The following is a 72,089-nucleotide window of genomic DNA, read 5'->3' on the forward strand; positions in this document are numbered from 1 at the left end:
AAGCTACACAGACTTGGCCCCAACTCAGTTCAGGTTAGCATCTTGCCAGGTGTGACAGACTCTGGACCCTGTTGGAACCAGGATGCTGATACATTTTCTAAGAATGAGCCTCCAGGTGTTCCTTTCTGTCCCTAGGCTTTATCATATCTACTCTGTAGGCACTCCAGCCCCTGCAAGCCCCCAGTATTCTGACCAAGGCAGAGGATGGTACCTCTCCCACTTGAGCCTCAAGAATTCTTGCCCTTCAGGCACATCTGGACTGCCACTGCATCCCACTCCATCACCTTCCTGTGAGTCTTGTCTAGTTTTGCTCACCTTATTTTTACCTTTCAAGGTTGCTTCTATCCTTGGGAGAAGTGTGGATTCTTCACCTCTTGTTCTAAGCTGAGCTCAGGTCTTAGTCTCACCAGCGGTTACAAGGTCATCATGACATGAGACTCTCCACTCCATGTCAGGTCACTCCCACACAGCCAGACTGCTGTCATTCCCTACTGCAAAGGTTCAGTCAGCCTGGAAGGGTCACCCCTAGGTCTTCATGTATTTGTCAGACAGAGCTGATTATCACCCCCTGAGATCAATGAATGAATGAGCCTTCCTCTGTAGATGTTAATGTCAACAGCTACTTATGTATGTTCCCCATAGTATTGGTTTGAAAGACTAATATGTTGTAACAAAGAGACCTTGAATTACAGTGACTTAAAAATAAAGTTTATTTCTCCCTCATGTTACAGTTCAGAAAAGTCACAAGCTGTTTGCCAGACACAGTCATTCAGGGACTCTTCTACTTTATTTCTTCATCTTGTTTTAGAGAATTTTCCTATGTTCAATACATATTTGAGAACTTACGATTTAAAAGTGCTGGCTTACATTTCTCAGAAGATACAGTCTCAGCCTTCTCAGGACTCAAGATCTAATGGGAAGACAAAGCAAGTAAATTAATAAATGTGTTCAGAGAAGAAAATCCAACACAATGGAGAGAGAGAAATGGTCTTAGATGCAGGGGCAACAGGAAAGTCTTCACAGAGGAAGTTGTATATGAGATGGAATTTGAAGGATAAATAAAATTGTACTAGATAAAGAAGAGAATAAAACATTACCAGTGGAGAAAACAGTATGAGCCAAGTTTGAAGATAATAAAATGCAGGAACTCTAGAAAGCAATGAGCATATGAGTATATAGCGTATTAGCTTGGGGGAGATCAGAGCCGCATTGCAGAGGATCAGACAAGGAAATCCTTTACTTGTGGGCCATGAGGTATCTTCCGGTATTTCGAGTTGGGCAGTGACTATTCAGAGCTCTGATGCTGGTTGAGACAGGTGGAGTGAAGGGGGAGGTTGGAAATAGAGAAACTAATAGAAAACCACTGCCATAGTCAAGGAGGAGAAAGCACAGGCTGGAATCAAGTTATAGGTACAGCGAGGAACCTGAAAGGAAAACCACAGTGGAAGCAGGACTGACAGGATTTGACAATTGGTTGAATGTTGGGAGTGAAAAGGAAAAATAAAACATAACTCAGAGTTGTCAAGGTTTAGCTCCTTAAACAATGGTGAGGCTGCTGAGGTATGGAAGTCAAAGCATGAAGGAGATTGGGTAAAGACGGTGGAGTGAAGCATTCAGCTTCAAATAGTACGTTTAAATTCCTAGAAGACCCAGAGAGAGGTTTCTAAAATCAGCTCAAAATGTGAGTCTGAAGCTGAGACGAGAGTTATTTCTAGTGTAAGATATGGATTTAAAGTAGTCAGTAGGGAAAGAGACCAGGAGGGTAAGAGAAGACAGGATGACCAACTTGGGCTTAAACAAGGGTGTTGGCGGGACTTTAGAAAACTCACACACAGTAACAGTACAAGGAAGAATCTTCAGGGAAAAAAAAGAAAACTTACCTGAAAAGCTGAAAAATCAGAAGGGCTCAGTGTTCTGGGAGGAAAAAGAAAGGATTCTCAACAAGGGGCAACTATGTGAAAGACAAAGATGATGCAGATGGGTGAAAGCCATCGAATTTGATAATTAATGTTTAAGTCATAACTTTCAGGACAGTATCTTAGTAAACTAATAAGGATAAAAACAAATGTGTTAATCAGCAAGTTAGGAAAGTTAGGAAAACAACACAGAACGTTAGGAAAGGAATAACATAATAAAGCAAAGGAAAATAGAAGTAAAGAATTGATAAAGCAGAAATTAATGAGCTAGAAAACAGAACTAATAAATAAATGCAAAAAGTGTACCTTAAAAATGAATAAACTACCAGCTAACCTAGTTAAGGAAAAGGTAAAGCACCCAATATACATAAAAAGAAATGTGAGAAACACACATGGAGAAATTAAAAGAATCATAATAGTCCACTCCATTCAACTCTACACAAATAAATCTGATAATCTAGATTAAAAGGATATTTTTCCATGAATATATAATTTACTTAAAATATCCCCAGATGATATGATCATATATTTTAAAAACACAATACAACTAACTGTAAAACTACTGGAAACAATAAGAAATCTGGTAACACAGAGAGGTGCTGAATTAATATGTAGAAGTCAACAGCTTTCATATATACAGACAATGAGTTAGAGTATAATGGAAGAAAAGACTCTATTTTCAATATCAAGAAAACAGATAAACTATCTAGAATAAACTTCATAAGAATTAGGTAAAACATGAATAAAAATTAAACAATACAGAAAGATACCAAATAAGGTATTTTTTATTGAACAAGTGAAAAATGTTAATTTGTAAATGTAACTAACATGAACCTAATCAATAAATATACCAGAAGGGTTTTGGTTTTCTCCTTTTCTCTCTCTCTCTCTTTCTCTCTCTCTCTTTTTTTTTGGACTAGACAGGATAATTTTAAAGTTCATACGGAGAAAAACCAAATTAAAATAGCTAAGAACACTCTGGGAAAATAGGAGCAAATATCCCTGTCAAATCTTAAAACCTAAAGTCTCAAAAATTCAAATGATGCTGGTTTGGTACATAAATAGACTTATGGAACAGAATAGAAAGTCAAGAAATACACAAAAATATATACAGGAATTTAGATTATGATAAAAGAGTCATCTCAAATCAGTATAGAAAAGATAACTTTTCAAATAATTGTTTTACCATCTGGATTGCAATTGGATCCAAGATTTAAGTGTTTAAAAATAAATAATTAATTAAAATACTAAAGAAAAATGTGGGAGAATTCCTTTATAAACCTGTATTTTAAAAAGGCCTAGAAGACTAGGCCTCTAGAAGACTTAGAGAAAAGATTGATACATCCTGCTAAATAAAAATTAAAATCCTGTGCAAAAAAAAAAAAAAAACCTACAAAAATTAAAGCCATAGCAAAGTCAAAAGACAATGACAACCTAGGGGAAATTATTTGCAATTCATGTCACAGAAAAAGATGATCTCAATTTATAAAATGCTAGATTTTGATAAAATGAAAAACAATCAACCCAATATAAAAGTATACAGGTCACAGAAAAGGAAATAAATGTGTAAAAAGATGCACAATCTCACTCATAATAAGGGAAATGTACATTAAAACTAGGCTGAGAGGGACTTCCCTGGTGGCGCAGTGGTTAAGAATCCGCCTGCCAATGCAGGGGACATGGGTCCGAGCCCTGGTCGGGGAAGATCCCACATGGCACAGAGCAACTAAGCCCTTTGGCCACAACTACTAAAGCCTGGTGCTTAGAGCCGGTGCTCTGCAGCAAAGAGAAGCCACCGCAATGAGAAGCCTGCATACTGCAACAAAGAGTAGCCCCCGCTCACCGCAAGAGAAAGTCGCGCACGCAGCAATGAAGACCCAACACAGCCAAAAAAAAAAAAAAAACTAGTTGAGATAACATTTTGTCACCTTAGATTGGCAAAGATCTATAAACTTGACAGCACAATGTATTCGTTTTCTATTGCTACTGTAACAAATTATACAAACTTAAAATCTTAAGCAACACAAATTAATTCTCTTACAGTTGTATAGGTTAGAGTCCAACATGGGTCTCACCAGCTAAAATCGAGGTGTCAGCAGGGCTGCATTCCTTTCTGGAGGCTCTAGGAGGGAATATGCGTCCTTGCTCTTTCCACCTTCCAGAGCTGCCCACATTCCTTGGCTGGCGGTCTTAGTCCAGCATCTTCAAAGCCAGCAGCATTGCATCTCTTCGTGTCTTTCTTCCACTGACACATCTTCCTCTGACTCTTCTTCTGCCTCCCTCTTCTATTTTAAGAACATTTATGATTACATTAGGCCCACCTAGATAATCCAGAAAAATCTCCCTATCTTGAGGTCTGCTAATTAATGACCTTAATTCCTCTTTGCCATGTTACTTAACATAGTCACATGTTCCAGGGATTAGGACTTGGACATGGGGGGAGGGGATTATTCTTCCTACCTACTATAGACACTACCAATGAGGATGTAGGAAACAGGCACTCCCACAATTACTGGCAGGAGGGAAATTGGTACAAAGGCTATGTAATATGACAATATGTCTCAAGATTTAAAATGCACATAAACTTCCAATATATACATATATCAAAGCACTATGTTGTACACCTTAAAATTATACAATGTAATACGTCAATTCTATTTCAGTACAACTGGAAAAAAATTAATAAAAATAACAATTTAAAGAAATAAATAAATGCACATTACCTTTGATCCAGCAATCCTACTTTGAGAATCTATTCCATAGATATACTTGCATACAGATGAAATGATGGATGTACAAGATTATCTATTGTAGCAATGTTTGCAATAGAAGATTGGAAACACCTCAAATGTTTATAAATAGGAAACTGATTGAATGAACTGTGGTACAGGCATACAAAAGAGTACAATGTCGAAATTTAAAAGAATCTCCAAGACAATTAAGAAGCAAAAATAGGAAGGTGGGAGAATAGTGTATATAGTGTGCTATCTTTTTGTAGAAGCTGGGAGCCAGGTAAGAATTTATATTTGTATTTACTAGTAAATGCATAAAGAATCCCTGGAAAAATATACAAGAAACTAACAATGATGATTATCTATAGGACAGAAGGGATGGGTAAATAGGAAAATTTTCATTATATACCAACACACACACATGCACACGCACACATCTACACACACATACATTTTCAAGACTCAGCTCAGATGTCTCCTTCTCTAACCTTCCTGCCTTCTGAACACCTTCTCTGGGCCACTCATAGACATTTTGTGCCATTATTAGGGCACTATGCTCTTCTTTGATTTACCTTAATTTGAATGGAATTCTTTGTTCCACTAAGAAGAAAGAGTAGGAGGCGGAGAAAACAAGTAGAGGAAGAAGAGAGGAAATGGGGGGTGAAAATGAGGAGGAAGTTGCTACTTTCTGAATCTTTAGGAGGAGGAGATTTTTAATCTTTAACACAAAGAAACATGACTTTTAAAATGGTTGAGAAACACTGACCGGCACTGTAAACACTTTGAGGGCAGGGATAATAATCCCCAAATAGCTCTTATCACACTGCAAGCTAATCATTCATTCCTTTGTCTTTCCCACTAAACCACAAGCCCCTTAAGGGAATGGATTTTATGGTTTCCTCATACACAGGGTGATCCATTTGAAAGACTGAAGAGAATGGATTTGTACCCCTTACTAGAGGAAAATGTTAGCAGCTTGGGAAAATGAACACTCAGACATGCAAATCTTATAAGAGTTCTTCCTTATTTTATGGATTCTAAGACACTTATGTTTTCAGGTTTCACTTATGTTTTCAGGTTGCAGGGTACTAGGCGTCTCTACATTAAACTTCTTCTAGAAAATCATTGTGTCTTTGAGTTTTGGATGCAGGATCAGCCTACAGGGAGATGGTTATAAACTCTTCAGTTTGTGTCCAGTTTTTGGAAAGAGAAAGGTTATACTTGTGATAACGTTTCTCTACCATGAAAAATAAAGTAATTCCCTCTACTATGTTTTATCTCTTATTGCTGCTCATATCCAGAAACTGTCATCTCTGATAGACTCTGTAGCAGGGTTCAGCATGGCAGGCACTCACTGGGTACCTTCTAGGTACACAGCACCATCAACACAGTTAAGAGCGGAGGGAATACAGAGCAGAAGAGAGAGCCAGTCTGGTTGGGGATGGAGGTTGACTAGGCAAGCCACTGACCAGAAAGGAAAGCAGCATGAAATCCCTGCCATTACAGAGACTCAAGCAAGAAGCACCATGAAATGGGCCATTGAACCCATCTTGGTGAGTATACAAGCAAACTGCCTGGATAAAGTAATTTGGGCTGAATCTTGAAAATCACTGAGTTATCAGTTATAGCTAGAGCAGGGCCCTCAACCTTCAGTATTTATTAAGAATCAAAATTGGGGGGGGTGAATCTTGTGTATTAGGCAGATTATCTGGCATGAAGGCCTGATATTCTGATTCAGTAAATCTAAGATAGACTGCATTTATTAAGTGTTGCAGGTAACTCTGAGGCAGGTGGTCAAGGACCACACTGTGCACTGGGATTGAGGCTGTGTGGAGGGAAGAAATAGTAAACAAGAGGAAAGGTAGGACGGGCCCAGATCGTAGAAGACGTTGAGTGCCAGGCTAAGGAAGTTGAGTTTTATTCCATCAGCAATGGGGGCTGTACCTGTGTTTGTAAATGGTTCCATTCTGCTTGAAAGCTTTATAATGTTCCAGCTCCTTTAAAACTACAGTGTTGAGAAAAATCTACATGCTTGGAGAATTTACTGTCACTTAAAATTTTTATATTTTATTTTAATACAGAGCTACTGGTTCAAAGATTAAGCAAGAATGCACTCCTGTTTGAAAAAAGGACACAAATCACCGGCTCTGGGACCAGTGTGGTTATGCTCTTCCTCTTTCTTTGCTTAAAAGAGGAAAGAAAACAGGTGCGAGAAACTGGGAAATTGAGGCAAATTTTGTCGTTTTGATTTTCTTTTAGAAATGTGGAGAACACAAAAGGTATATTCTATCAGTAAGAGAGACACAAAGTTCTCAAATTAACTGTGCATTAGAACACTCTAGAAACTCATTTAAACTACCGATGCTCTTCCAGAGGAGAGTTCTCACACTGTCTGGGCTCAGAACACCTTTATTCTCTTATATGTTATTGAGGACACCAAACAGCTGTTTTATAGGACTTATATCTACGTATATTTATCACATTGTAAATTTAAACTAATAGTATTTAAAATATGTATTATTCATTTAAAATAACAGTAATAATCCATAACATGTCAACATAAATAACTTTTCAATAAAAAATAGCTATGCTTTCCAAACCCAAACTAATTTATTGAAAAGGGTGGCACTGTTTTACAATTTTACAAATGGCCTGTCTGGTTTCAAACAAAATAGCCAGATTCTCATATCTGCTTCTCCATTCAATCTGCTACGATATCACAGGTCATGTAACCTCTAGAAAACTCCTCTGGACATTCATGAGAAAATTAAAGAGTAAATGGCAAAAAACGTATTAGTTTTATCATGAAATCAGTTTGAACTATGCAGATCTCCTGAACCATTCTCCGGGACCTAGGAGGATCTCCAGAACACACTTTGAACAGAACACAACCACTTTCGTCTGGATTCCATTGGCCTGAAATGGGCATGTGATGCAGAGCTGGAGGACCACTAGCTGTTACCCATTTGAAGACCTGAAATACCATGTTATACAAATCCAGAACAACCTGGAAGGTGTCCAGGAACTAACTTTGTTCAAGACTAGGAGACAGGGACTTCCCTGGTGGTGCAGTGGTTAAGAATCCGCCTGCCGAGGAGCTTCAAGATGGTGGAAGAATAAGAAGTGAAGATCACCTTCCTCCCCACAGACACATCAGACATACATCTACATGTGGAACAACTCCCACAGAACACCTACTGAACGCTGGCAGAAGATCGCAGACCTCCCAAAAGGCAAGAAACTCCCCACGTACCTAGGTAGGGCAAAAGAAAAAAGAAAAAACAGAGACAAAAGAATAGGGACGGGGCCTGCACCAGTGGGAGGGAGCTGTGAAGGAGGAAAGGTTTCCACGCACTAGGAAGGCCCTTCGCGGGCGGAGACTGCGGGTGGCAGAGGGGGGAAGCTTCGGAGCCACAGAGGAGAGCGCAGCCACAGGGGTGCGGAGGGCAGAGCGGAGAGATTCCCGCACAGAGGATCGGTGCCGACCAGCACTCACCAGCCTGAGAGGCTTGTCTGCTCAGCCGCCGGGGTGGGCGGGGCTGGGAGCTGAGGCTCAGGCTTCGGTGCTAGCCGGGAGGGAGTCTGGGAAAAGGTCTGCAGCTGCCGAAGGGGCAAGAGACTTTTTCTTCCCTCTTTGTTTCCTGGTGCGCGAGGAGAGGGGATTCAGAGCGCCGCCTAAACGAGCTCCAGAGACGGGTGCGAGCCGCGGCTATCAGCGCGGACCCCAGAAAAGGGCATGAGACGCTAAGGCTGCTGCTGCCACCACCAAGAAGCCTGTGTGCGAGCACAGGTCACTCTCCACACGGCCCCTCCCGGGAGCTGGTGCAGCCCGCCACGGCCAGGGTCCCATGATCCGGGGACAACTTCGCCGGGAGAACGCACGGCGCGCCTCAGGCTGGTGCAACGTCACGCCGGCCTCCGCCGCCGCAGCCTCGCCCCGCATCCGTACCCCTCCCTCCCCCCGTCCTGAGTGAGCCAGAGCCCCCGAAGCAGCTGCTCCTTTAACCCCGTTCTGTCTGGGCGGGTAACAGATGCCCTCAGGCGACCTACACGCAGAGGCGGGTCCAAATCCAAAGCTGAATCCCAGGAGCTGTGCGAACAAAGAAGAGAAAGGGAAATTTCTCCATGCAGCCTCAGGAGCAGTGGATTAAACCTCTACAATCAACCTGATGTACCCTGCATCTGTGGAATACCTGAATAGACAACGAATCATCCCAAATTGAGGAGGTGGACTTTGGGAGCAACGATATTTTTTTTTTTTTCCTTTTTCTCTATTTTGTGAGTGTGTATGTGTATGCTTCTGTGTCTGACTTTGTCTGTATAGCTTTGCTTCTACCATTTGTCCCAGGGTTCTGTTGGTCCGTTTTTTTGTTGTTTTTGGGGGATTTTTTTTTAGTATACTTTTTAGCACTTGTTATCATTGGTGGATTCGTTTTTTGGTTTGGTTGCTCTCTTCTTTCCTTCTTTCTTTCTTTTTTTTTATTTGTTACATTTTAATTTTTTTTTAATTTTTAATAATTCTTTTTTATTTTAATAACTTTATTTTATTTTATTTTTTCTTTCTTTCTTTCTTCTTTTCTCTCGTTTATTCTGAGCCATGTGGATGACAGGGGCTTGGTGCTCCGGCCGGGCGTCAGGCCTGTGCCTCTGAGGTGGGAGAGCCAAGTTCAGGGTATTGGACAACCAGAGACTTCCCAGCTCCACATAATATCAAACAGCGAAAACTCCCAGAGATCTCCATCTCAATTCCAAGACCCAGCTCCACTCAACGACCAGCAAGCTACAGAGCTGGACACCCTATGCCAAACAACTAGCAAGACAGGAACACAACCCCACCCATTAACAGAGAGGCTGCCTAAAATCATAATAAGGTCACAGACACTCCAAAACACACCACCAGACATGGTCCTGCTCACCACATAGACAAGATCCAACCTCATCCACCAGAACACAGGCACTACTCCCCTCCACCAGGAAGCCTACACCACCGACTGACCAACCTTAGCCACTGCGGGCAGACACCAAAAACAATGGGAACTATGAACCTGCAGCCTGCGAAAAGCAGACCCCAAACACAGTAAGTTAAGCAAAATGAGAAGACAGAGAAACACAGCAGATGAAGGAGCAAGGCAAAAACCCACCAGACCTAACAAATGAAGAGGAAATGGGCAGTTTTCCTGAAAAAGAATTCAGAATAATTATAGTAAAGATGATCCAAAATCTTGGAAATAGAATGGAGAAAATACAAGAAACGTTTAACAAGGACTTAGAAGAACTAAAGAGCAAACAAACAATGATGAACAACACAATAAATGAAATTAAAAATTCTCTACAAGGAATCAATAGCAGAATAACTGAGGCAGAAGAACGGATAAGTGACCTGGAAGATAAAATAGTGGAAATAACTACTGCAGAGCAGAGAAAAGAAAAAAGAATGAAAAGAATTGAGGACAGTCTCAGAGACCTCTGGGACAACATTAAATGCACCAACATTCAAATTATAGGGGTCCCAGAAGAAGAAGAGAAAAAGAAAGGGACTGAGAAAATGTTTGAAGAGATTATAGTTGAAAACTTCCCTAATATGGGAAAGGAAATAGTTAATCAAGTCCAGGAAGCACAGAGAGTCACATACAAGGTAAATCCAAGGAGAAACACGCCAAGACACATATTAATCAACCTATCAAAAATTAAATACAAAGAAAAAATATTAAAAGCAGCAAGGGAAAAACAACAAGTAGCATACAAGTGAATCCCCATAAGGTTAACAGCTGATCTTTCAGCAGAAACTCTGCAAGCCAGAAGGGAGTGGCAGGACATATTTAAAGAGATGAAAGGGAAAAACCTACAACCAAGATTACTCTACCCAGCAAGGATCTCATTCAGATTTGACAGAGAAATTAAAAGCTCTACAGACAAGCAAAAGCTAAGAGGATTCAGCACCACCAAACCAGTTTTACAACAAATGCTAAAGGACCTTCTGTAGGCAGGAAACACAAGAGAAGGAAAGACCTACAATAACAACACAAAACAATTAAGAAAATGGTAATAGGATCATACATATTGATAACTACCTTAAATGTAAATGGATTAAATGCTCCAACCAAAACACATAGACTGACTGAGGGATACAAAAACAAAACCCGTATATATGCTGTCTACAACTGACCCACTTCAGACCTAGGGACACATACAGACTGAAAGTGCGGGGATGGAAAAGATATTCCATGCAAATGCAAATCAAAAGAAAGCTGGAGTAGCAATTCTCATATCAGACAAAATAGACTTTAAAATAAAGACTATTACAAGAGACAAAGAAGGACACTATATAATGATCAAGGGATCGATCCAAGAAGAAGGTGTAACAATTGTAAATATTTATGCACCCAACATAGGAGCACCTCAATACATAAGGCAAATGCTAACAGCCATAAAAGGGGAAATCGACAGTAGCACAATCATAGTAGGGGACTTTAACACCCCACTTTCACCAATGGACAGATCATCAAAAATCAAAATAAATAAGGAAACACAAGCTTTAAATGATACATTAACAAGATGGACTTAATTGATGTTTATAGGACATTCCATCCAAAAACAACAGAATATACTTTCTTCTCAAGTGCTCATGGAACATTCTCCAGGATAGATCATATCTTGGGTCACAAATCAAGCCTTGGTAAATGTAAGAAAATGGAAATCGTATCAAGTATCTTTTCTGACCACAATGCTATGATACTACATATCAATTACAGGAAAAAATCTGTAAAAAATACAAACACATGGAGGCTAAACAATACACTACTAAATAACCCAGAGATCACTGAAGAAATCAAATAGGAAATCAAAAAATACCTAGAAACAAATGACAATGAAAACACGACGACCCAAAACCTATGGAATGCAGCAAAAGCAGTTCTAAGAGGGAAGTTTATAGCAACACAATCCTACCTTAAGAAACAAGAAATATCTCAAATAAGCAACCTAACCTTACACATAAAGCAATTAGAGAAAGAAGGACAAAAAAAAACCCAAAGTTAGCAAAAGGAAAGAAATCATAAAGATCAGATCAGAAATAAATGAAAAAGAAATGAAGGAGACAATAGCAAAGATCCATAAAACTAAAAGCTGGTTCTTTGAGAAGATACACAAAATTGATAAACCATTAGCCAGACTCATCAAGAAATAAAGGGAGAAGACTCAAATCAGTAGAATTAGCAATGAAAAAGGAGAAGTAAACACTGACACTGCTGAAATACAAAGGATCATGAGAGATTACTACAAGCAAATATATGCCAATAAAATAGACAACCTGGAAGAAATGGACAAATTCTTAGAAAAGCACAACCTTCCCAGACTGAACCAGGAAGAAAGAGAAAATATAAACAGACCAATCACAAGCACTGAAATTGAAACTGTGTTTTAAAATCTTCCAACAAACAAAAGCCCAGGACCAGACGGCTTCACAGGCGAATTCTATCAAACATTTAGAGAAGAGTTAGCACCTACCCTTCTCAAACTCTTCCAAAATATACCAGAGGGAGGAACACTCCCAAACTCATTCTACAAGGCCAGCATCACCCTGATACCAAAACCAGACAAACGTGTCACAAAGAAAGAAAACTACAGGCCAATATCACTGATGAACATAGATGCAAAAATCCTCAACAAAACACTAGCAAACAGAATCCAACAGCACATTAAAAGGATCATACACCATGATCAAGTGGGATTTATCCCAGGGATGCAAGATTATTCAATTTATGCAAATCAATCAATATGATACACCATATTAACAAATTGAAAAATAAAAACATATCATCATCTCAATAGATGCAGAAAAAGCTTTTGACAAAATTCAACACCTATTTATGTTAAAACCCTCCAGAAAGTAAGCATAGAGGGAACTTACCTCAACATAATAAAGGCCATATATGACAAACCCTCAGTCAACATCGTCCTCAATGGTGAAAAACTGAAACCATTTCTGCTACGATTAGGAACAAGACAAGGTTGCCCACTCTCATCACTAGTATTCAACATTATTTTGGAAGTTTTCACCACAGCAATCAGAGAAGAAAAATAAATAAAAGGAATCCAAATCAGAAAAGAAGAAGTAAAGCTGTCACTGTTTGCGGATGACATGATACTATACATAGAGAATCCTAAACATGCTACCAGAAAACTCCTAGAGCTAATCAATGAATTTGGTAAAGTAGCAGGATACAAAAGTAATGCACAGGAATCTCTTGCATTCCTATACACGAATGATGAAAAATATGAAAGAGAAATTAAGGAAACACTCCCATTTACCATTGCAGCAAAAAGAATAAAATACCTAGGAATAAACCTATCTAAGGAGACAAAAACCTGCATGCAGAAAACTGTAAGACACTTTTGAAAGAAATTAAAGATGATACCAACAGATGGAGAGATATACCATGTTCTTGGATTGGAAGAATCAACATTGTGAAAATGACTATATTACCCAAAGCAATCTACAGATTCAATGCAATCCCTATCACACTACCAATGACATTTTTCACAGAACTGGAACCAAAAATTTCACAATTTGTATGGAAACACAAAAGACCCCGAATAGCCAAAGCAATCTTGAGAAAGAAAAGCACAGCTGGAGGAATCAGGCTACCTGACTTCAGAATATACTACAAAGGTACAGAAATCAGAATAGTATGGTACTGACACAAAAACAGAATTATAGATCAATGGAACAGGATAGAAACCCAGAGATAAACCCATGCACATATGGTCACCTTATCTTTGATAATGGAGGCAAGAATATACAGTGGAGAAAAGACAGCCTCTTCAGTAAGTGTTGCTGGGAAAACTGGACAGCTACATGTAAAAGAATGAAATTAGAACACTCCCTGACACCATGCACAAAAATAAACTCAAAATGGATTAAAGACCTAAATGTAAGGCCAGACACTATCAAACTCTTAGAGGAAAACATAGGCAGAACACTCTATGACATATATCACAGCAAGATTCTTTTGACCCACCTCCTAGAGAAATGGAAATAAAAATGAAAATAAACAAATGGGACCTAATGAAACTTAAGAGCTTTTGCACAGCAAAGGAAACCATAAAGAAGACAAAAAGGCAACCCTCAGAGTGGGAGAAAATATTTGCTAATGAAGCAACTGACAAAGGATTAATTTTCAAAATTTACAAGCAGCTCATGCAGCTCAATATCAAAAAAACAAACAACCCAATCCAAAAATGGGCAGAAGACCTAAACAGACATTTCTCCGAAGAAGATATACAGATTGCCAACAAACACATGAAAGAATGCTTGACATCATTAATCATTAGAGAAATGCAAATCAAAACTACAATGATATCACCTCACAGCAGTCAGAATGGCCACCATCAAAAAATCTACAAACAGTAAATGCTGGAAAGGGTGTGGAGAAAAGGGAACCCTCTTGCACTGTTGGTAGGAATGTCAATTGATACAGCCACTATGGAGATCAGTTTGAAGGTTCCTTAAAACACTAAAAATAGAACTACCATGCGACCCAGCATTCCCACTACTGGGCATATACCCTGAGAAAACCATAATGCAAAAAGAGTCATGTACCACAATGTTCATTGCAGGTCTACTTACAATAGCCAGGACATGGAAGCAACCTAAGTGTCCATTGACAGATGAATGGATAAAGAAGATGTGACACATATATACAATGGAATATTACTCGGCCATAAAGAGAAACGAAACTGAGTTATTCATAGTGCGGTGGATGGACCTAGAGTCTGTCACACAGAGTGAAGTAAGTCAGGAAGAGAAAAACAAATACCGTATGTTAACACACATACATGGAATCTAAGGGGGAAAAAATGGTCATGAAGAACCTAGGGGCAGGACGGGAATAAAGACTCAGACCTACTAGAGAATGGACTTGAGGACACGGGGAAGGGGAAGGGTAAGCTGGGACAAAGTGAGAGAGTGGCATGTACATATATACACTACCAAATGTAAAACCGATAGCTAGTGGGAAGCAGCCGCATAGCACAGGGAGATCAGCTCGGTGCTTTGTGACCACCTAGAGGGGTGGGATAAGGAGGGTGGGAAGGAGGGAGACACAAGAGGGAAGGGATATGGGGATATATGTATATGTATAGCTGATTCACTTTGTTATGAAGCAGAAACTAACACACCATTGTGAAGCAATTATACTCCAATAAAGATGTTAAAAAAAAAATCTTACTAACAGCAAAAAAAAATGGGGAATAAAGTCAATATTTTGTAATATATGTAAATGGAGTGTAACTTTTAAAAATTGTATAAAAAAAAAAAGAATCTGCCTGCCAATATGGGGGACTCGGATTCGATCCCTGGTGCAGGAAGATCCCACGTGCCACAGGGCAACTAAGCCCGTGCTCCACAACAAGAGAAGCCACCACAATGAGAAGCCCGTGCGCCGCAACGAAGCGTAGCCCCCACTTGAAGCAACTAGAGAAAGCTCACGCACAGCATCGAAGACCCAACACAACCAAAAATAACTAAATAAATAAATAATAAAAAAGACTAGGAGCACACCATTGTAAAGCAATTATACTCCAATAAACATGTTAAAAAAAAAAAAAAAAAGACTGGGAGACAAAACCAAAATTAGGTTAAGCAGCAATAGTGGGTTAAGATATATGATGGAAATATCAGAAAGTACCTCAAATTTCTTTTCTTTAAATTATGATCTAAAGGAGTTCACACTGATTGTGCATCAAAAAAGACCCTTTTTTAAAAAAATCAGAAAGTTTGTTTTAAAATATAGCTATCTGGGCCTCTACTTCAAAAGATTCTGAATTAGAATTGGCTGGGAGCTGGGCAAAGTTATTTTTAACAAGCTCCACTGGTGATTTTGATGTACTTTCAGGTTTAGGAACCTCTGCTATAGATCATATATTGATGTTTTACATATAATAAAAAGGATATCCTATTGTATTAAAGTGACATTCATTTTGATTTTTATCCCTAAATAAAAAGCCTTTCTGAATTCTATCTTTATCTGAAAGATAACCTAGCTTTTAAAAATCATGTACTCATAATTACAGTATTAACAGCATAGTACATATATTACCTACTGGGAAATATGGCTTTTTCATAAATACTATTTTTTAAAACCTAACTCTATATTAAAAGGATAGAAAATGCCACTGCTATTCATAAAGCAAATAATGGATTCCTTGTTTCCATAATAAACGTTCAAGAGAGTTTGTTCCCAATGGAAACTCATTGTTACTGACTAAAAATCCTCTTGGGGAGGAAAAAAAGTACCTTCATATATAATCTACATTGAGGATGCAAATTGTAGAGAAACAGACACAAAACGATTTGCATTTAATCAAATCTAAAGCAAGTCATTTCAGAAGCATCACTACCGTGTACAGAAGCGTTTCCCATCAAGATCAGGCTGACCTTTCCAGGAGACCAGGCTCCCTTATCAAGCAAAATACACAATTCACCAGAAATCCTACATTGCCATTAAGAAGGAAATTCACCAGAACCATCCAGAATGGAAAGTGGTGAGTCAATATCAATTATTTAAAACTTTTTTAAAACTTTAATAATCCTAATGTTTATTTTTAACATCACAAATGCATAACATAAAGCAAAGGACAAGAAGAAATATCCCTAACTCCAGCTAGAACATATACAGTAAAAGTATAAAAACACAGACCAGAGACCAACAACTTTGAACTCTTGGTAACATTTTCATAATTCTGCTGCATTTAACTATTAATTGTTGGATTTATTATGCTGTTTCAAGTTCATGGAGGTATGTTTTCTGAAAGATCAATTCTATTGAAAATTATTTTTATAAAATGAGAACTTGGATATTAAAGCATTCTCTTCCAGTGTAGCCAAATTTTATGTTAAAGGTAACAACTTCCAGTAAGCCCTCAATTATAAAGAAAGTGCAGGAGAAGAATCCACATTTATATAGAACTTGAAATATCTTTTATTCATGCATCTTGCTTTTAAGATTAAGGATGAAGGGCTTTCCACATACACACGGTAAGGAAGGGCTGTTATTTCATGAATTCAAACTATATATAGATCTTTCTCAGTGTGTTCACTCTGAGGATACAAATGTTAGTGTCAACATAGAGTAAACCCCTTTCAGGAACAAATTTGAGATTAAAAAGTTAGCATTTTAAATGTTAATAAGTGATGATAGAAGAAATATTCTTTAAACACTTTGTAAAGTAGCTTGAAAGAAAAATTAATATTTTTTAAAACACCACAGATCCTCAAAGATAAAAAGAGCCATAAGAGCATCTGTCTTCTGCAGTATGGAACTGGTTATTGACAGAAGTGCTAAGTTTTTGGATCCAGCTCTGAGGCTTAAAAAGTGGAAGAGGGGGGTGGCTATTGGGAGGAGCTTGTGGATGCCTATGGTATGGGCAAACCAAACTGCTACAAAATCCTCACATGTTAACTAATTTAGCCCCACTTCTTTAAAAATTTCAGTCTTTATTTCCAGTGTAAAATTTCCTAAGTAGTATCTATTAATTAATATATTGAACATTTCAAGATTAATTGCTGAACTTGTCTTTCCCTGTATTCTCCTAGAGGCTTCCCATAATAAAACTAGCATAATATCATCTCCCCAGATCAAAAGTGGAACCACAAATGCTGAGCATCTAGTGGGCATAGATCAAGCACTATATTCCTACGTGGGGATCTGCCTCCTCTTGGGGAGAGGGTTCTCAGCCTCAGCAAGACAGGCTGAGCTGGGTTGGTGGGGTAAGGAGAGGGGTACCTGCAGCCTCAAGGCTGGCACCTGAGCCAGACGGTGGTCCAAAACACTGTATTGTCACTGGCCTGTCCAGGACCTCATTCTTGGCACTTCCCTGACGGACAGAGAAATGGAACAAATGTGGGTGTTGTTCACCAATAATCCAGGATGTTTATTCTGCTCTTTCTTAAGTGAGAGTGTGCCTGTATTTCATACCATGAGGGACCACAATTCAGAGAGACATCATCTATTATCTTAATTTTACCATTGTCTAATGACGTAACTCAAAATATGAATTGTTTTCTAAAGTTATAGGACTTTTCTCTTTTTTTGTTTCGAACTGTCTCTTTATTCCCTTACCTTATGTAACAAGCACCTGCTCAGAGACTCTAAAGAATTTAAAAGGAAGAAAATGTATTACAGAGACTGTCATCAAAAGTAGTAAAAGAAGGTGCTTCAAATGTCATAAATATATTTGATATTTCATAACTAAACACAGTTGAGGAATCTCCTACATTTTAAATAGCCAATTTCAGAACATATGAGTTTGATCTGATGGAGAAAAGATGTAATTTTCAGAAATAACATTAAAGCGGCAGCGTCATTAAATCTACTGTGGGCCAAATTCTTCTTTAAAGGGAACAGGAATGTGGAGAGGGCACGACTGAGACAGTTTGCTGCGTGTACACAGTCACGATACGACAGCATGAATTTTTTTTCCCAAATTCGAAAGGATAAATGGATTCTTATTAATAAATTTGCTTGTGCTTTCTCTCCGGAAACACATGTCTTTGTTTTCTCAACAACTGATCTGAATGCAAGTTTGTATCTAGGGTATTTGAATAAAAACTCTTAAGCAGCTCCTCGTTTATGCAGGTGTGGATTCTTTAAATAGACACAGTGAACAAGGGGAAATACATTTGGAAGTAGGAATACTAGCAACATTTTTAAACTCTAAATATCACTCCTCTTTAAAAAAGGAGGATAGGGTAGGTTAAGGAACTTTCAGAATTCCCAAAAATAGGAAGAATAATCCAGGTAATAGTTCAAAGAATTTTTACTAGGTTCCATCTCTTAGTTAAAATGTATTTTAATCCACCTTAAATGCTGTGTAAAATGCATTCGCTTCTTTGTATCTACTTCAGAGCCTCGTTTATCTCCATTGTCCCTGTTTTCTTACCACCCATGCTGAAGCCCCAGAGAAAGGGTTTCTTCCCCACCTCTTATGAAACTGCTCTCTCCCACGTTCTAAAGATCTCCAGTTTTCCAAACCCTATGGTATTTCTATGTCTTCATTTTCCTCAAATTCTCTAAGGCACTTTCTTTACCCCACAAGTACTTACTGAGCACCTACTAGGTGCCGGATACTTGACACCACCTCTTTCTCCATGCCTAATGTCTACAAGGCCTTTCTCCCTCCACCATTATTCCTCTTTCTCCACACTTCCTCTTTCCTTCATTTCCCTGTTGCTACCACTCTGCTGTGTCACATACCTACATCTCTGCCCCCTGCTCCCCACTTCTGCCCTGACCTTCCTTGGCCCCTTACTTTCCCTGGGCATCAGAACTATAGCCTTTTCCCAGGGCTTCTGCTCCTTTCTGCTACAAAGTCTTCCTTGGAGAACTTTATTTCCATAGCTCTAGTTATCATAGTTTTATAGATGTTTCTTAGATGTACAGTTCTAACGCTGGTCAAAGTTCTCGTCTATCTATAGGATGATTTCACTTGGTTAAGCCACCACAACCTCAAAGTCAGCATATTCAAAACTGAACTCTTCTTTCCACAACAAAACCAACCCTCTTCCCTGTCTTCTTGATATCTCTTCTTAATCATGGTAGTCTTTTTTTATTGTGTGTGTGCATGTGTGTGTGTTTGTGTTCTTTTGAAAGAGACATTTAAGATTCCTTAAATCTGCCCTTCCCTTGTCACTTCCAATGTTTCGGGTTAGCTTCTCACTGTTTTATCATTTTCCATCCTCTCTGCTTCCTCATCCTCAACCCATCCTAAGATGTGCCCTCAGATTAATCTTCCAAAAAAAATTCCATATCTTCCTAAATATGATAAAGTCACAATATAGCCCTGGTCAAAAACATTAGTGGTTTCCATTACCTACAACATAAAGTATAAATTTTTACAGCCTGGTTTTCAAGACCTTCAACATTTCCATTATTCTCAACCAAAAAAAAAAAAAAGGATACTTTCAGCAAATATTTACTGAAGGCCTACTAAGTGCCAGACACTGTTCTAGGCGTTGGCACTTAAGATGTTTCAGTGAGTAAAAACAAGCAAAAGTTCCCTACCCTCATGGAACTTACATTCTAGCAAGGAAAAAACAGACAATAAACAATAAACTTAATAAATAAGGAAATTATATAGGACATTATAACGTGACAAGTACTACATAGAAAGAAAAAGTAGAATAGGGTAAAGTGGAATAGAGATGTTTTATGGGAACGTGTAACTTTAAATATGTTCTCATTGAGAAAATGACTTTTGAGCCAAATTTTGAAGGAGACAAGGGCATTTAGTCATGTGGATAACTGGAGGAAGAATATTCCAGATAGAGTGGACAGCCAATGCAAAGTCCTAAGGCAGAAGTGGTGTGGTTGATGCATTTCAGAAACTGGCTGGAGTACAATAGAGTGTTATGAGATGAGATCAGAGGTGTCGTGGAACAAGGTTATGTAGGACCATTGTTAGGACCTTGCCTTTTACCCTGAGTTAAATGGGGAGCCATTGTATGGTTTTGAGAAGAGGAGTGAGGCAACTGGACTTTCTTTTCGAAAGAATCACTTTGGCTGCTGTGTTGAGATACACTGGGGATGGGGAAAGAGTGGAAGCAAAGAGATCAGTTGGAAGGCTACTGCAGTATCTACATGAGAGATGACAGTTGATTTTACCTGGATATCAGCAGTGGAGCTGGAGAAAAGTCAGCAGATTCTGGCTCTATTTTATAGGTGGCACCATCAGGAACTCATAAAGGATGGGTTGTGAAGTATGAGAGAAAAGAGAGGAACTAAGAATGGCTTTATAGCTTTGGGACTGGGCAACCAGAAGGATGGAGTTGCCATCAACTAATAGGAAGGTTTCAGATAAGCAAATATAGAGGGAAGGACAGAGTTCAGATTTGGACATGTGGAGTTTGAAATGTCTACTAGACATCGAAGTGAAGATGGACATCCAGGTCTAAAGTCCAGGATAGGTCTGGTCTAGGGATAGCCATCTGAACTTCATCTATATATTGATGGCATTTAAATCCATTAACTCCAATTACCCTCATTCCTTTCCCTTCCTACACATGCCTTGCTCTTTCCGACCACTGCTTTTGCTCATGCCATGCCTAATGTCTACAAGGCTTTTCTCCCTCCTCCTAACCTATCCACATCTGTATGAATCCAGACTAAATCTCATCCCTTCCCACAAAATTTTCATCAACAAACCAGAGTATACTCTTCCCCCTCCCTTAATCCTTCACATGTGAATGTCTTATTTCTCTCACTAAAAGAAGATGTCTTTAAGGACATCTGTTATATGTTCTAAATTTATTTTGCATCCCCTGTGGCATATAGCCCCACATTTTGCACTAGGGTCTTGCCAACTGGTACATAAGGCTGATTGTTTTATGGCAAAACTTCAGAAGTTGTGATCTGCTTATTTGCCATCTCATGAACTTTATCCATTAGTCACCATGTGGTTATTTGTTAAACTTATTTAGAATAGGTATGTTTCCTCTAGGCTTTTTGGCATACACATAAAGCATAAATGGATAATTCAGATTGAAACCACCAATTAAAAAGCCCTTTGGAAAAAGTGAAACCAACACTGTCTGCAAACACACAAAGGATCAACCTGGACCTCTACAACGTCCACCCCAATCTCCTTCTCAGACCTAAGTCCACACCCACGATCAATCAGCCAGCTAGGAATGCCTAGGTTAGAGTTGGCCCCCACTTCCACAGGAAACTTATAAAGTCCCTACTCTTATGTATATCTTTGGTTCTCAAACTTCAGAGAACATCAGAATCACCTAAAGGGCTTGTTAAAACACAATTGCTGGGCCCACCCCTAAAGTTTCTGATTCAGTACATCTGGAGCAGGACCTGGAAATCTGCATTTTTGACACATTCCTAGCCGATGCTATTGTTCCTGGCCCAAGATTCACACTCTGAGGATCACTGGTGTGTATTCTCACTTGGACTTTTCTGTCTGGCTTTGACTCCAGCCTTGTTCTGACATTTAGTGCCTGAGTCACTCTCCTACTCCAGGCGGCTGGAACGGGCACTAGAGATGTCTGACCATACCACCGGGCCACCATCCCTCCCCTGCCCTTCTTTATCCCGGGCTCAAAGGTTGAGAGCCAACTTGTGTCCTTGACCCCAATTTCTCTCTCCCTCTTCAAGATCTCCTTTCATCATTTTCTCCCTCTTCCCTAAATCTTCAGTCTCTCCCTCTTCCTGTTCAAATATCCTCAAATATCTCCTATCCACGAATTCATTAAATAGATATAAAAACATAAGCAAACCTCTCCTGGTCCCTGTAATTGTCTCCAATGATCATCCAATCTCTTGCTTCCCTTCCTCATTCAAACTTCAAGAAGAAATAGTCTCCCTCCCTGTCTCCACCTCTGCCCTTGACGTAATCACCTGGCTTCTAGCTAATGCTTCCAAAATTGCTGGTGTTGCTAAGACAACACCAACCACTGAATTGAAAACAATGGATGCTTTGCTGTCCTTATCTTCCTGAACAATTCTGCTGTATCTCATTCTTTTTCCTTCTTCCTTGAAATCCCTTCCCTTGAATTCTGTGATGCCTCATTCCCCTGTTTTTTTCTGGTTCTTCTCCAACCATTTCTTCTTCATTAGGGTTCTCTCCTTCTCCTCAGACAACACTTCAAATGTGGATGTTCCCCAGGCTTCCATCTTTAACCATCTGGTCCAGAGCTTCCCAACCAGTGTGTCAGGAATCCGCATTGTAGGAGGTCCCAGGATATTGATCTCAGCCGCTGAGAGTAGCCTGGACTATTTATCCCAATATGCCAGATGCATAAGTTTTCCGTGAGTGCCATTGTTATGACTCTATCTTTCAAACATTCCAAGAGAGTTCATTCTCTTTCCTGGTTTCCTTACTATCAACATTATGATGGCTCTGAAACTTATATACCCAGACCAATCCCATGGTGGAAGCCTGAGAATCAGCCTTGAATCTTCCCTCTCCTTTCCCTCCTACATCTATATAATTTCCAAATCTGTCCTCTCCTTGCCCTCCTGTCAACCACGACTCAGACCCCACTATCTCTTGCCTGAATTATCCTAGAATCCTCCTGACTGTTCTCCCTGTGGCTTTGTGATTCTTAAATCGAAATCCACCCTCATACAGCTGCTAGAAAAGTCTGTCTAAAATGCAAATCTAACCACACTACTCCCATGCCTGGAAGCCTCCAATGGCTCACTGCACACAGGATGAAGTCCAGACTCCTTCGCCTACAAGAAACTTCATGACTGCTCCCTGATCATTTCCTTGCCCCAGGCTCAGTTTCTCCCTCCTTCTGTTCTTACCTCCAGGACTTTGCCCATGCTGCCCTCTATACCTGGAATGTTCTTACCCATTTACCATCATACACACCACTTACCTCCGCTATCACCTTGCCTTCCCTAACTCCTTCCCCACCCTCAAGAGAAATTGACACATTCTGTGTTTTCCTGAGTATTCTATTCAGGCATACTTTTTGTTGTACTTTGCACATTTGCATTATAATTATTTTTAAGTATTTCTCTCCTCCCACTAGATGGCATGTTCTTTTGTATTCCCAGCTCTGACACAATGCCTGACACATAAAAAATACTCAATAAATTATCGATGAATAAATGTAGCCTTAGGCTTTTCCCAAAAAATAAGGCATCACACACAATTCTAAGAGCAACACTTAGATTCCTTTGGAACAAACATTAAGATCATTTAGCTTTAAATTTCAGGCTGATTTGAAAGAGATACTTAAGCCTCTTTAATTAAAAGATATACAGGCCAAATCCTGTCAAAATAAGACCCAAAGGATCAGTCAAATAACTTTGTTTTGCTGAAATCAGGTTGCATGTGGCTTTATTTGAATTGAATAATAAATTGTCTTGGAACCTAGTTTTTTTTCTCTCCTTCATTTTGTACAGGAACTTTGTATTTAATTTGGTACTTTGCACAACATTTTCATATGCATATCTTACATAACTCTGCAGTTCAGTTTCAGAGAGATTATTATACCCATTTTACAGATGAAGAAAACAGGGCTGAGAAATTGTGATTTTCCCAAGTCAGTGGCTAATACGTAAAAGATGGAATAGTGTTTCTTTCTAGCTTGGATCAGTTTCTGTCAAGGACCAGGAGATAGGACTAAATGACCTGTGTTGAAGCCACTTCAAATTCAAGTCTATCATTCTAATGAGAAAATAGCATCACAATATTAGCCCTGGACAGGTTAACCTACTTATAGTATCCACATTTGATTGTTACTATTCCATTTGCTTAAGTCCCAGGAGACTACAGCAAACGAGTGTATCAAGGTGTAAGAGTGAAGCACACAGTCAAAGATCTACTGGCAGAAAAACGATCCAAGCAGACAAGTAGCTCAAGATTTAATGTAAGTCTCAGTTGAATACATTCTGAAGTCTTTGGGAGTTTAAGTCCTATTAAGATTAGTTATCTCCCCTCTCCCTTTATCTTCACACCAATCTCTCACATCTTGAGTCTGATATTCTCCACAGCAAAGCCCCCCTTTAACTGGCACACACTATATAATTACTAGTATTAACATTATGGCACATCTGTCAATCTATAAGCAAGGATTCCAAGAGGTCTGTGAACTTATTGGCTGGCTACTTCAGCTACTGGATATGAAATGATGATGAGTCCTGACTTTTTCATTTCTGCCAGTCATGAACTACCAAAGGCTCAGTTGGTGGGAATAATGCTGACCTTCATCCACATGTTATTCTAAATCTGATAGAGACAACTTCTATACATCTCCTCTGTAACATGCAAAATCAGATTTTAAAAATCTTAGTAGGAGTTGTCTTAAGTCTAAAATCTTTATCTGACATTCTTGTCTTTACAAATAGCTCCGCTCTGTACCTAAAATGTTTAAGTAGTTACACCCAAATCTCCAATAATGATTCTTGAATGGAAATAGCAGTTGGCTATCAAGTTATGTATATAATTACTCACCTGCATTGCTGGGGGCAGGACACAAGAGCAGATGACCAGGAATAAAGGAGGTGACCACATACAGCACTGAGCACAGGGGCTGGTACACAGTGGGAACTGCTTCTTCCAGTGTGCTCTGCCCAGAACGTCAGCACCATATTCAACACTGCTCCAAGCTCAAACTTCTGGGACTTGTTTCAAATGAACCAACTCCAGATTCAATTTCCTCCCATTCAAGAACATCCTTTATTTGCACATTTTTTGGCTTTCCTTTCTTTTAAACCACCTGCTCTCTTCTAGTTCAACAAATGGAGCTTAGTTGATAAAGAGAAATCTGAATAATTGGCTCCTTGTCTGCTCCTAGTGCCGTGTTTCTCCTCATGCTTCTTCAGAATCATCTGGAATGTGAGTTAAAAATATCCATACAAATCTAGTCTCTTGCGAGAAAGAGAGAGAGGAAAAAAGAAAGAGACAGAGAATTCAATCTACTCTAAGTGAACTATAGCGGCATGGATGTAACATAGATTGCTTGGCCACTACTATGGCTGGAATTGTGAAACCTGCAAAAGTTCCAGGCATACTGTCAGTTGGGAAGACAAGAGACGCAATGAGGATAACTTCATAGTCAAGGAACAGACAGTCTATCTGCCCCATGTGAGGCTATAATTCCCTCCTCGGCAACGTCATCTATACACACATACAGTGATAGGGCACTGTGCCAGATGGAATTACATAACAAGACAAAGAGGCACCTATCCAAATGGTGGATGGAAATATATTTTTTATTAAAAAATTACCTAACATGATTTCTTACTTAAGCTCTGCGACTAACGAAGAGTGTGTTTTCTCTATTTTTTGATGCTTTTACTTTTTAAGAGATGTAACACTATAAACATAATTAATAATAAGTCATATTATTTGATTTAATTTTAAAATGCAAATTCCTGGTCCCTGTTCCATGTCTACTAACATAGAGTTATTGGTCTGGGGGCAGGGAATGGTCATTCTTAACAAGCTCCTTGGGTGATTTCTTTGCACATCATAATATGAGAACTTTACCACACAGCAAAGAGCAACTGTCAAAACCCCACACATAACCAAGGTTCTTATCTCTACCCAGATTAGAAGTTGCTGAGCTATTGCTACTGGCCCAGTGACACTGCAAATGTTATACAAAAGTGGGTACAGGAAACATGTGATACATGGTCTGTGCCATTAAACAACAAATAACCTGGTGGAAAGGAAAACACTTATACATTTAAAAAATACAAGATCATATAACCAAGCACTACACTGAATGCTGAAGACAAAAGACCAGGCAGCATAGCCATGTGTTATGAAGATTGGAATACTATTTACATAAGCACAGTTTAAAGTGTACTTCCTGTGTGTTATCTCATTCGATAGACACACTACTCCTATGAGATTGATGTTGACATCGTTCTCCATTTTACAGATGAAAAAGTTGAAAACAAAAGAAGGGAAGGGATTGTTTGCAAGTTGCAGTTAGCAAGTGGCAGGTCTTCTGACTGCCAATTCCATATCCCTTCTAAAGGGAAAGATCAATGTGGACTGGAGTAGAATCATTTCTGATTCATGCTGTCTTCATCTGTTTGGGCTGTCATCACAAAATACCACAGACAGGGTAGTTTATACACAGCATACATTTATTTCTCACAGCTCTGGGGGCTTGATGTCCACGTTCAGGTTGCCAACATGGTCAGGGTCTCGTGAAGGCCCTTTTCTGGGTTGCAGAATTCTCATTGTATCCTCACATGATGGGAGGGCATAGGGAGCTCTCTAGAGCCCTTTTATAAAGGCACTAATCCCATTCATGAGAGTTCCACCCTCATGACCCAGTTGCCTCCCAAAGGCCCCACCTCCTAATACAATCACATGGGGCCTTAGGATTTCAACGTCAGTTTGGGTAGGACACAAACATTCAGACCACAGCACATGCAAACAAAGGAAACGAAAGCATAAGAAAATATCATCATATAGAAAGGACTGGAAAGGTGCAAACCAGCTCTAACTATGGTCGTTCTTCTCAGGTATCAGGTACACAGGCAATATGAACCCAACCCTAACTTCCTGTTCTCACATATTACTCAGTGTCTCACTGCTAGTATCTTACTCTCGTCCTCATTTCAAAGACCTTTTAAATTTGGGTAATTAAATGCATATAGTCCCACTACGTGGCTATTTGGACTTTAGGTATCTCCATGAATTGATTTTACTGTCTACTTCTTTCATCTCAACCACTATTCTAGAAAATCCCAAGAAAGACATCATATTAGTTAATCACTGACTCTCAAGGACTTTTTCCGTCCCTGTGGCAAACACAATTCAATGAGCAGGAATCATGGAAAATCACATTACTGGCAGCACTTACAGGGCTCTAATGGCATGAGGAATGCAGACACTCCCTACCCTTTTTCATCCCAGTTCACTAGGTGACAATGAGTCTGATATCTTGGGTAAGTTTAGATAGGAAAGCCATCCTTAGACGTGTTCAAAATTTGCTACTGATAACATGAGTAATAACCAGTCAAAGGGTAACTTGAGGAGATTGGAGGCCCTACCACACTGTTTTACCATAGATATTGCCCTAAACCAAAAAATGTACCCCCAGAGATCCTACATCAAATCCCTGAAACATGTGAATGTTGACTTAAATAGCAAAATATGTGATTAAGTTAAGGATCTTGGGTGGATCTTCCACTTACCCTGGAAGAGGTGATCCCTAAATGCAATCCCATGTACTCTTTTTTTTTTTTTTAATGTGGAAGAATTGTGGTATTTTTGGTTTTGTTTTTGTGGGTTTTTTTTAACATCCTTATTGGAGTATAATTGCTTAACAATGGTGTGTTAGTTCCTGCTTTATAACAGAGTGAATCAGCTATACATATATGTATATCCCCATATCTCCTCCCTCTTGCGTCTCCCTCCCACCCTCCTTATCCCACCCCTCTAGATGGTCACAAAGCATCAAGCTGATCTCCCTGTGCTATGCGGCTGCTTCCCACTAGCTATCTATTTTACATTTGGTAGTGTATATATGTGTTAGCATACAGTATTTGTTTTTCTCTTTCTGACTCACTTCACTCTGTATGACAGACTCTAGGTCCATCCACCTCACTACAAATAACTCAGTTTTGTTTCTTTTTATGGCTGAGTAATATTCCATTGTATATATGTGCCACATTTATAAGAGGGAGTTTTGAGAGACACACAAAAGAGGAAGAGGCCACGTGACCAGGGAGGCAGCTATCACCTATCAAGGAAGGCAGGCAATCAGGCAGCCACCAAAGCTGGAAGAGGCAGAGTGGACTCTCCCCTCGAGGCCCCTGGAGAGAGAAAGAATAAATTTTGGTCTTTTTAAGCCACCCAGGTGGTGGTAGTTTTTTCCAGCAGCCCTAGGAAACTAATGCACAGATATTATGAAAACTACATCCCCCAGATAAGTACTGTCTAGGAAGTGTCTATCTGATGCCCAAATTGCTGCTCTATTCTTTGTGACAGCACTTGAATAAGTTTACATGGGTTATGTTGACTCATCTTTACCACAATTTCTCTCATGAACATCTGTTTCCGATTCCATGAAGTGTTTTTCACATTTTTGCAATAGGAATCGAAAGGGAAAAAAAATCCCTTGCATGAAAAGAAACTTTCACCAAATACTGGACTTAAAACCACTGTGTGCATTTTAGCCATAATCCTGTGGTTTCACAACTATTATCATGGATATCTTTTTAAATAATCGTTTCCTCTTTCTTTTTCAAATTTTTCTGGGTTATTCTTTACTATACTATCGACCTGATCATTAAAAATATGAGCCACTCACCAACATCTGGTACCAAAAGATATGTATTTAGACTTCTGATGTAAGTTTATGTTGCATTGTTTTCAATTACACTCTTTCAATGACATTCCATAAAAACCGATCATTGAAAATTTTAAATATTATCACAAAATTCGGTGAGCTCTCAGTTATCTATAGTAAAATTAAAAAGAAGAAGAGGCAGTAAGCCTAATAGCCACAATTTTTCATTTTGTTTTGAAATTCAATGAACAATTTGCAGGCTATTGAACTTTCTAATCAAATTTTTCCCAAGCTATCATAAAGATTCATTTAAAATCATTAAATATAAAACAGCTGCATGAGGGAAAAAATTCTAAACTTGCTAAGTAGGAAATGGAGCTCAGTGACCCAATTTTGGAGTTAAATTTGAGTAGTGGAATGGGGGAGTTCAGTGCAATATGGGGGGAATTAAGAATGGGCTTAGCAATCAGGGTCTGATATTTAATCTATTTTACTGGTTTATGGACACCCTAATAGCTATTCTGCTCTGCTCATTCATCAAAATGCTATAGTGAGGAACAATAAGGAAATAGATATGAAAGTGAGTTTTAAGTTAATATCCTACATAAATATGAGGAAAAACAAGTGACGATTTCTGGTTGTTCTTAGAAGATCTGAACTGAGGGAAATGTTGAGGAGCTATATCCCAAGTGGGAAATATATTTGGATCATATCAGCCTTGAATTATACATAATATACATACACAGACCAAAATCTAACTATTTCCACTTGGCATGATTCTTTTTATACTAACCTTAAAGCCATACTGTCAGCTAGGTGTCTTGGTTAATCTTTCCTAATTATTTTGGAAGTAAAACATTGTAAGCACAGAAAGAAGTGTGACAATAGTACATACTGATGGAAAAAACTGGAAGAACAGAAGGTGAATGGAAGCCATCTAGTGCGTTTATGGCATAAATTATATGAAAGTGTTTGATCTTCCTTGAGAGATCGGTGAACTCTTAACTGTAGAACAGATGTGCATTGTCCAGCTCCATCTGTAACAACTGTCTTTCCATCAGGACAGCTAGTTAGAGATTTGTTTTGTTCTATATCCAGCTGCTGTTTTGTGGCACCAATCACATGCGCATTTCAGTTACCACCGAGTGTAAACATGATGCCCATATCTGTGATTTGCATTTGGAGTTCTCGTGAAGTATTAAAAAATGAAAATAAACAATTGGAAACTGTATATAACAGCATCTCAAAGTTTCTTTGATTTCCCTGAAACTTCGGAAAACACATGTGAGACTTCTCTTCTGCACCAAAAGGGAAATTGCTGCCTCCTCAGTCTGTTTGAACCCCCTCCTTCTGGTTATCAGTGGTCTCTGGCAATTCCTTTCTCCTCTCTGGGCCTCAGTGTCCTTGCCAATAAAAGTAGAGTTTGATTCCTCTCATTTCAGTATTCAATTTTAATACTCAAACTTTAAAAAGTTTATCCCATCCCCTTATCTTCTTTATTATTCATATTTCAAATGTTCACATCTCACTGTTTATGATTTGAAGTAGATCTGAATCTCTGAGAACTAGCTCATATTCAAGCTGCAGCGTCCTTGAGCTGAAGTTTCAGATCACTCTGTCATCTGGGAATCTTCAGCGCTTAGGTTCGCAGAATTTTCTCATCTAATGTACAGGCAGCATAGCATGAGGAAGAGTATGGGCTCTGGATCAAGATGACCTGAATGCACTACCCCACTCTGCCATTTGTCAACTGTATGATAACTGTAAAGGTACTTTAATCTTGGTGTCAGAGGAAGATAATAATACACGCCTTGCAAGGTTAGATTTAATACGTCAAGAGCTTTGCACATGGTATGTGTTCAATCAATGGTAGTGATATTAAATACTGCAATGAAGGAACATTAGAATTCAAGTGACGTAAGAAGTTCACTGAGCTGAAGAAATGTACAGTCCAGCTGTGGGAGAAAGAATTATACATGAAATAAGTGATTAAAAATTAAAAGATGGCTTTGGTTTCCAAGTGCCAAACACATAATAGTGACCATCAGTGAACAAGATGGAGGTTGAAAAGGGGGAGAGCAAGGCGTGGACAGGGTAGATGGAAGAAGACTTCTTGGAGGAGGGTGAGCCTTGAGCTAAGTTTGGAAGGAAGACGATAACTCAGATGAGCAGTGAGGAGGGGTAGAGTCCAAACAGAACACGAGGAGGGGGTGACAGTCCAGAGGGAGAGGACACACTCTGTCTGTGATGTGCAGTGGGTAGACCCTCTTGGTCTATAGGGTGGAGAAGTGAAGAGAAAGTCAGGAGGCCTGGCCTGGTACATGACCTTTCAAAAGTTAGTTCTAGTCTTGCCTGCTGAGGTCTCCCAGACACTCCCCTCCATGCCCAGAGCCTCTGGTGTACTTATCTGCTAAAATACTTATTACATTGCACGATAATTGCTTGTTTTATTAAATCTCTCCCCCAACTGGCTAATGTCTTGCTATTCCCATTTTTATCCTTTCGGAGCCTCCAGCCCAGGAGAAACAGCAGTGGGGTAGAACTGTTGAGAGCTTGTGTTTTGCAGTCTGACAGACTGAGGACCTGACTCTATTGTGTGAAGGTGATCGAAGTTCTCTGGACTTCTGTTTCATTCTATGTAAATGGAGAGAATGGTACCCACCACAAACGTGTCATGAAAATTAAATTAGATAAGGTATAAAAAGCCCCTGGTACGGCTGGTACATGGCACATTGTAAATGCTCAGCAAATGGCAGCTTTTATGGTTTTGCTAGTACCTGGAGTGTGGTAGCATTTGATAAATGTTACTTATCGTGCAAGTGTGCTGTGCAAAGGCAGACACCCACAGTTAGTGGTGAGCTCCGAACAGCAGCCTTGGGAATTAGATACTTTGTCTTCACTACTACAAATTCTAATAGAGTATAAATAAATTGACCTGGCAAAAGGCCACTGGGTAACTTTCGTAGGTTCGAAAAATTGATTCACTATGAGCCAATGAAACAACAAAATAGTGGAAGTGACAGTTAGCAACCTTGTTTTTATTCTGACTCAGCAATACCACCCTCCTCCGTTCTGCGGGTTGAGATGGCTAGAGTTGAAGCTCCAACTTGGTGCATTTCATTAAGATAGATTCAACTAAAAAAAAAAAAAAAAAAAAAAAAAAGATAGATTCAACTGCTCCCATCCTGCAGCTCTAAATCTCCTAAATCTCCAAATATGTAACCAGTCTTAGATAACAAACCAAGTATTATACTTACCCATCGTGGATGACTGTTTTATGAAAACACCAACTTCACACAGCAGGAAGAAGGAAATAAAAGTCTTAACATTTTGATCAGGATTTGCTCTCAATTTACTGACCTAACAAGTTACTTTTTTAAGCCTACATTTCCTCAATTACAAAGGATCATATAATCCTATGAATGGTATGGGTGGGAGGGGACCAGTACTCACTGTGTTTTTGATGTGTCTCCCTTATCCCCACTGGGTACAGCTGCTTATCTTTCTGCTTTGCTAGATTTTCCCGACCCCAAAACATGTTCTACCCTACCCCTGACCTGAGGGGTCTACCCAAAGCTAAGCTGTGTCCCTTATTTATTCTGAAAAAGATAAATCATCTTTCCTCTAGTTTGACAAGAGTTTGCAAATGGAGTTTGCAAGAGAAATAGGCAACAGAAAAATCACATAAGCACAAGAACAATGATGTGCAGTGCAAATATTCTACACTAATATCTGGTCAAAGATTGGCATGGGTAGGACAGTTGCGGTGACTGCTGGGCCTGAGTTCCCTTCCATCACCTCAATTTTCTCTGGGGTAAATAAGAATTCTTAATGATAATAGCTATCATTTACTGCTAGGCTCTGAAATAGAAACTTGACAAATATTTTCATTTATCCATTTGAAAGTAAATTTCACTTATCAACAAGGAGCACAGTAGCCTTAAGAGGGTGACACTCATATCTATTTTTCAGATGACAAAACTAAGAATCATGTAGGAATCAATGGAGCTTAGATTTGGACCCAGGTCTTTATTTTACCCAAAGTAGTATTGCCTTCTTCAGTTTACATTTTTGGCCCAAGGAAGGGCTATCTTGGGAATAACCACTTTGCTTCGGGTTCTCTGCTCAGTGCTGAGCTCACCCTTCACACTCCATACATTCTGTTGGCCCCATCATGCTTTCGCTCCCCCTCAACCATATGTCCTCATCCCTGTCCGTCTCTGCAGCAATTCAGTAGACTGCTCAGATGATGCCACACCCAGCCCAAACCAGAGCCAGGACCTTCCTCTCCTCTGATACCCAGACATCTTAGAAGAAACTGGACACAGAAGTTCTCAATTTCCTTCTAGAACCTGTCTCTAGCTCTGTCCCAGGACCTGCTTCCAGACTGTAGTTTCTCTCTGCCATTCCCCACCACTGCTGGACCCCTGTTCTCCTGAGCTTTGCATGGCACCTAGCCCTCCCTGTAAAAGAGGAAACCATTTCCGGAGCCAGAGTCCAAGCACACCACATCGACCTCGCAGAAACCTCTCTGCTGCTCTGCTTGAACTCTCTAGGGCCTGCCTCGGCCAACCCATTATACTCTGACCTCTTCTTCTTGCCTGAATCTTATAGCCCTGCTCTGCCTGTTGCTGAGGTGTGATTTCTTTTCTGAAAGTTGCCGAGTTGACCTGAGAGGCTGGTATCACATGGCTTGCTCCTGGGACAGGATGTACTATGTCACTTCTCCCACTCGAGGAGGAGGAGACCATCTCAGCTCCCTTCTGAAGGCTGGAAAAGATCCCTGAGCCCAGGGAAATGCAGAGCTTACCAGCTCAGTTGACTCTGCTGGCCCACCTCTTAGGTACTCTCGCAACCTACGTGGTGTCCAGCACTCTCTCACAGTTGCACACACTAAAGAATCATATGCATACTCTGAATAAATATAATAACCACTAAGGAAAGGGGAGGGCAATTTCCTTCTGCTCTTACCTTCTTATGAACAAATGGAAAAAGATGGAGAGAGAAGGACCACCAATAGTCTCATTTCCTGGGCAGTTTTTAGAATTCCATGCTAAAGACAGATGGAAGCCTTTACTAACATCAAAATCTAATTTTAATCAAGATATAACCCCCAAAGCCTCCTCAAACTTGGACAATTTATATACTGTGCTACTTCTCTTTGATATTCTAATGGTGGTGCTAAATAACAATGAAAAGCCTCAAAGAAAGAAAGAGGCAGAACGTAAATAAGCCCACACACTGATTATCCATGCTTTACATTTAGGCAGTTGGCCATATATAAATTCAAAGAAGAAATCACAGCCGTTGCAGCCCTCACTGTACTTGCCAAGTGTAAAAGCAGAGCACATGTATATTCTGTTGACTCCATCGTCAGAGGCGTCCGCAAGCTCTGAAGACACAGGAGTGCAAATTATCTGTACTACTGCTATTACAAGAAATCCTCGTGCTTTTCTATTATTTCTAAAAATTTACCATAAAAGTTATTTTCCATCTCTTCCACTTTCATAAAAGAACCCTTCCTACCATGTGTTCTGGCTTTAGTAAGAATTTCGCGCTTGCCTGGGCACAGCAAATGGTCATCAGATGACCCAATGTGTATCTTTCTGCTTTGCTAATGTTTTATTTTTCTTATATATTTTTTTTATATTTTAGAAGTACGTATGCTCTTTGTGTTTATCAAATTCTTAGGAAAACTATAATTTTTCCTTAATGAGTACATCTCGCTTGCCCTTGCTACTTTTTTCTGAATTGCCAGCAGGAGGATCCATTCATTTGTAATGTTTGCCCAGTTATTGATACATGGAATCAGTGTCTACCCTGGGAGTGTCCCCCCCAAACCTTTCACTCACTCTCATAACGCAGTGCTTTGCATATTGCTTGTTAATGTTGCCAACTAACCCCCTTCCTGAGCCCAGAAAGAATTCAAAAAGAAAAAAAAAGCATTTTCTGAGCAGGCAATGCCTTGTAAACTCCAAATGCCAATGTTTTAATGCATAAGTACATATTATATCCCTGGCATTCATTTGAATGAATGTTTTATCTAAAGTTTTCAAAATGGCCCATTGTCTGGCTTTAATTAGCCCACGGTCCCGCCTGTTTGGAGAACTGAACCGCATTTCCAGGGCTGTCCATGGTCCCCACCCAGCCACCTGTTCCTTCACAATTGCAGAAATTAAATAATAATAATAATAATAATAAAGGCAAACCTTCTGCAAGCACCTTAGTTTTTCAGCTGTCTTATTGATTCTGTAGGTTTTTTTTTTAATATCATGAAATTTAAAACATTTCCTGGTGGTGAATCCTTTCACACAGCTTGCAAAAATAATCAGATTTTGCAGTGAAACAGCCATGGCGAGTCCATCTGGCAGAGCTGAAGTTCTGCAGATTCTGCTCTGGCCAAAGTGTACAGGACCACTTATTAATGTGCATCCCAGCGGCTCCTGTTGTTCTAACTTAGCTACATAAATACAAATAGCATTCCAAAGGCACACCGAGACCCAGGGGTTAAAAAAAAAAAAGCGTTTCATTTTGTAACTCAAGCCACAGAAATCACTTTCCCACAAGAGGCAGCCTGGACATAATTTTGCGCCAAGCAGGAGAGTTTTAACGGTAAAATTTCAAGAAACTGTCAGAAATCTGGAATTCTGTAAACAGTGTTACTTTCCAAAGGGCATAAAATAGTTCATATACCAGAAATGCAAGACACTTGGAATCACAGTTTTTTTTTTTTAATTTGAGATTTACAATAAAGATATAAGACTTAAATTCTATTTTTAAATTTTTATTAACTGGTTGTTTCGATTACAGAAGTAACACATGGTAAAATTTCAAACATAATAAAACAATATAAAATAAAAAATAGAAGTCTACTGACCTTCCCTGCTTACCAATTCCCTCGTTCTACTTCCCAGGGTCACCATACTGAGTTTTATGTGCAATCTTCCAGAATTTCTCTATGACATTTTATTAGAAAGATATTAAGCTGTTGCACCAACAAGTTAATGAACATCAAAATCTTAGATATTTACATGTACTATTACAAAAATGCATAAAATAATGTTCTCATGGTGAATTCTTGTCCCCCAAGAGAGAATTTAAACAGGCCTTTTTTAGTCTTCATTTTACTTCTATACATTTGAAGGCACTAAGCAAAGCACTTCATCCTTTCATGTCTCCATCTTATGTCAATTACATAGTCCCTACTGTCACCTGAAGTGGTGATATTGCAAACAAGGTGCACAAATACAACTCTTTCTTTGTGAGATAAATCCCCTATAATCTAGGCTTTATAGATGCAAGGTAAATGTTTTTAAGGATATATGTTTCAATATTCCTTCCTCACAAACTCTTATAGGCTTTAGGATTGGACCTACACAATGCCCCATTAAATCACTTAAGGATGTAGAGTTTTTTCCTCTGTAAACAGGGCAGTATGAGGGAGACATGCCAGGCCCCTCTTTATACACGGTTATCAGTGGGGAGGATGGGAATAAAGAAGAAAAGAGAGAAAGAGCCCTGGGAATTGGTACAATTGGGACAGGTGGCCAGCAGCCCTTAGCACCCACAGGGAGAGTATCAGCTCTCGCCAGGCTCTAACACAAAGCCAAATAAAGGTGGCTATAAATGTCCCCTGCTGGCCTCCCAAAACCCCGCCCTACTGAGAGCCCCTCAGACCTGTATCACTGGATCTGTTCAGCTGCAATAGCCCATACGCTCACCCCACCAACCATTTCTGACCCATCATTTTTCAGCCCCAGATTAAATTTCCTAGAATGCCACTTTCAGCACGTCTACACTGCTAAGAACCATCTAAAGGACCACTGCCTGCTACTGGACAAAGTCCAAGGTCCTCAGCCTGGCTCAAAAAAGCTTTTTATAACCTGGCTCCTGCTCCCTCCTCCAGCTTCTCCCCAGTTTCCCTGTCTGCACACTTCCTGCACACATTTCCATGTCTCTGACATGCTGTCCACACATTTGAGCCTTTGCTTTGCTCCCCAACGACAAAGCCCCTTATCCTATCTGCTTACTGATTTCTTTTCATCCTTCAAAAGGGGATTCATATATCACCTACAGTACGACACATTCAGTCATCCCTCAAGATAGCAACTCGCCTCCACCCCTACCCTCATCCTAACCCCAACCTCCTCCCCCTACCTGCACTAAATCATGGTTAGAGTAGATCTAGTAGAATCCAGCCTATGCCACTCACTAGCTTCGTGACCTTGAAAAGTCCTTATACCGTCTATTAATTTCCAAGCTGTAATCTAGAGATAATAACTTACTACCATCTATTTCATTGGTTAATGACAAGGCTTTAATGAGATAATGCATGTGAATCTTTAGCATACTGCAGAGTATATAAAGCACACAAATGTTAGTTGTTGCTAAAAATGATGAAACACATATGTAAAGTACCTAATACAGACTCTGGCATGAAGTAGGTATTCATAAAATGCTAGCCCTCTCAACCCTTATTTTTATTACTGCACCAATTACATATATATTTCTGCAACTCTTTTCTTTTTGAAACTGTGAGCTCCCTTAGAATCCATGCCTTATTCCTCTTTGTATTTCTGGAAATTACCACAATCCTGATACATAGTAGGCACACAATATAATTTTTTAAGATTTTTTGACGTGGACCATTTTTAATTTGAATTGAATTTGTTACAATATTGCTTCTGTTCTATGTTTTGGTTTTTTGGCCCCGAGGCATGTGGGATCTTAGCTCCCCGACCAGGGATCAAACCTGCACCCCCTGCATTGGAAGGCGAAGTCTTAACCATTGGACCGCCAGGGAAGTCCCCACAACATATTTTTATTTAATCAATTAAGTGAAACTTCTGCTCTGGGCAAACCAACTTGCTTGTTATTCCTTGAAGAAGAGCCATGTTTTTCCATGTCTGTGCTTGGTTCACAAAATTCCTTGCACCTGGGAGCTTCCTTTCTCCTCTGCATCCTCTCACCTTTCAGTGCCAAATTCAAATCCTTAGCACATTGATTTGCCCCTTTTCTCACTTCCAGAGTATATAGAGCATGGACCATGCATCTGGAAACTAGGTACATACTGTTCTGTACCATGAGCTACTTTTTCCTGGGTATGTCTCTATCAGTTACTTATTGCTGCATAAGAGCCCACTGAACCTTAGTCATTTATAATAATGATTTATTATTTCTCACAATACTGCGGGTTGGCTGTGTACTTCTGTGCACTCATGCAGTTGCATTCAACTGGAGGTCCAGCCTTGTCGGAAAGTCCAGGATGGCTCCTTCCATGTCTGGCAGTTGGTGCTAGCTGTCAGCAGGGTGCCTGGATTCACTTCCACACACTCACTCATCCTCCAGGAAGCTAGACTGACTTTTTTTTTTTTTTAATACATTGGGGTTTTTTTAAATTTTTTTTTAATTTATTTTTTAGCTGTGTTGGGTCTTCGTTGCTGCTCTCAGGCTTTCTCTGGTTGCAGCAAGCGGGGGTTACTCTTCCTTGCAGTGTGCAGGCTTATTGCAGTGGCTTCTCTTGTTGTGGAGCATGGGCTCTAGGCACACGGGCTTCAGTAGTTGCAGCACACAGGCTCAGTAGTTGCGGCACACGGACCCTAGAGCGCACAGGCTTCAGTAGTTGTGGCTCATGGGCTTAGTTGCCCCGGGGCATGTGGGATCTTCCCTGACCAGGGATCGAACCCGGGTCCCCTGCATTGGCAGGCGGATTCTTAACCACTGCGCCACAAGGGAAGTCCTAGAATGACTCTTTAAGAGGAAATTGTAAGGCAGAATTTCAAGCAAGCAAAGGTGAAAGTAGCAAATCCTCTTGAAGTCTAGACTCTGAAACTCACACAACATCACTTCTGCCACATTCTATTAGTCAAAGCAAGTCACAAAACCATCCCAGATTCAAGGGGTAGAGAGATAGACTAACATATCGATGGGAAGAGCTGCAAAGTAATTCTGGCCATATTTAATCCACCACAAATGGCTTGTGTCCCTAAGTAGATACTAATCTAAGCCCTTGTTGCATTTTTTCTAGCACCTGAAACATTCAGCATTGTGCCTAGCTTATTAGAGGTGCCCAATAAATATCTTTGGTGTGATGGAAGGGCTAGTGCACAGAACCTACTGGTTATGTCATTAAGAGGTTAAAGGAGAATAAATTTGAGAGTCAGAGAGTTTGGGTTTAAATTCTAGTTCTGTAATTTACTAAATAGATAATTTGGGATGCATTACTTAACTTCTCTGATGCTTGGTTTCCTCTTTTGTAAACTTGAGATGATAATATCTACTTTATAATAAGATAACATCATATAAAGCATCTGGCACATGGTAGGTGCTTAAAACTGTAGCTCCTATTCATTATGGAGTGTTTTTCTTATTTATGATTAAATTACTATGTATCAGTAACTCAGATAACTGGTCCATAAATCAAAACCTTTTTCAAACTTTGCAAAACTAGTAAGATTTATTAGAACAGGTATGGTATAGTTTAGTCACTGTATAAGATTTCACACCAATCAGAATGCCCCAGTTCTACTACATGCTTGTCACATTAACTAAGGCATCTAATTCTCCATGCGCATTTTCTTCTGGAGGAAGAAGGTATTCCATCCTAACACAGGTGTCCATTTAAAAGCTCACAGCATTATATCTGGCATTAACTTTATATTCATTTCAAAGTTGGAGGAAAATCATATGACTTATGGTGGGTCTCAAAACAGATATTAAAAGATGGTTTTAAAATGTTCAGTATTTCATCAGTTCCACCTCTCTCCCAACCATAGATATGATGACAATGAAAAATTAAATATACTGTGAATTCCTTGAAAAAGGATCACAGCTATTCACAAGTGGCTATGATTTTTATTTAAGCATTAATAGCAATATATTTAAGTTTAAAGAGACACTTTCAAACTATGTAATCAGAATTTTTAAAATATACAGCAGTGTGGAAAAGCTTATGCTACTTGGAGCTCTCTTCCTTAGTACATTTCAAAATAGTCCTTCAACTAGGTTGGCATCTAAAAATATTATAGGGTCATAAAAATGACAATAAATGTACTGAACTCCTAATCTTATCACTTTACTACCGTGGTAACCTGTAGGTTCAAATTAACTCATTTTCATGGAGGGGCTTTTGGGGCAGCTGTGAGGCTGCTGTGTTAGCTACAGGAAGTTGCAGACTGGCAAATTTCATTCAAATGTAAACCTCTAAATTTGGCTACCTGGCATTGCAGGATCCTGTTGTTTGCAGTATGCAAAATAAAATTATATACCAACTCGCTTTGTCAAAATTTATGGGCTTTTCGATATTAATTTCAATATTACTTCTGGAGAATTAGTATGGTGAGATGCAACTGCGTGAATATAATATCTTTTATTTTAATATATTTATTTATTTATTTTTGGCTGCGTTGGGTCTTCGTTGCTGTGCATGGGCTTCCTCTATTTGTGGCGAGCCGGGGCTACTCTTTGTTGCGGTGCACAGGCTTCTCATTGCGGTGGCTTCTCTTTGTTGTGGAGCACGGGCTCCAGGCGCGCGGGCATCAGTAGTTGTGGCGCATGAGCTCAGTCGCTCCGCGGAATGTGGGATCCTCCCAGACCAGGGCTCGAACCCTTGTCCCCTGCATTGGCAGGCGGACTCCCAACCACTGCACCACCAGGGAAGTCCCAAATACAATATCTTGAACAAGGTGAAAAGGAATGTGTTTTCCCTTCACATGAGCAATGATAACTAGTGCGCGTGCCGAAGGCTCATGTTTTAAGCTGTTCTTTCTCAACCTATAAATCTGGGACGCCAGCTCTAAAATCTATCTAGTGAAATCCTTCCCAGTCGCAACATAAGCCCTTTAGATCTCGTCTACGTTCTGTGAGACAAACTGAAGTTGTGTGTTATCATTGCTTTTTATATTACTTATCCATCTAAATATTTCCCAGGCCACTATAGAGAGCACAGCACTAATTACAGCTATAAATAATTAAATGGAAATGTTTTATATCATGGTGGTGGGTCATAAGAGTTTGTTAAAGTGGTCAAAATTCATCAAATTGTATGCTTAAAATTTGTGAATTTTATTATATGTAAATTATAGCTTAATAAAACTGACCTCCCCCCCAAAAATAGAATATCCACTGAAGGACTAAAGAGTGTGTGTGTGTGTGTATATATATATATATATATATATATATATATATATATATATATATATATATACACACATATATATATGCAGGGTAGTTTTTTTTTTAATTTATTTATTTTTGGCTGTGTTGGTTCTTTGCTGCTGTGCGTGAGCTTTCTCTAGTTGCGGTGAGCGGGGGCTACTCTTCGTTGCGGTGCGTGGGCTTCTCATTGCGGTGGCTTCTCTTGTTGCAGAGCACAGGCTCCAGGCACGCGGGCTTCAGTAGTTGTGCCTTGTGGGCTCTAGAGCACAGGCTCAGTGGTTGTGGTGCACGGGCTTAGTCGCTCCGCGGCATGTGGGATCTTCCCGGACCAGGGACCGAACCCATATCCCCTGCATTGGCAGGCGGATTCTTAACCACTGAGCCACCAGGGAAGCCCCCCAGGGTAGTATTTACACACAGGGAAGTACAAATCCCACTAGATCTTTGTGAGCTTTTATATAATTATATGATCTCTCTGAATGTCCCTAAGTCTCCTTTATACTAATTTTTTAAACTATGATGTTTTCCGACTTTTATTTTCAAGTTATGAAAGCTCTTGGAAGGCAGTATGCTGTGGTAGTTAAGAAACAGGCTCTGGAATCAGAAAGGTCCTTGTCTGATCCCACCCACCACCACTAACAACAACCCTACCTGCAGGGGAACCTGAGTTATTCTCTCTGTTTCAATTTCCTCATCAAGATGAAAATAGCATTACTTATCTTCTGGGGTGGTTGTGATAATTAAATGAGTTAGTAGATATAGCACATTTGGTCATGTGCCTAATGGTGTGCTTATGAAATTACTACAAGTGCGTGCTTATGAATTTTATTTATAATCTAAATCTCTGCTGGAAAATGTTGGCAGTCATAGAAAAATAAAAAGTTAAAAATAGAAGCTGCTGTGGGTAAAATAGGACAGTATCTACTTCTAGTTTTAATACTTAGGGATTTGACTCTGCTTCAGGCAGTCAACAGTCTGGAGGTGGGGAGATGGTACCCAAAACAAAATAGAATTCTGCATAAAACAAATTTTGCTAATTTGTTGGGCTGGCTGGAAGTAAGGGAAATCACCAAAGCTAGGGGGTTTGGGGCAGGGGGGGTTGGGTTGAAGGTTAGCACGGAAGGTGGGGAAAATGTTTGAGCAGAAGTAAGGACACAGAATGATGAGAAGATGATCACACTGAAAAGGCAGATTCCCCTAAGGAAGGGTGTTCAAATTAGCCTGATACATGAAGACTGGTTCTTGAGCTATTTTTGCCAAGATTGGGGAGCTGAACCTGGGACAGGGAACCTGGAAGGGAGCTGCCTCCCAAGAAATATAAACATAACTCTTCTGGAGAAACACAACCTCAAGTTAGGAACCCAGATTTTCATAGATAAAGGTCAACCAGATATGAGTTTCAATCAAAGATCACCAAATGAACAAGGAAACAAGTCACTAAGAATGACAGTCAGCATAAACAATAAAGTTAAATTCCCAGGACTTTCAGATATTAGAACTACCAAATACAAAATAAACAGTAACATAATACATAATGAACACTCAACAAGAGACCAAGCAAATTTTTTTAAAAATCAATGGAACTTCTAGAAATGAAAAAATATCTAATCATTGACACTAAAAAAATTCAATGTTTGTGTTAAACAGTAAATTAGCTACAGTTGAAGAAGGAATTAGTGAACTGGATGTAGAGCTGAAGAAATCTATACCCATCTATCCCAAAATATAGAACATAGAATCATGGATATAGAGAAAGTAACAAAAAGTTAAGACTATATAGGGGATAAAAGTAAAAGATTTAACATACATCGAAGACCCAGAAGGAGACAATACAGATAATACAGGCGACGCAATATTTAAGGAGAGGTTGGTTGAAACTTTTCTGAAAGACATGTATCCCCAGCCACATGAAGCACACCCTATAGAAGCAGAATACATTTTAAAAATCAACCTCAAGGTAAAATGAGATGGACTTGAAAAACCATAAAGACAAAGGGAGTATATTTAAAAAGTAGTCAGAAAAGAAAGAAAGATTGTTACAAAAAATAAGTTTAATAGCAAACTTCTCAACAGCAATCATGGAAGCCACAAGACAGTGGAGGGCTATCTTTAAAGTGCTGACAAAAGAATAACTGTAAAGTTACAATTATGAACCCCAAAATAGTATCTTTTAAGTACAAGGGCAAAAGAAATTATATTTTCAGATAAATAAAAAACTGAAATAGTTTACCACCAACACCACCTACAGATAAGGAATTTTCTAAAGGGTTATTTCAGAAGAAGGAAAATGAAATCTAGAAAAAAAGTTTGGAGGACAGATAAGCAAAGAAAATGATCAACATGTAAGTAAATCTAATACAGATTTACTTGACAAAATGATGATGAAAATAATTATGAAGTCTAATTTGTGGAGGTTTAATAAAAAGAAACAAGCTAAAATACAAGAAAATACATACTCGTGTAAATTAGGAGAGGAGCAATAAGAGTTAATGTCCTAAGGATCTTGTCTGTCAGTGGGAGGTTTAAGATACTGTTTGTAGGGACTTCCCTGGTGGCGCAGTGGTTAAGAATCCGCCTGCCAATGAGTGGGACACGGGTTTGATCTGGGAAGATCCCACACACCGCGAGCAACTAAACCCGTGCGCCACAACTACTGAGCCTGCACTCCAGAGCCCGCGAGCCACAACTACTGAGCCCGCGTGCTGCAACTACTGAAGCCTGTGTGCCTAGAGCCCGTGCTCCACAACAAAAGAAGCCACCGCAATGAGAAGCTCGTGCACTGCAATGAAGAGTAGCCCCTGCTTTCCGCAACTAGAGGAAGCCTGTGCACGGCAAGGAAGCCCCAATGCAGCCAAAAATAAATAAAATAAAATAAATAAATTTTTTTAAAAAGATACTGTTTGTCAGCTTTGTTAAATACGCAGGTAAAATTTTATGACTAATCGTAAAGAATGGAAATAGAGTGTTTACTTTCCACAGCAGGTAAAGGGCAAAAGTATGTAGGAGAAACAAACACAAGAGGCTTCTTTTCATCAAATAATAAATAAAATCAACTAGGCTAGTAATTATGAAAGCTTTGTAGAGTCTTCAGGTATTAAAATTGGGTTGGGGTGGGGGGTACAGTGCTGGCAATTTCACAGTAATAATTAAAACTGGGCAGAAGAAGAAGAAGGGATATAAGAAGACTGTTGGTGGCATTGGTGGTGGTAGAAGCTGCAGGGGCCGTGTTGGCACAGACTGAGTTCTGTTCATGCCTCAGGCAGAGGCCAGGGCAGAGCCACAGCAGCTGGTGAACCAGTGCATGGCTGACAGGTGCAGATACTTCTGTCCATCAGGTTGGGCATGTGCACTGCGTCTCACAGAAGCCTTCCTCCTGGCCCCGGCCTTGGCCAGAGCAGTTTAAGGGAGCAGGCAGAGAGGAAAAGAGGCAGGAGAGCAAAAGGACATCTCCCCAGGCAGCACCCAGGACGGCTACGCCCTGCCACACCCTGCTTAACCAGTGAAGGAGGCTGAGGCAGAAGCCAGAGGGAATGGGCCCTGGCACAGGCCTCGGAGGAAAGACACAGACGGACAGAGCTGGAAATCAGAGGGAAACACTGGATAACATGGGCCCTGGCAACATGGGAAAATGTGCCCAAACACAAGTGCTTCTATAGTTAATCACTAAATCCTTTCCTTCCCATATAAGAATCACAGTACCCTGACCTACACCCACCTCTGACCCTGCATGCCCACGAGTTCCCTTCTGCCATTTGCCATTGTTAGTTTATTAGGGAGTTTGAGATTAGCAGAGGCAAACTATTATATATAGAATGGATAAACAACAAGGTCCTACTGTATAGCACAGGGAACTATGTTCAATATCCTGTGATAAACCATAATGGAAAAGAATATAAAAAAACATATTTGCATAAATGAATCACTTTGCTGTACAGTACAAACTTACACAACATTGTAAATCAACTATATGTCAATAAATTAAATTTAACAAAAAAAGAAAGTGTTAACTTATTAAATAGGAAAACATGTTTAGAGGAATATACCATAGATTTGAAAAGACATAAAAATGCATCTGAGTGATAATAGCTAATACTTACATCCTCCTTACTCTAAGCCAGGAACTATTCTAAGTGCTTGACACATAAAATCACATTTAATCTTCATGTGCCCAAGATCACACAGCTAACAAGAGGCAGAGCTGGGATTCAAACACACACTCTGGTTCCAGAGTCTTCACTCTCAAATACTGTGCTACTTCTGAACAGTTGGAGGACATTTTACCTGAAGAAGATACAATTCCAGTTTGGGGCTATGGATGGAATGTTTGTACCCCACCCCTATAATTCATATGTTAAAGCCCTCATCACTGGAAGCAAACTAAGTGTCCATTGACAGATGAATGGATAAAGATGTGGCACATATATACAATGGAATATTACTCAGCCATAAAAAGGAACAAAATTGAGTTATTTGTAGTGAGGTGGATGGACCTAGAGGCTGTCATACAGAGTGAATTAAGTCAGAAAGAGAAAAACAAATACCGTATGCTAACACATATATATGGAATCTAAAAAAAAAAAGCCCTGATCCCCAGTGTGATGGTATTTGGAGATGGGGCCTTTGGGGAGGTAGTTAGGTCATGAGGGCAAAGCCCTCATGAATGGGATTGGTGCCCTTATAAGAAGAGACAAATGGAAAAGATGATCTCTCTTTGTGCCACATGAAGACACAGTGAGAAGACAACCATCTGCAAGCCAGGATGAGGGCCCCCAGAGAACCTGACCATACTTGCACCCTGATCTCAAACTTCCAGCCTCCAGAACTGGGAGAAATGTTTGTTGTTTAAGCCACCACATCTATGGTATTTGTTATAGCAGCCCAGACTGATTAAGAGAGTTGAGAAATGATGGGTTATCTTCAGATATTTGAAGAGCTATGTATGGAAGAAGGGTTTAACTTATTCTGTATGGACCAAGGAGATTAGAATTAAGAACATGACTCTCTTCAGCCTACTTTATCACAGCTGGAGGTCCCCAAAGAAGAAATAGGCTTTCTCAGAGGGTGCTGAGTTCTCCACCACTAGAAGCTAAATGCACCCAGGGCTGATAACATGGAGAGGATTTCAGCCTTGAGTGGTAGTTGAATGAGACTCTCTGTAAAATCTCTTCCAACTCTTGAGAGTCTGTAGGATTATGAGGGTCAAGACTAAGTGTTCAAATCCAAAGAACTAGATGTTGAGGACTCACCTTTTACAACAGCAACATTGTTCCTGGGCATCTTGGAGCCAGAGCTTGCATTTGTATATCTTAAGACTCTGCACACCTGGATACTCTTCCTTCAGCGCTCAGCTTAAGCAACACCTCCTCCAGGATACGTCCCCCATCCCATCCCTAATACTGGTTAGGTGTCCACCTCAGCCCACCTTACTTCTACAGTGCCACTTCTCACACTACACTGAATTATCTGTTTCATCATCAATCACTCCCTGTATTAGTGTCCTAGGGCTACAGTAACAAATTACCACAAATGGAATAACTTAAAACAATAAAAATTTACCGTCTCACAAATCTGGAGACTAGAAGTCCAAAATCAAGTTGTCGGCAGGCCAGGCTCGCTCTGAAGGCTTTAGGAGAGCATCCTTCTTTGTCTCTTCCTAGATTCTGGTGGTTGCTGGCAAACCTTAGTGTTCCTTAGCTTGAAGTTGTAGCTCTCAGATTTCTGCCTCTTTCTTCAGACTGCCTTCTCCCCTCTGTGTGTGTGTCTCTGCGTGTCTCTCTCCTCTTCTTATAAGGGCAACAATCATATTGGATTTAGGGCCCACAATCCTCCAGGATGAACTCATTTTAATTTAACTAGTTTCATCTTCAAACTTTCTATTTCCAAATAAGTTCACATTCACAGGTTCTGGTCATTAGGACTTCAATATATCTTTTCAGGGGACATAATTCAACTGACAACATCCCTCAACCTCCTATGCTCACTAAACTGCGGGATCTTTGACGGCTATTTTTATTCCACATATTTTTATTGTGTCTGTGATGAATCATGCTCTGTTCTGGACACTGAGAACAAGTCACAGTCAAGGTCTCTACCCTTAGTGAAGCTTCCATTCTACATGGAGGCAGACAGCTTAAAAAGTGACCATTCAATGTTAAAACCAAATACAAACATATTTGTGTGTGCATGTATGTATGTATTTATATAAATCATTGATATATGTTTGATGAAGGATATTAACACAAACAGTAAAAAAAAAAAAAAAAACCAAAGGATAAATTATTTCATCTAGACTCTGCTTTTTGGCAAGTTTATCAGAATCTAAAACTTTGGTGGTTCTCTGTCCGTTGTTTGTTTTCTGGTATTGTGTTCTTAACTCTCATTTGACACCCCTCTAAGCTAACCTCTCCTAAAATGTTTCTTAGTAGCAGAAAATAAAGCTTGTAAAATGTATTCCTAAACTTTTTTAAGCTCAAACTTGCAACTAAAGAAGAAAACACTTGTGCCCCCTCTGTCTTCCAGGGCAGTGTCAGTTCTGCTCAGTCTCCGTTTGGTCCAATGCCAGGTGAGTATTGCAGTTCAAGGGGCAATTCCTTCCCTTTTGAGCTAAATCAGGCATTTAGGCTTGCATTCTTTCATAGCTGCCTTACAGCACTTTCAAAATTTTGCAGCTTTAAAACATTTATTTTTAAAATGTAAAATCAGGGAAGGCAGACCTCATTCAGTCATTCCTGAATTTGGAACGCATTCTGTCCAGCATAAGCTTATTGGGCAAAAGCAATAGCAATTAAGCCCTTGATACAGTTTTAAAATGTTTAAGATTCTGGCACTGTGGTCTGATAGATTATGCACTTGCTTCAGAACAGAAAGAGAGAGACTTGAGGGCAGGTGGAATAACAATTATTTACTGGTGCTTTCTATATGCCAGGCACTTAGTTAAGCATCTTACATTCATTTTAATACATATGTCTCATTAGGTACTCCTGGTGGAATGGAATAGGGGCATTCTTAATAATAATTTGGGGCACTCTCACATGTGTGTGTATACACATGTAGACATACACACACACACACACACACACACACACACACACACATGTTCCTTCCAGATCCCAAACTCAGAAGGGCATACGGCTTCTCAATAATTTTGGTAATCTTCAGAGCTGGATAAGGGAAAGGAATAAGAGCAGGAGACGATCCCACATATCTGAATGTCTCTATGCTGTGTTTCCCAATCATATTTATTGTCTCTGGAATCTGGTTGTATCTGCTCCATTCTACAGAAGAAAATTTCTGCAGCCTCTGTTATCATCTAGAATTATTCTTCCTCTTTTTAGGGAGAAAAATACATGCTTAAAAAGCAAAGGGTTTTCTTCTCTGTGTTTTTTTATTTGGAAATTGGAAATACAGACATGAGATCCTGGAAGCCTTGTTTACTTATTCTTCATTCTGTTCTCAGCCTTAACCACTACTGTGGATATAAATTCATGGCATGAAACAAAACCTTATTTATTGATATTAATTTTCACTTGCACAGATTTTTTTTCTGGAGAATTATGCTTACGATGAAACCTATAACTGCAGCTTTCAAATTCATGAGCAGATTAGAAGTTTGGGGCTATAGAATTTAAGATGAAAGTGGAGTGAGTGGAATTGTGCTTTAAGTTTCTACAGGGAATTTTGATTTCCTCTGAATGAATGAATAAATTCACATGTAATTGTTGAACACCGTATTATACGACTGGGTTTACAGAAAATGTGTAGGACATAAGCTCTGCCCCCATGGAGCTTGCAGGTCGGTTGGAAAGAGGGCTGTAACTCAGGTAAGAGAGTATCGAGCATAATACAAAGTGCCACATCAGGTGGCAGAGGCCAAAGTGCTGTGTCTGGAGAGTCATGTACGACTAAGTCAGGGTAATAAGAAGGAGGGTCTTGATGAGTCTCTCTTCTCTCCCTGTGAAACAGTGGGCAGGGTGGGCAGGGACAAAGCTCAGAAGCGGTCCACTGTGGTTGGGGAAGGTGAGAAAGACAAGCACCCGCATCGTCCTCTCAGCTCAGCCTCTCTGTGACCTGAGGGAGTAGGTCGTAGCTAATTGGATCACACCCACCGCCAGCTGGGGAAAAAAAAATCAGTTTTACACCCCTTGAGTCTGTGCTCCTGAACATGTTCTAAGTGATGAAGGGTTTCCTGCTACAACTGAGCTACGAGATCAGAAAGTCTTTAGCAAATACATCTCTTCTCCTCTGGGACCATTTCACTGGCCTTACCTTAAATGAGATTCTTCTCAGTTTCAGCCTCTCCAGGTTTCTACCAAGGGGAGCTTTCTGTGCCACGCAATCCCTTCTCACGCTTGCGGTGCCCAGGTGAGCTGAGTGAGAGACTCAACGTGGCCACAAGAGGGCAGCAAATAACACCAGACTCATCAAAGCCAGAAAACATTTTTTGTGGTCCTCTAACTTTGCTTCACAGAAGCAAAGCAAGCAGCCGTTTCTGGTGCCTAATAGTACAAGTCACGGCCAGTGTACAAAAAAAATTAGAAGAAGAGTACAGCCTGCCTCTGATTTGGGGCGGGGTTATTGTCTCACCTTATCTAGAGATGCTGAGTCTCACATAACATGCCCCAGAAGCAGCCTCTTGCAAACGGTCCTGTGTCTATGGGGGCAGAGCTCAGAAGCTGTGAAAAAGATACCTCATTAGATGAAATGTAAATGCCAAGGGCTTCTTATTCTATCTCCTTAAGCCCAAAGAGATAGAATAAGCACAGCGCCTAGCACAGCACCTGGCACACTGAAGGTGCACAAGAAGTGAGAGACACTGAACAGTTATTGCTCCATCTAAAGTGAACTTATCCCCAAAGGCAGAGCGAACTTTAAAGGTATGAATTATCTGGGCTGGACCAGTTAAAAGAGGTGATGCCGCTATATTTAATGCCTTTCAAGACATTTATTTATCTATTTAAATGTTGGCCTTGGCGTCAGGCCTGCGTTGGAAATACCATTTCACACGTGGAGAGACCTGGCTGCAACAGAGATGCCTTGACTTCCTCCGAGGAAACTTTTGCCCGTTTGTTTTCCCCTTGGCAACAGGCTCACGGGTGATGTCAGGTTACTATGGTGACAGGAGATCCCTCCTATCCGACTCGGACTTCCACAACAGTAAGCAGTTCGCAAACGATGCCTGCACCCGAACTGTGGCGAAGGACTTTGCCTGCGAGTCCTCGGTAGGGCAGGGCCACCCGGCCCACCTGGACTCCTACTTCCCGGAGCTCTACGGGGACCACCGCCCCACGGCCCTGACCCCCAACAGCGGCTCCCTGTTCAGCGCCTCACCCCTGCCACAGCTCCTGCCGCCGCCCTTCCCCAGCGAGCCCGCACATTTCGTGCTGGTGAGTATGCAGAGGCTTAGTTTAGGGGGTCACTAACGTCGGGGCTCCCGCGGCCCTGGTCAGCCCATGTGCTCAGCAACCAGGTCTGCTCGCCCCGGAGACCCCAGGGAGGCTGCTCTGCGCCGCCCCGGGAGATGCCAGGATCCACGCCCAGGGAGCCCTCCCCAAAGATCCGTGCCAGCCACGCGGCAGGAAGCTCTATCCAGGGATTTGGGCGGGGACGACTGATAAAACAGGATATATATCCATTTTGTTAATATTCTACCGATTGTGCCAGATGTTTCCCCATTATTCCTCCCGTGCGTAAGGAAAGAGCACTGAAGTTACCTCACAGACAGCGAGGCTGTCAGCCAGGGCAGGTGCATCAGGACTCCTCTCGCCCTCCCCCTCCCTGCCTCCCCTCTCCCACGATACTTCTACCCTCTAGAACCTTGTTCTCTCGCAGTCCTTCCAGAGATGAGTTCATAAAGAAGAATACTAGTAACTTTCTTATACTGTAAAGCCCTCAACCACAAAGGCATGAATCTCTGGAGATGGGATTTTAGACAAAACAGGCTGTGGGAGAGTAGGAATTAACATTATTGAGTATCTACTGCAGCCAGGAACTTTTATGTGCATTTGTTCATTTGATACTTGCAACAACTCAGGGTATAGTTATTAAAGCCCCATCTCACAGATGCACAAAGTGAAGTACTCAGAATCAGGAAGGTAGTAAGTGGCCCAGCCATGAATCGAACCCAAATCTTTCCAGCTCCAAGCCTATGAGGCTCTACCTTCTTGCTCAAGGAGGGCAGGTAGCCTTCGTAGCCCACTCAGAAGCCCACTGTGTAGCTTAGAGTCTACTTCTTCCACGAGTAAATGATGAAACGCTGTCAAAATGTTCACTTTATTATCTTCACATTTAATGTTTTCTGGGGAAAGGACTCTCTCTCTCTCTCCACACACACACACACACACACACAATCTAATTCTACAGTAAGAAAGGAACTAAAACTTTCACTGCCAATGTCAAACACCAGAGGGGAGAGCTGCCTGGTAAGGAGGCTTTGGACAGCAGAGGGAGGACACCTAGTCTGCTTTGGAAGACATGGGCCAGCAGCACCCTGTGTTGGGAAGGAAATCTGCCCATGTCCGACGATCACCTAATGACTAACCCCAGTGACCTTTCCATCCTCCTCAGAGGGACTCGTGGGAGCGAACGGTGCCCGAAGGCCTCAGCCAGCCAGACCCCGTGCCGGCCGATGCCCTGCAGAGCTTGGCGCCCAGCACAGGCTGCCTCTCCCAGCTAGAGTCGGGGAGCACTGCCCAGCACAGGAGCTCGAGTTGGGGGGCCCCCCTAGCGGGGGTTCTGTCCTACCCTCTGCACACACTGGAGGATCTGTACCACATGCAGGGGTACCCAACCCCATCCCCCTACCCCTTCACCTCTTTCATGACAATGTCCAATGACCCACCACCCAAGGTGGGGCCCTTCTCCCCGGACGAGGGGGCAGACACCTCTGTCCTCCAGGACCCTTCTCTGTGGACCAAAGAAGATGGGAGCCTGGCATGGGGGGCATATGAGTGCCGCCGAGCTTACTGAGCGCGCCAGAGGACTTCTGTGCTTTTCTTTGAGTCAGTGTCTGTATTCACAGACTGTTGTGGTGTGGCAGCTCTTTCAGAACTGGATTTTCAGGATAAGCCATCGTGCCACCCTTTGTTAATGGACGATAATGGCATTTATTTGTGATCCTGCCACTATAACCCCACTGAAACACACCACAATGTGAATTCAGTGTGTCAGGGACCATATTCTAGTTAGACAGCCTGACAGTGAGGTCTCTGGGGGAATTTAGTAACCCATTATGTTCTGAATCTTTTGTTATCTTTGAAGTATCATTTTTAGCACTGATAGTTTTTTCTTAAATTACATTAAAAACTTCATGCAGATCATAAAACATACTGATTTCCCTGTCCAGTTTTTCTTAGTTGTGAACTATGTGTGTTCTTCAATAAAAGAGAATGCATAGGATATAATATAGATTAGGGTGCATAAAACAAAACTCATTTTATATCATGTGACTTTATAAAGTGTGAAGCATTATATGCATTTATCCCCTTACAGTGACTTGCAAATAACAATAACTTGCAAGTAACAAATGTGACACCACATATAAATGCTTTATTGTCATTAAAATGAGGTCAGGACACTATGGCTTCATAAATAACATGGCTTTGACTCTGCACTAAAGCCCAGGATGTCCAAAAATCAGGCTAATCCAAAAAACAACAAAGACCAAAGGCTTTCTTTGATCATGGTAGCCTTAATTAAGCTAGACATTGTCTCTCTGATGGAATAAACCGACAGTTATCAGAATGCATTAGCAAAATGGACATTCTATGATCAAATAAGAATGCATGCATTGTAAGGAAAACACAGAGAGCAGTCCTGGGCTGTCTGCAAGAAACAACAGACTACAGAACACCAAGAAGCAAAGGGTCTTTGGAAAAGGAAATGTTGTCAGGTCCTTTGACAACATGACCTTTGAAGAAAGACCTTGTTGATGGCTCACTGATCAGAAATATATAGCTCTTACTATATATAAATGAAGAAACTGACATTTGAAGCATCAACCTGTCTCATGTAAGTCTGACTGGTGTGGACTCCTTTGGCAATTAAATTCCCTTAGTAATTCCCACCAAGCAGTGTGCCTGTCTGCAGGCCAAGCCCATCATAAACACCTTGCACACACTTTAACTTTGCAAAGTGTGAGTCAAGGCTCACAGGTCACACCCACAATCTTCCTCTTGTCTTCCTACCACCTTCCTTTCTTTATTCCCTTCACCACATGTTTCTGACCCATCGGGTCTCTCCTGACACAGTGCTTTTTCCCTCCATCTCCTGGGGGTCCAAAGCCCCTGAATACAGTCTCCATCGCATCCTCTGTGACAGGGTTCCGTGCTCTCGGTAGGAGTCTAGAGAGTAAGATACAGATATTAATTCACACTTAGAAGTGAATAATTGATATTCTTCCTTCTCTAGGCCTTCAAGGGTATATTCTAGTTGAGCAAACACACACATAATTTGTGGAGTTCTCACAGAAATACTTGAATAGGAGCCTTCTTTTACCTCACACCCTTCATCCCCCTCCTGGGAAAGCATCCCTGGAGGAACAAACCAAGGAGCATTCGTGGTCCATAGCTGCTGGGCTGCACTCTCCCGGGTCCCCTGCCTAATCCTTCCCTCCCACCACTCCTTTTCACAACCTGATCTTTACTTTGCCCAATATTTGCTCTTCAGTGGAAGGGGGCAGCTTCTACCATGGGAGAGAGCTGCCCTTCTCAAGTCTGCTGAGACTGGAGACCTTAGTCCTGGTTGCCAGCATCTTCGGTAGAGCCATCTGTCATCCAGCCTCACTCATACCTGGACGGCAGGCCCCACATCAGAAGGAAGAGATCTGGCCCTCCCTATAGATGCAGGGTCTTCACAAGGAAGGGTCTCGAAGTCACTTTTCTAGATTGGTTGTATAAATTTTATAATAATTACAGTCATCTACTGCTTACCATTTGTTACTAAGTAGCACACAACACAATAATCATAAGTTTATGTGTAAGTCATAAATATGTGTTCCTATAACTTTAATTTTGGTTTAATTATAACACTAAATGTTAGGCATGCTTATTTCTCTTAGTTTGCTATTGTCTATTCACCTATTATGTTCATCTTCTCACAACCTGAGGATGCACTGGCTCTCAGATAAGTAGAGCTCAGTGACCAGTGGTGTCTACATTCTTCTTAGAGCATCCAAGCCCTTTCATAGTGTTTGGCAAATTTAATTTACAGGCCCATACTCTGTCTAGTATCCGTTACAGTTCTCTAGTCTAAAGGATCAAGTGGAGTGGGGAATGGTGCTAATAATTCCAAATGGTAAATGACTTTTAAGAATTCTATTTAGCTTGACAGTGTTGCTATATTGCATATATTTTAATTTGGTTCTGTTTTATTGTTCTGGGAATCTACAATACTTTGTTAAAAAGTGAAACCAAGATATAAACTTATGCTAGGAAAATAAATTATATTTCCCTATCCCATTTCCCATTCAAGTACTCTCTATTTCCTACTGCATGCCAGGGACTAACTGCACCTTTATGTAATAATGCAGAATGCCAACATAAAGATTATACATGTTCTCCTCTCCCTCTCCTTCTTAAACCTGCTCTTCTCAGACTCACAGCTTTCCTGGGGAAGCCAGAGAAAATTTAAGTGTTCAGGTTCAAAACACCATCTCTTTTAGGTCCCTTAAGATTTAAAGTAAGCAGAGATGGTGATGTCAAATTCAAGCTAAGAAATCTCCCTAGAGGATAATGTCCAAAAAAAGTGGAAAGCAAAATTTTCCCATGCAAAAGCTAAAATATAGGCAATCACCCCATACATCGCTGAAAACAGATATTATAGCATGTAGTTGAAAGTGTTTGTACTTCTCTTACAATGTTATACAAACCCCAAAGAAAGAGAGAAGAAAACCCCAGCTTTACCTCATTTATTTAATAACTGCTTTTAAATCAGCGTTATGACTTGCTACAGCTCAGTTAATAATACAATATGATGGCAAGGGGAAGACTTCAGTACTAGAGTACTGTACAGAAAATTCCACAAAGGGAAAAGAATTACTAATCCCAATAGTAAAATATATATTTGCATACATATATATATATGTATATACACGTAAATGTAAACGTATATAAAGGAATTACTAGTACCTCTGTGATCCATTTTTAATATGTAAATCTAAATAATACATTCACAAGAAATAAAACATCAGGTATATTTAAAGAACTGAAATAACAATTGATGTCCAAGGTTTAAGTCACATTACGTTACAGTCATTCTACCAACCACACATCAAAATTATACTCTTTATGTTCTATCATTAGGTTCTGTCTAAGGTATCCTCTCTGTTCAAAACAATATTACACTGTTCATCTTACACACCATATTTGAAACTACTGACTCTCGAGAGGTTAAGTGCAAAATCGTACACTCTGGCTAAAGAGGATTCTCTAACTAGACTCATCAAGGGAAGGACAGTTCTGTGTCCTCAGCACCTGGCTTAGTGTCCAGCAGGTTGTAGGTGCTCAGTAAATCTCTGTTAAATTGAGGGAAAATTATATCACAAAGATGAGTGACAACTTAGACCCCAGCACTGTGGGTGACAATTCTGATGTATAAGAAAGTCCTCACCATGCTTAGTATTTAACTTAGTCATACTCTCTGCAAATCATGACAGTACTGGCTATTGAGTTGTGGTGGTAATATATTCAAGAGGACTGATTTCATATTTTTAAATGTCTTTAAGAAGGAAAACTACTGAGCCTTTGAAGTAGCATAGAAAAATGTTTATATATTCATTTAGTATCTATGTAGACTACAAATATTGCTAAGAATTCTTATAAATAAAAGTTATTCAGTGTTTGGTATTATCTCCGGTGTGATTAAAACACATATGATAAGTAGATCAGGAATTAGAATCCCTAAAGATCAGGTTAAATAAATAATAAGAAAATCTTCTATAATTATTTGTAAATGATGACACCATGTTATATTTGATCTTTGCTATAAAAGTGTCCTCTAATCATAATCTCTGATAAATGTGTGGGTTTGCAATATGCAACGTCATTGTCAGTATATTACAAGCCAAAAGGAAAAGAGAGAAAAAAAAAAAATTTACAAATTCCAAAAGGAAAAAAATGTGGACAAAACAAATAATACCTAAGAATTAGCTTTTCAAATTGGGAAAATTGATAGCCATCCCTGCTAACCTTCTCTCTTAACCAAATATCTTGGGTGGATAATCTAAAAGTTTAAGTCTTAATAAATTAATTTAATCATAAATGAAATATCACTTATTTCTTAACCTTGATAATATATTCACAGGCTTTTATCACAGTAATCGTTATGTTTTTGTATGTCACAAATGTTGCATAATAAAAATGTCTTAGGAGGGTGGGAGGGAGGCAGATGCAAGAGGGAAGAGATATGGGGAAATATGTATATGTATAACTGATTCACTTTGTTATAAAGCAGAAACTAACACACCATTGTAAAGCAATTATACTCCAATAAAGATGTTAAAAAAAAAAATGTCTTAAGTAAAAGATGAACTTTTCAAGCAGAATCTGATGGTATCTTCCTAATTTAAATGATAAACTATCAAATGCTCATTCCCCATGGAAATCTCTTAAAGTAAAAACTTTGGATATATTTTATGGGAAGAGACTGACTTACCACAAATCATTAAATAACCTTCATCTAACAGTCTTTCTGGTCATTTTCATATGGACCAAACATTCACATTGGACCCAGTAAGTACTTGTTTCCTCCATGTTTTTGGAACTTGATATTTCCCACAAGGTTTGGTAACAGTGTCCCACAGTCAGAATGACAAAAGAACTTTGCATTAATAAAGAGAATTTAGAGCCATAGTCAAATTTGGAGGGAATAAACTCCCTTTTTTTCTTCTACTGGAAGTCTTTTCATATTCATGTGTCACATGTGTCTAATTTAATAATATCTTCTAAATATAATGTTCTGTAGTGTCATTTGCATACAAAAGCCTGCCAAAAAATTTCAGTTAAAATATTCGGTTTAAAACTTTTTAAAAAATGCATTCTATTCCCATTATTCTGGTGCTACAGGACTTTAAGAAGGCCAAGGACCAACTAAAGGGTTTCTGAGGTCTGTGGCTCAGAGATTTGAAATACTACAACATATGAAGAACTAGAGAAATTACAGATGGTGAACCTTAAAAAGAGAAGGTTTGCAGTGGGGGTGGAAGGGGACATGATAACTTCTTCAGGCTTAGCCCTCGGCCTGGTCAGAGCAGATCATCAGTATATGCTTGTTGAATGAATGAATGAATGAATGAACAAATGAATGAGCCAAACAGACCTGTAATGAAGGAGCAGTGGTGTGGACATGGGAGAAAAGGTATTCCATGTTACTCACCAAGCAGTTGATGACAGAAGGCAGGACTATCAGTCTGTATTTCTGGTGCTTGGTACCAGGCCTGGTACATAGATGGTGCTCAGCTAATATACCGCATTGGATTTTGTCTCAGCCAATGATCATTATAAAGCAGTCCAACAGTGGAACAGGCGGCCTGACACACGGTGAGCTCCCACTTCCTCTACGGGCTGGCAGCTCAGCCAAGTGGCGGAGGGAGCCTGGGCCGGAAAACGACCGGCAGGGATGTTGGAAAAACACTCCAAGTCTGTCTCAGTCCCTCAAAGATCCCTTCCAACATCCAGACATCTGGATCCTATGTTATATTTTGAAGCAAGTGAGCCTATTAAAGCCCGCAACATTTTTTTCACTCTTTTATTAAAAACCCCAAAGAGATGATCAGGACCTCAGGGCAGACACCTTGAAGGTGACCATGACCCCAGCAAGAAAGAAGAGTTTCCGGTCTGAGACGCACAAACTGTCATTAGCCTAATTAGCAGCTTCCCCTCCCCTCCAGTCAGCCTCTTCTCGGGGTTCCGGTGACCCCAGTGTTCACAGACCACTCTCCAGTCAGTATCTGCACTGCCCCAGCCTCCCCACACACCCCGACAGTAGAGCAGACAGGACACGCTGTCCACGCGCGCAACTCTGACAAGTGGGTTTGCATGTCTCACGGGCAATATTTTCCAATGTCAGTCACAACGCACTGGTGGGTCATTATATTAGTGACTCCGAATCAACATAGATTTTTTTCATGAATAGAATGAGATGGAAAAGATGGAATAGAAATTTTCAGGATATCTCTTATGCCTAGGTGTACATTGTTCCATGAAAAGTTTGTTTTGTAAACATATAAATATTGTCATAGATATAGTATGTGAACATGTAAAATGAATTTCCTAGTGTGGGTTGAAGTCCGAAAAGTTTGAAAGCCTCTGCTATAAAAGATGAGGAAGACAACAATGTTAATTAAGAGTAAGGGTTTAGCATCTGATCTATCAAAGTTTGATTCCCAATCTTGCCATGTGTGTGCTCAGTAATCTTGGTCATGTTGCTCATCCCTCTGAGCCTGTTTCCTCACCTGTGACATGGAGAGGCTATACCATACAGGGCCTGACATGCAATAAACACTCAATAAAGGACAAACTCTAAAAAGTCCATGAGGAACATCCAACTCCATGGGGCCTCAGAGCTGAGCCGGTTGTTCCAGGCCTCATGACACACGCGGCCCCACAAGGAGGGTTCACAGGACCCAATTTAAGAAGAACCCTCCCTCACCCCCACAGGTGTGGCATGTGGCCCTTAAACACCTGTGCTGGGGTTCTGCAATTATAGAAACAGGGGGAACGAAACTCCTTATTGTTGAGCTAAAAACCGGGGGGGCTTCTTTCTCAAATCAGGGCTCAGGCCTAAGGAAACCCAGTTTTCTGAAGTTGCTGGCTAGCAACAGCACTGGAACATCCATCCCAGCAGCAGGGGCCAACGCAGAAGCCCCCAGAACTGCTGTCCTTCTTTGGGCAGAGGCTTCTGGAGGAAGGGACAAAGAGGTCTTTGCTGTCTCTACAGAGCCCGTGACTTCCAAAGAGCTCACCTCTCACTCAGCCCTGCCTGCCTTCTCCAAAGGGTAGCCAATCATCAACATCAATTTCAATGATGTTGCCAAGGGCGCTCAATGGCCTCCTGCCGTCCCCGTCCACTTCCACATGAAAGGAGAGGTTTGGAAGGAGACGAAGCCTGAAAAAATGAGACAGCACCCCAGAACATGGGAAAACAGACACACACAGAAAGCCAGGGAGAAAAACAGCAATGTAGGTAAGAAATAGAAAGCAATGACAAGAAGAGAGACAAAGAGAAAGAAACTCAGAAAAAAATAAACACAAAGGCCATAGAGGAAGATTTTTTTTAAAGCAAACCGAAAAATGAGTATAAAACAAAAAGGAGGACAAAAGAGAAAAGAAGTTATGGAAGAAGCTATGAGGACAAGAGACTGTCCCTAATTCTACGCCGCTCTGCTCACTGTTCCTTCAGAAGGGGCCGTGCCCACACACAGCAGGACAGGGAGAAAGAAATAGGGGCTCTCTGAACTCCCAGTGTCCTTCGCCTCCTCATGAGTCTGGTCTTGAGGTACATCAGGGAAACTCAGGACACAAGCTCGGTGCCTTTGGAGAAAGAGGCTCCAGAAGCTGACAGATTCCAGCTGGGCTGAGGACAAACACACCTCACACCTACTGCCAGGTGCCATCTCAAGTGTTCCCAGCCCTGATTCCCTCCCCCAGAGACACAGCTTCAGTTGCCAAGCAACTCTGATCCATCACAGACCCTGGTGTCTTGTCACTCTTCGAGCCCCTTTCTTCCATTTCTGTGTGCTCCTTCCTGCATCCAACACATTCCAGGGCATTCGGGTATTTTTCTGGTGGCCTGAGGGGCTCAACTCCACTTCTTGCATTTCAGAGAATTCAGAGAACAAAGAACAGAGGCCTATAACCATTGCCTGTCCTGGCAACATGGAAATGTCTTGGCTTATCTGGAAAGGGAGCCCCACCCTGCCCTCCCTTGGGGGCCAGGAGAGGATATGGCCTGGCACCCACTCCCTCTCTGGACCACTCCTGTCTTCTCAGCTTCCAAATCACACAGACGAGGTACAGCAAGTGGTTGGAGAACATAACCCAGCACAATCCCTGGTCATTTGTGAGGGGCTTAGGCCTGGACCAATGACGCAGTTGACTTCATACCCCTCCCACCTCTCACCCAAAGTGTGAAGGCCTAACACAAATCCATACCCTTTCAGCTAGAATGAGCAGAAGCCAAGCTTCTCATTTCTCTCAACACACGCTCCTGCAGCAAAATGGCAGGGATGGCTCTAGAGGGATAAAGAGGAGAAAAAAGGGAACTTCACAGTGAAAAATACACCAGCCTCAGAAACTCTCCAGAGGGTGAAGCCCCACAGGCATCCCCAGCTCTGTGGGGAGGAGCAAAGGGTCTTAACAGGCAGGCATTCTGTATTGAAACCCCAGTGTCTGGGGCACAGACAAAGAGCGGAAGAAAGGGGAGGGAAGCCAGCACGTGGCCAGGCGGGGCCAGAAGGAGATGAGGCACAGAGCTGAGGCCTCTGCAGGCCTCCAGCCTGCAACCTGGGCCCAGAGTGACTCCTTGCCAGGCCAGACCTACTGGCTGCCATGTTCACTCCCCAAAACCTGAGATTTTCTCTTAAAACAGAGACTGAAGAGATGGAAATCAGTCAGCCCGGCCAGCCTGGCTCAGGTGGTCCTGAAGGGCAGCCTAAGTCACTCAAGGCTCCCAGAGCTGCCTTTGAGGCAGAAATACAGAGCATCTTTGAGGACTCCTGCTCTGTCTGTGGGAAGGTGGGCAAAATGCTCAAAATACAATAAAAGCAAGTGCCAGGCCCCAAAGGGGTCTCACTCCCTGTTTCTGTGGACTCTCAGTGGGGTGCCTGTGTGCAGGATTTCTGCAGAAGATAGTCCATTTTGTTAAGCCTTTGAATATTCAAATTGAAAGTATCGCGCAATCATTGATTGTCAAATCATGGGTTTCTAGAGGTTTTAAATACTTGGCATGAGGGGGAAAAAACTCAAACCTATACCAGAAGGTATAAAACATTAATTCTGTTTGTCTCCTGCTCCAGGAACCTGGGTGCAGCTGGATGCTTTGTGAAACTTTAAAAATGTTGCATCTCTGCCTCTCCCCCTGCACAGGAGCCCTCCTAGGCGCTGAGTCCCTGCAGCTGCAGCATCCAGCCACCAACCCAGCTTCTGCTGACCACGATGTCGGGTAACTCGGCTGCTTGTCCTGGGATAGGGTCACGAGGGCAAGGGGCGTTTTGATCCGGGTGTATTTCCACGGCTTTTCCTGCATGGAACAGAGAGGCACAAAGTCAGGGCATGCAAGTAGGAGCCGGGGATCCGGAGAGGGCACGGGCCACGCTGTGGCCGCTCCCACTCCGCGCCTGGTCCCGAGGGCAGAGGCCCACAGGCCCAGTTGGCCGCTGTGGCATCCGCGTACCCCGGTCCACCACCGGTCCTTTCACTTGGCCATAGTTGTGACCCTGGGACTTCCCGGGGCGGACTTTGTGCGTCCAGCAGCGGCGGCGGGAGCTAGAGGCTCACGGTGAGCCCGGGACTCAAGCCGGCTGAGCCGGCCGCACAGAGCTGAGCCGTGGCGGTCCCTGTGCGGACCCCGGGCCGCACCCGCTGTCCGCGGGGCCGCGGACGCGGCGAGGAAGTCGCAGGGAGACGCTGGACCGCGGAGAGGGCGCGGCACCCAGGCCCTGCGGGCCAGGCGCGGGATTCCTTGGGTCTGGGCGACGAACACCGCGACCTCCTTTCCCGGGGAGAAGCCTAGCTCCCAGGACCCGGCCCGGGGGGCTCCCAGCTGTCCTGCTGCGGTCTCCGCAGTGACCAGGCGAGGCGCTGGCGACCCGGCCCTGTCGCCGGGCGCCCCGGCTGATCGCGCGGCCCGCCCCTCCCCGCGCGGCTCTCCCGCGCTCACTCCAGGGTCGACGTCAGGGCGGGAGTCGCTCCTGGGATCCCGCGGCCACCCCCGCCCGCAGACGCCAGCCCGGCCCGACCTACTCACCGCGGCTCCGCGGGGCCCGCCCGGGGCCGCGGCTGCCCCCGCTCCCGGCGCGCAGGACGCCCTCCCCGCCGACCCCTAGGGCGCGCTCGGCCTCTCCCGCGAGCCGGGCACCCAGGCCCGGCCCCGCCAGCCCCAGGGGCGGCCCCTTCCGGAGGGCGGCCTCCCGGCCGAGTACGCGGTCCTCGGCCGCCCCGCACGCCTTCCCCAGCTCGCGCTGCGCGGACTCGACTCGGAGTCTTCGGGCGCCGCGGAGAAATGCCTGCCCCAGAAAGGGAGGGGGTGGGGAGAGACGGGAAGAGAAGCGAGCTGGAGCGGAGACTAAGGAGGGAGGAGGAAAAGATGGAGAGCAGGAAAGGCGAGAAAGGGGGTGAGGGAGAGAAGGCAGAAGAAAAAGACGGGAGGGAGGGAGGGAGTTCTCGGGCCTGGTTTCTTTACTGGGGTCAGTCTGGCGAGTCCCTCACCGACCCAAGGACAGGGCTGGCCAAACCCACCTGGCCGCTGCTTGCCCCAGGGCTGGCTTCCAGACCAAGGGCACGTAGAGGTCAGAGGCTCCCCAGAAGCCACGTCTGCCCTGGCGGAGACGGAAGGGACTGAGAACTTCCACTGGCGTGGGAGTGGGGTGGGCTAGGTCAGCTGCGGCGGCGCCCAGCCCCTCCCCAGGTTCTGGTCTGCGAGGGGTCTCCATCCTCTCCCAGACCAGAACCCTAGGTTCCCCTAACTTAGCCAAGGGGTGAGCTCCCCTAGACTGGTCTCCACATTCCTGAGCAGAAAAACCTGTGCTATTGGCCTAGGGATAGGGCTCAGCCTGGGGCAGGTAGCCCCACAGATTTCCATAGGTTTTGTTTCCACTGTGGCCCTGAAACCTGCCCACGGTATCTCTTCATCCTTTCGAGTCTGAGAAATTTGAGTTTCTTTCCCATCTGTCTTTTAGCGTTCTCTTTGCATTCTCCAGACCTAGAGATCTGACGTCAGGTGCCATAGTTTATAAAGAAGAACCCCCCCCGCACCCCAGTCTGACACCCAAACCTCACACTTGACCACTGACTCGGTTGCCTTTCCCCAGAAAAACCTAAGGTGTATCAAGGTGTCCGGGTGAAGATCACAGTGAAGGAGCTGCTGCAGCAGAGAAGGGCACACCAGGCAGCCTCGGGGGGAACCGTAAGCATAAACCCTTCACTTCTTCCCAACTCGTGTTCAGCTTCATTCAGCCCTGTGTCTGGGAAGGTGTAGGCGGCCACCCTAGGCCCCAGTCACCATCCCCAGGCCTGGCCTTCCATAGCTGTTCTTATAACGTCTGTGCCCACCTTCATCCCAGTTCACCACAGAAAACCACAGAGAACAGCTGGGGCATGTTGTGGAGCTCAAGATTTGGGGGAGCCCATCCCTCACTGATCATAGTTGAGCATAAGAGCATATTGGTCCAATACAGGGAGAGAAGCAGCCAGCAGGTAAGTAGGTTGTTATTTTGTAGGAAGACAGTGTATGTGCCCTCACATACGCAAAGAAAATCTCTCCCAGAAACTTCCTTTTAGGGAGCCCTTCAAGGAGAGGATCTCCGTGGAACATCTTCCCCGCCACCTCATTCTTCTGGAACCCAGCCTCTGAGGTCATTGATCTGTAAATCACCAGGCACTGAAATTTCCCAGCTGAAAGGGGCCGTGTAGCCTCAGAGGAGACAGCTTGAAATATAGAACCTCCTTAAGATGTAATGAAGCCTTGAGCAGTTCCAAGTTATCATGCGATTGACCTGGGCAGTCATAAGGGTACCCTGCCACTTTATGTACATCCTAAAGTAGAAAGTACTACAAAGAGTGCTCAGGGCAGCAGCAGAACCAAATAAACGAGGTGGGGTTATCCTCCAAGAGAGGGCAATTCATTGCTGAGAGCCCTTGATCACACAGTTGCCTCTGGGTTGGTTTGGGTGTGAATGTCAGATATGAAAGATAGAGCCCATATTGCCAGCGGTAAGACTGGTCCTGTCTCCAGCTTATTGGCATCTGTCGCACAACAGTTTTTGTGTCCAGTGCTGTTTGTGTGCAATGCCCGACTTCATGAAACTGGGCCTTTTCGGGAAGAGGCAGATGCCGTAGGGGTGATCAACACAGGTTTTAGAACCAATGGACTGGGTCAGACCTCAGCTCCTCCATGGCGTGAAGCCTCGAGCAAGTTACTCAGTCTCAGTTTCCTCATCTTTAAACTGGAGATAATGGAATTCTGTGAGGGTTAAATGAGTCACTGCACATAAGCACTTAGAAGAGTGCTTTCCACTTAGAAAGTGCTCAATACATGTTAACTATCATTATTATTATTTGCAAAAAGCAGCTAAAATAAAAGTACAACCAGGGATTGAAAGCCAGCTATTCAGTAATGTTCATTCATACCCTTTGCTCAGAGTTTAGAGTTCTGGTGTGAGCTTGCTGTGATATGGCATGCACAGCACAAATTTTTCCATTTGCTGGATGTAAAGTCAGTACCTCCATGTGTAGAATTTCAGCTAACACCATAAAACTTCCTTCCATTTGTACAGGGTTTTCCAGTGGTTCTTTTAAAGCACTTTGCACACTCACTATTTCTTTTAATTCTTATGACAACCAGGGGAGGTAAGTAGATCGGGGATCTGTATGCCTCTATCACGTCTAAAGGTCAAAGCCTTACAGTCACTAATGGTAGAGCAAAAAGTGGAACCAAGATCTTCTTATTCTTAATATTTAAAGAAACTTCCCACCCACTGGCTCTTAAAATTCATCTTTCTGCAGATCCAGCTGTGCTGAGCAGGAGCCTGATAGCCTCAACCATCAACCCCTTCAGTTCAGAGATTATTATAAAATTAATAAAACCAGGAACAAGGGAACTGCGAAGTACTGCTGGTGCCAAAAAAAAAAAAAATCATCAAGACGTTCTTAACAAAATGTAATCTTTTGTTAAGGAGCTTTGGTACCTGGTAGAATACTGCTCCAGCTGCAACCTGCACTGCAATTGCCCACTTGCACATGGCAGTTTTATTACTCTTGGCCTCTTACAGGTTGGTTTGGCCACTGTTCCCCTGTTAGCTAGCTGCTGGAAGGAAGGCAAGGCTGAAACATTTCACTTGTGTATCTGACCAGTATCTGTTCTCTGGAGCAGTCTGACTTATCTGAATTTTCTGAATTCCTCCCTGAGAAATAATCAAGCAGTACTTCTGAGCCAGTGCCTTTCAGGAACGTGCAGAGCAAAGCCAGCCCTACTTTGCTTTCTGGAAGATTATATCCACCCAGGTCCTCACAGACATGGAGGAGTAACACAGAGATGATTTAATAGCCAAATGTAAAATCTCTCACTGGGAACCATCAGAAGATCTAGGATTCTAGGAAAGCTGTGAGGTATACTCAGTAGGCAGGGATGGCAGGTAACAGGGCATGGTGTATGCCTGCTTCTGGTTTAACAGAGATCATCTCCAATTTGTTCAGTGGTTTAAGGATACCTCTGGAAAGCGTTAAGCCAAGGAAAGAGTTAACTTTATCAAAAACTAAAGCAGGAAGAAATTTATCGTAGTTTGCTATAAAGTCAGAGTAGAATCCACAATTTGAAATTTTAAGAAGGCAATCCTGAATGGAAGTTATAGATTGAGACAAATATTAGGGTCTCAGTGCCAGGAGAAACATGTGTATGCCAGATTTGTCAGTTTGATTAAAAAACTTACTTCGGCCAGATCAATTTCCAAACAGCCCTACACACGTACATGCATGCACACACAACTCTTTTACCTTTAGGATAAAGAGAAACTGGAGTTAGTACTTATCAAAAGACATAATTTACCCTTTTTTTACCATTAATTTTTTTTAAACGGCCTTGATGTCTTTTTATAAATTGTAGATTGTGGATTTTTGTGCTGTTTGAAACCTAAGAGAGAGGAGACTTTGTATTCTTGCGGCAAAGTAGAAAGTGAACCCATGACTAGAAAGATAATATCAAGTAGGGTATTGTAAACATACCTGAGGGAGATAACCTGGGGAGGCCTACAAACGGACCATTCCGGGGGAGGAATGGGGTTAACCAGAGCTCTACACTGAAGCAGAGTTTTTAAAACTCACTCCTTGCAAGTGCTTGAGCTTAAGCTGCAGCCAAATATTTGCATAAAGAACTGGTGAGGGATTCCAACTTCCTGGTTCATGACATTACAGCATGGATCGTTTTCAAAATTAACACCACCTCCTGTTTCAGCAGCGGCCGACTGTGCAGGCTCCCAGCGGCTCAGTGTACAGGAGTGAGAATACCCTGTAAACCAGGAGAGAGGCATGCTGAGCTCTGCTTCCCAGCACAGATTCTCAGAGCAAGGCTGGTCCCTTTAAACTTTAAAGCCACCACCTGAAATCTAAAACAAAAAAAAGAAGTCCTAAATTACTCAGTACAATTATCAATTTAACTGGAAGACACAGGCTGCTTTACTTTGAATAGTTAAAAGGAACAGTCTCATAAACTTCAGGTATTTAACTATCGTAGTGAAAAAAAGCAACTTTTATAGAAAATAGTAAAAAACATACCGAGAGGTGAAATATTTCCCAGCCATTAACTAGAATGTAGATAGGCTCCAGTTCACTGACTACAACTTTAAGAAAATATTTTCTATTTTAATATTTCATAGCTAGGAAGAACATGTGACTATTTTTAGCTATCCAGGATTAAGCTGCCAGATAGTATATGAAAATTTTGAGGAAAATGATTGACTAAGTTACGGATAGTTGGGATTAAATAAATGTTAATCCTTATTTATTTTAAATTAAATAGTTTAATAGAAAGGCTATTTACTGTGTTTTCTTGCATTGTTCATTTATGTCATATAAAAATCATTTAAACTAATTTTTATCAAAATTAACAACCTGTATAATTTAAGTGGGAGATATTAGAAAAAAATCCCCAAGCAAAAATAAAAGTTGAATCCGAAGAAGGTATAACATTGGTTGTATTTCACAACAGTGAGTTTTTTTCAGAAGAAAGAATCTGGCTTACCTTAAAGCAGAAGGCAACACAGTTCACGTCAAAATGTCTTAGCTTTCCCTTTAAAGAACTTTTATTTCACTTTGCTTTGTGGTCATCTTCTTGCTTTGGCAGCTGTCCGGAGGCAACAATGTCCACCTTTCAGACCCAGTCCCACCATCTTCTGCAGGTCAGTAAAGCCAGCCTTACAATTCCCTCAAAAACTCTTCCAAAAGTCCATCTCGAAAGGCTTTCAGTACTTGATTCAGGGGTTAAGATAGGCACCACCATTTAATTGGAATCCAACCAATCAGAAGGTGAAAAAAGGCATGGTGACTCCAGATACAAGCCCAGCAAGGAAACAAGTACAACATTTTGTCCACATTTCTGAACTGTCTATTCCCTGCTACCTACTCTGCGCCAAGAGCTTGTTCTTCACATTAGTTCCAGGTCCTCATCTCCAAGTAACTAAGCTCGATTGAAAGATCAGAATTGTTTTCAGAAACCTGTTATCTTTTTTAGTGTACTATTAGATGGAATACAGAACATCCTGAGGTCCTAGAATAATGCCTTTGCTCTTGTTTCGCTTAGTTTCTAGCCAACAGGGGCTTCCCTCCCCTTCTTTTCTCTCTTCCCAGAAAGCAGTTCAAACAAGTGTAAGTTTTCTCAGCCCATTACGAATAACTCTATTACATAAACACTCCTACCTATGCCACTCAACGGCTCAGAGTTTAAGGAGGTCATATATAAGGAAACCAGTGCTATGGGAGCTCCTCACTGAATGTGCCACTTTAACTTAACCTTAAAGGAGCCTCGCGACTTCAAAAACTCCAGTGTTCTGTCGTTCCTCTGATGGACACACTCTAAACCTATCTTCTTTGAGCATTTAAGGGTAATAATCAGAAATGGGGCCTATTAATACTGAAATGGAAAAGGGAGGGGTTTCAGAACTATTCTTGTTTGGTATTTAACATATTAATTCCATGATCATGTGTAACATGTTCACTAAGGAAACATTTTGCTTTTTGTAATATAAAATGAGCAATACTAATTTGTACTCGACATTCCTGGTTTCTCTACTTATAATATGCATTGCCATTTGTAATACTCCTCAAAGTTTAAGTTACTGAGTAAGTGTGAAAACTTTTGGAAAACAATTAACCCTAGATCAAGGGAATTATTTCCCATGGCATCAGAAGTTTTCCTAAAGTCTCAAACAACACTACACGTTACTTCTGAGAGATAAGGTTCACTTGGACTGCAGATAGGGGCTGGGTGTTTGTGCTTTATAGTCTAAGAAAGTGGACAGTGGAAGTTTGAGCTTGACTGTGACAGTTGGACAGAAATGGGATCACCATTGTTTTCTTTTGCCCAGGCCACATTTACAGCCAGTTTCCACATTATTAACCAGATTCATTTCAGTGGGCTTGAATTATCTAAGGCAACGAAAAAATCCAGATTGCCTGCCTGCTTACTTTTCTCGAACTTCTTAAGCCCCCTTTCCCCCTAGAGGTAGTAAATATTCAGAATATAGAACAGAACGCCATTCAAATCTGTAAGTGCAATTTTTAAACAAAAATCTCTCCTTTTCCTTTTTCTTCTAGGACAGTATTTTGAGCCTGAACCAATTCCTTCCACACCCAATTATTTCCAACCCCGAGAATTTTCCAGTTGTGTTTCTTGTGAAGAAAATCCAGGCTTCCTCGACCAGATATTTGATTCCTACCTTCAGACAGAGACACACCCGGACCCTTCGCCCAATTCCATGCAAAGTACTCCACACTATTTCCCAGACAGCTTCCAGGCTGCCCCTTTCTGCTTTAACCAGAGCCTGGTAATTTATCTCTGTTCTTTACAAAACCTCTTATTGTTTACTATGGGGCAGAGAGTTTGTATCATCTCGTGAGAAATCATAAAGACACTATCAACAAGAAAATCATCCAGGAAACAAGCAAAGAACCATTTAAAACTCAATGGAGGTAGAAATAGCCACGCACTGAAGGGCAAAAGCCTTTGGATACACACCACACGTAATTATGATTTCCCAAGTCAGCTACGCCCTAGTACGTTGGTGTGTGGCCATAAAAAGAGGTTTCCCGGCAATACTCATTTAATGTTTTTAAACTGTAAAGTTCAGAAATCTACTCATTGGAAATCACTGATTTAAACAATGGCCCTTGGATTTTGAGTTCTAGAAATTGGAATTAAGGCTGTTTCAACACAGTACAAACTGTCATCTGATAAGGGATTTTTTGTTTTATTCTGGCACTGAATTGGCTCTACTAACTGGTTGTTTTGGGCTGCTACAGGCACAAGAACTCATTTGGGTCTGAGATGGTTGGTAGAAAAATGAAGCCCTAATAGTTGAAAACGTTTGGATTGTCTGTTCTTCATGGACCTCAAATGTTTGAAAATGTGTTACCACTTAAAATGGAAATAAGGTGTCCATTGGTAGATACCAGTTGTTGAAGATGTCTTTTAGTTACTCATATAGTTATTTTTAAACCTTAGAAAGTAGTTTTTTAATGTAAATACTTTTTTCTTTTGGTTTGTCAAAAGTCCGTGTAGGTATCTGACTAAATTTTAAGGGGATAAGAAATTAACTCCACAGGATATGCACACAGGGCCCCAGTCATTCACGTCTCTTCCAGCTTCCAAGTTAGGCTTTCTCAGTAACAATTGTGGACCTGCTTAAGAGGAAGCAGAAAGTACCTTTCTCTGCAGGGGTCAAGACTTTAGCGCCTGTAACAGTAGTTTCGAGTTTTGGAGTCTCCCAGACACTGGCTCATTGAGGATCTCGGTTCTACCTGTGTATGTTCACCTTGTTCTCCACAGTCAAGGGTGTGGAGAAGCATCCAGGGTGCCACCTGCAGCTTATATCGTGGCACACAGCAGGATTTGATGTGCAGGTGATGAAGCACAATGGGATTTTGTGGTTTAAGAACAAAGCATGCTCTAAAGTATGCTTATAACAAAGAAAGCCAGTGAAGCAAGGCAATTTATTGTTGGGAAAGAAATAGGTAAGTATAGAATGCGGTGTCATGAAATCACGCCAGCCAGCAAATAAAATTACTTCTGCAGACTTGGGTTGGATTGGGTGTTTTGTTGTGCTTTTCTTCCCCCCCCCCCCAATGTTCTTACTCTGAGTTACTAAATCTACTCTATTCAGTTCTTTTAATCCTGTCTAATTTATCAAGCTTTCTGTTCCTTGGTTTTCATCTCTCTAGACCCCAGGATGGCCTTCGGATTCCTCCACTCTCTCTGGTTCCTTAGACTGCAGTTACTCTCCTGTTCAGCTACCTGCATACACTCCGGAGAATTACGACTCTGCCCCTTCTCTGGACACCAGAAACTGTGACTATGCCTCGCAAGACTACTCCTACCCTCACCTGCCCTCACACACCCAGTGCAACCGCTCCTCCTCTGCCACCGCCTCTGTCTGCTGCTCTGCATGCTGCGAGGCGGAGCACTCGGACACCTTCAGAGCTTCAGAGTGTTTTTCTTACCCCAGCACAGACTATGGGAACTTCACGCCCTCAGCAGCAGCAAGCAGTGATTTCTGTAGGAGGGAAACAAACTGGGACATCTGTTATAGTTAATAGAAATTACATTAGTTTGGAACATGGCATGCATACATCTATTTTTTTACCACCTCTAGATGACAACTCAAAATATGCAACCTGCTGACAAAATATCACAGGCGCAGTTTACGTGTCACCATTTTCGATTTTCTGACACTAATTTAAGCATGAATATGAAATTCAGACCCGGTCATAGTGCCACGCCTACTTTGTAAGCTTACAGTTAAAAATTGTTGTAGGGAATATTCGTTTTACTTTCTGTGTAACGAACAAATTATAATTTTTTAACTAATAAATAATTTTGTATTATTAAAAGTTGGCTTTTTTTTTTTTTTTATTTTCCAATACTCATTCCCCAGTTGATTTGAAGAATATCAACTAATTCTGGAAATCACTAATTACTCTTCAGTATTTAATCTCACTTGTTCACGGATTGAAAATTATTTTAATATCGTGAGGTGCCTTGGCTCCCATGGAGATGGAGGGTAGACACGGCTGTGATGGCTGGAGAGGGACAATCAGCCTCACCGCTAGATGAGGGTGTACGTCTTGGGGCAACATCGGAGAAAGACATTTATGAATCATTAGTTTCTCATATCCATCAGTAGTCAGTGGAAGTTTAATATGACCAAAAAGCACATCTTGCCTACAGCACTGTTAACCTATAGATAATTCTTTTTCATTTCCAAAATCCTTTTTTGTAAACTTCTGGGACAAATACTTGATCTTTCTCTTGAGAGCTACCATGCAGTTGATGTACCAAAAAGGTCAGAATTCTCTGTTACCTTCTATTTCTGAATTTCTGCTTTAGGTCTTTAAATATGCATCACTCGTGTTTACAGATTGATTTGTAGGATTGACCATGTTGTTTACAACTGAACTTCTTCTGATTGATCTATTTGAACAAGGCCAACTGTCTTTCAAGCTGAAGAGGAGTTACTTAAGCCATCTGTGCTAGACTATACTGTTAAATCCTGTTTGCAGAGGGCGTTAAGGCACAGGACTTCATCCCTGCTGTGAGGTCTGGGGGACATTTTCCTCGTCTTGAGGTTGAGCACAATGGCAGAAATACTGGTACCATTGGTTCTGGCCACGGCTACCATTTTCTGAGCCCTTCCTGTGTGCCAGAATTGTCTAAGGGTTTTCTCACACATTTAATTCTCTCATTTAATCTTTGCAACAACATTGATAGCAAAATGGGAGTCTGAGGCTCAGAGAAGTTGTCACCTGCCCAATGTCACCCAGACAATAAGTGCCTGAACTTGGGTCTGAAAAACACCAAGTGGTGCTTCCTACTCTCCACTGGTGAAAAGTTTGTCGCCATTTGTGAAAGACTGTTCAGGAACCTGTGGAATCATCCTGCATTAAACCCCTGTACACACAAAGCTGTGTTCCCAGCTGACCACCAATAGTCAGAGCTCCCCAGACGGGTCAAGCTGTCCACAGGATACAAAGATGCCAAGCACAAGAGCTGCTAGAGTCCCCCACTCTGGGGACTGAGGGGAAGAAGGTGACAAACTGCTACCTCAGTGGGTTTCTTTTGATCAGGAGACAGATTTGCTTTCAAATTGACACCGTCTGATTGTCCCCTCACTGGGGACTCTGCTAAGGCTTGGGCAAACAGGACGAGTTACAACCTGCCTCATGGAATAGATATGCCAGGGGAACAGAACAATTACCGCCTTTCTGAGATGCCAATAAAACTAAATTTTTAATAGTTTCGAACTAAACTGAAACTGGCCTACTGTCAACGAACGTCTGTTCACACAGCCCAAAGCCCCTGCACACCCTTCACCCCACCCCTAGCAGCTGTCCCAAAGGGACAAAGAACAGAGAACCCATAGATGTCCAGTGTTGACACCAAAATCTCTCTTTCCTAGATGCCATTCCTTTTTTTTTTTTTATTCCCCACTTCTATCCTCTGCCTTCTGAATTGGTGATCTTGCAGCTCTAAGAAACAGAGAGCACTTCCTACCTCCCTGTTTCTTGTTCTTTCTTCACGTGCCTCTGAGGTTTT

General features: G+C 41.4%; 2 protein-coding genes across 2 annotated transcripts; both read left to right on the forward strand.

Annotated features, from left to right (window-relative positions):
- The first annotated feature begins 16,182 nt into the window (after positions 1-16,182).
- POU2AF2 (POU class 2 homeobox associating factor 2) lies at positions 16,183-51,545 on the forward strand. The gene is made up of 5 exons (XM_068554066.1): positions 16,183-16,192; positions 23,929-24,038; positions 47,100-47,142; positions 49,665-49,963; positions 51,144-51,545. The coding sequence occupies exons 1-5, from the start codon at positions 16,183-16,185 to the stop codon at positions 51,543-51,545; spliced, it is 864 nt and encodes a 287-aa protein (XP_068410167.1).
- A 10,311-nt stretch (positions 51,546-61,856) lies between these two features.
- On the forward strand, positions 61,857-70,306 carry POU2AF3 (POU class 2 homeobox associating factor 3). The gene is made up of 5 exons (XM_068555840.1): positions 61,857-61,905; positions 62,602-62,696; positions 66,627-66,681; positions 68,096-68,325; positions 69,719-70,306. The coding sequence occupies exons 1-5, from the start codon at positions 61,878-61,880 to the stop codon at positions 70,088-70,090; spliced, it is 780 nt and encodes a 259-aa protein (XP_068411941.1). The 5' UTR covers positions 61,857-61,877; the 3' UTR covers positions 70,091-70,306.
- Positions 70,307-72,089: the final 1,783 nt, after the last annotated feature.

The sequence above is a fragment of the Eschrichtius robustus genome, chromosome 11 (assembly GCF_028021215.1).
Source record: "Eschrichtius robustus isolate mEscRob2 chromosome 11, mEscRob2.pri, whole genome shotgun sequence".
Taxonomy (NCBI): Eukaryota; Metazoa; Chordata; class Mammalia; order Artiodactyla; family Eschrichtiidae; genus Eschrichtius; species Eschrichtius robustus.

Bases quoted from the DNA above. Each gene is read 5' to 3' on its own strand.
- POU2AF3 (XM_068555840.1), top strand. From the start codon at position 61,878: ATGGAGAGCAGGAAAGGCGAGAAAGGGG. The intron at 61,906-62,601 runs GTGAGGGAGAGA...GCCTTTCCCCAG, and splicing joins CAGGAAAGGCGAGAAAGGGG to AAAAACCTAAGGTGTATCAA. The intron at 66,682-68,095 runs GTCAGTAAAGCC...TTTTTCTTCTAG, and splicing joins AGTCCCACCATCTTCTGCAG to GACAGTATTTTGAGCCTGAA.
- POU2AF2 (XM_068554066.1), top strand. The intron at 24,039-47,099 runs GTAAGTCTCAGT...TCTGTCTTCCAG, and splicing joins CAAGTAGCTCAAGATTTAAT to GGCAGTGTCAGTTCTGCTCA. The intron at 49,964-51,143 runs GTGAGTATGCAG...CATCCTCCTCAG, and splicing joins AGCCCGCACATTTCGTGCTG to AGGGACTCGTGGGAGCGAAC.